The sequence below is a fragment of the Choloepus didactylus genome, chromosome 24, assembly GCF_015220235.1.
Source record: "Choloepus didactylus isolate mChoDid1 chromosome 24, mChoDid1.pri, whole genome shotgun sequence".
NCBI classification, from domain to species: Eukaryota; Metazoa; Chordata; class Mammalia; order Pilosa; family Megalonychidae; genus Choloepus; species Choloepus didactylus.
The window spans coordinates 16,908,484-16,980,572 of record NC_051330.1 but is presented as its reverse complement, the minus strand read 5'-3'; the positions used below and the strand labels follow the sequence as shown (position 1 = coordinate 16,980,572).

The 72,089-nt window shown below is 40.1% G+C and overlaps 2 protein-coding genes across 2 annotated transcripts in view; one reads left to right on the top strand and one right to left on the bottom strand.

Annotated features, from left to right (window-relative positions):
* Nucleotides 1-413, bottom strand: part of LOC119519888 (double-strand-break repair protein rad21 homolog) — a 2,443-nt gene extending 2,030 nt beyond the window's left edge. The window contains exon 1 of the mRNA XM_037817647.1: nucleotides 1-413. This exon is cut by the window's left edge and continues 2,030 nt beyond it. Coding sequence (XP_037673575.1) covers nucleotides 1-276 — 276 coding nt within the window. The 5' untranslated portion in view covers nucleotides 277-413.
* Nucleotides 414-13,587: 13,174 nt separating this feature from the next.
* Nucleotides 13,588-67,831, top strand: LOC119519922 (non-histone chromosomal protein HMG-17-like). The gene is made up of 2 exons (XM_037817667.1): nucleotides 13,588-13,927; nucleotides 67,634-67,831. The coding sequence occupies exons 1-2, from the start codon at nucleotides 13,658-13,660 to the stop codon at nucleotides 67,829-67,831; spliced, it is 468 nt and encodes a 155-aa protein (XP_037673595.1). The 5' UTR covers nucleotides 13,588-13,657.
* Nucleotides 67,832-72,089: the final 4,258 nt, after the last annotated feature.

Here is a 72,089-nt window from a genome sequence, read left to right as displayed (position 1 = left end):
ACCTGGCCGAAAAGCCATCTTTATCTTAATGAATGCCTCATTACAGTCTGCAAGAAGATATTTGGCTTTCCTGTGATAGATTCGAACTACTCCCAGTAAGAGATGTCCTGATGTTCGAAGTGCCATCTTCACCTTGGGTGAGATGATACTCTCCACACTGCTCTCTAAATTACATTCAAATACATGGGCTTTGGTTAGCTTCTTATCCCAATGGGCCGCTAGCCAAATTTTGGCCAGAGGCCCTCTTTTACTCAGGACAAAATGTGCGTAGAACATTGTTCTGGTTGACTATGAAATAGGAGGAAACCTTAATCTCCTTCGGGAGTAGGGCCGGCCTGGGTGGCCCGGGGAGGGGAAAAGGGTCGGGGGAGGGGGCGGGGAAAGGGGGGAGCCCTTGTGCGGTGTAGTTTCGGAGCAGCTCCCGCCGCCGCCACAGCCACCGCCTCCTTTCCGATTCACTCCGTAACTTTTTAAAAATAGATTCCATCAAACATTCTACGTAGAAAATCAAGTCATCTGTGAATAAAAAGACTTTTACTTTTTCCTTTCCAATCTGGATGCCTTTTATTTATTTTTCTTGCCCTACTGAACTGGCTAAAATTTCCAGTTATATATTGAACAGAAGTAGTGAGAGTGGATAGCTTTGTCTTGTTATTAATTTTAAGGCGAAAGCAATCAGTCTTTCAAAATTAATTATGATATTAACTATAGATTATTCATAGATACTCTATCAGCTTGAAGAAGTTCCCTTTTATTCCTAGTTTGCTAAGGATTTTTATCGAGAATGGGTGCCAAATTTTGTTAAATGATTTTCTATCCCTATTCAGATGGTCCGTATGATTTTTCAGTGGAAACCCTCTCAAGTGTTTCCTATCTCTCAAGGATAACTGCCCAATGCCTTGAAAATAGCTGTTTCATATATATTTTTTGCTTTTTGTAGTTGTTTCAGGAAAGAGAGTAAATCTAGTCTATATTACTCCATATCGGTCAGAGAAGCAGAGTTGCAACTGAATTAATTTTTGTTTCCTTCTAAGGAATATGTAAACCTGTGGCTATGATTTTACATTGCATTCTACAATAGATATGTTTTGCAAGAAAAGATGGATTCTAATTTCAATAGTGGAATTGAAGAGCTGAATAAGTCATGGAGTTTGTTTGCTAGGTAAATCATGCCTTCCAGGAACTGAGAAGTTCAAGAACCCCTGATCTCACATATCTGCCTGTCTCTGATATGCATTCACTGACTTCTTTTCCCCCCAAGGGAGTAATGTACTCTTCTCAGTGAAGTTCTTCTTTGCTCCTATCAAGTGTCTACTTGAAATCTGATTAACTCCTTAGAACTCCAGCTTTTTCTCCCCTGAGAATTGTATGAACTGCTTCCTCCTAATGTGACCATATTTGACACCCCCAAAATGGGTCTCCTGTTCAGTACTGCCGGCACCAATAGAACAAAACCAGATTTGGTAAAGCAAAGCAGAACTTTTGCCTCTGGCCAAAGAATGGAGAAGGGTGGACTCTTGTCCTAGAGGCACCTTCTCCCCAAAGGAAGGTGAATGTGGTTCTTTTACAGGGGTTGGTTCTTTTACAGGTGGTTGTTGCAAGTGGGCAAGGGGTTTCCAAAGAATGCAAAGGGATTTTCAAAGAATTGATTTTGAGCATGTACGGTCCATGGTCATGCTAGAACATATTTCTCCATGTATCACATGTTCGGAAAATGGTGTCTAAATTCCACCCAGAGGCAGAGAATTTACTATTATAATGAGCAAAGTTAAAGTACAGTCAGGGTTGGGGGCTTAGTGTGCATGCTTCAGGAAGGGGACTTCCCTGGCTGTGGCAAGACGGGAACTTGAGGTTAGCATCGGAAGGGGCCTTGCTTTTTCATTGGCTGGGGACTTTGTGGCTCACTGCAGGGTGAGGGGGTGATGGCTGGGGGAGCTTGAGTTTTTGGCAGCGTAGCTTCTTTGCAGCTATTTGCAGTTGTATTTTTCTGAAAATAAGCCGAACTCAAGCATAGACAGAAGTTAGATGGAAGTTTTTAGAGCAACATTCTGGGTCAGATTTCATCCTGGTGACAATATCACATTTCCAGTTATAAAATCCAAGCCTGAAGTAATATAACATCTGAAAAACACACTTAATGTGACAAGGTCTTAAGGCAGGGAAATATTTAGCTATTTTACAGAGATGTCCAATAAATAAGAAAATGACAGGACTTCCCCAATACAAAGTCTTTCCCTGTGCCCAGTGCATGGACACAAAGAGGTTGTGAGCTCTGGACCAAGAGCCAAAAATCTACACCACCACAGAAATAGCCTGTTCTCTGACGGAATAGAGAGTACGGCAAAGCTGGTAAATTTTATGAGGCCAGAATACTTGTGCCAACTATTTTTTCTCACTTATTTTTGTCTTTTGGCTTTAAGGAGTTTTAAACTACAGAGGTGTTCAATGGTTAAGCAGACAGACATTTATTTTTCTTTTATTTCTTCATTTGCTTTTATGCTTGACACTTTGCTTATTGAGATCAGACAAAATTTTATCATAAATTGTTATTTTTATGGGATTGTTTTCTGCATATTATTATGTAATTCATATGTTATTTATTAGGGTTGTGAGATAAGAAACTAATAATATCTTTTCCAAATGTCAAAGAATTTTTCCAACACCATTATTTTAAAAAAATATCCTTCTCCACTGATTTATGATATCACTATCATAAAATATTTAACTCTTCTGCATACCAAGATCTGGTTATGGGTTCTCAACTCTGCTCTGTGTATCTTTCTGTCTCTTTTCATACCCCTACAATGCTACTCTAAATAATTTTAATATTAAAATGTGCTTTCAAATCTGATAGAAACAGTCTGCTGTAGAAGAGATCTATACTATTCTTATTTACTATTCTTATCCATTCCATAGTCCAGATTAACTTTAATTTACATTTACAAATTCAAGAAATCATTGGAATTTTATTTAGGATTAAATAGAACATCTCAATTATTTGGGAGAAGAACTGTCATTTTCACAATACTTTAATCTTTCCAACAAGAAATATTTTACCTTTTGATTATGAAACTCACTTATGTAACTCAGTAAATAAACACACACACACTCATGCTCATAACCTGTGCATCTTTTGATAAGACTTATCCAAGTTGCCAGTTTTTGTTATAATTGATATTGCGACTGGAGACTTTATGTTTGTAACTATTTTCTGCTGGTTCATAAAAAACATATTGATGTCTGTATATTTTCACCACCTCACTGAACTCTTAATAGTTTCCAGTAGTTTCCAGTAGGTTTTGTATGGTGTTTTCTTTAATCAATAGGTCACTTGAAACTTTTAGTAGTCTCTTAATTCAGGATTCTGTTTAATAAATAAAAGAAATCCCCATCAAATGCTGGGTTGGAGGAAAGAGGAACACTAAACCCAAACTTCTAAAATATCCTCACTTTGTGATATATTTTGATATAAAACCCTAGAATTCCTTAGAGCTGAATGAAAACTTACGTATAACAAATCTAACTCTCTCCTTTTCAGAGGGTGAAACAGAATCTCTGACTATTTACTCATGTAGCTGTTGTAATGTTGGATGTTGGGGGAAAGAAACATTAGTGACCACATTATAATGAGCTGTCATCAAAATTCTAGTGCGCTATACTAATGTTACAATTTTGTGATCTGTAATTTTCCCCATAAGTTGTTCTCAACATAGGCCATGTTGTCTTGAAATGACATACTTTAAAAAATTCATTGATTTTTATCATCATTATCATTGTTATTATTAAAGAAATTGTGAGTTTACAGAAGAATCATGCATAAAATACAGGGTTCCCATATACCATTCTATTATTAACACCTTGAATTGGTGTCATACATTTGTTACATGTGATGGAAACACTTGTATAATTGTACTACTAACTACAGTCCATGGTTTAACAGTGTTCACTGTGTTCTGCAGTTTCACACATTTAAAAAATTTTTTATTCTAGTAATATATATACAACCTGAAATTTCCCTTTTACATGCATTCAAATATATAATTAGTGCTGTTAATTATGTTCGCAATGTTGTGTTACCATCATCACCATCCACTACTGAAACTTTTCTTTCATCTCAAATAGCAACTCTGTATATTAACTCCTTACTCCCTATTGCTTACCTCCACCCTGCCCCCTGCTAGCCTATATTCTGGAGTCTGACTCTATGAGTTTGCTTATTCCAATTATTTCATATCAGTGAGATCATACAATATTTGTCCTTTTGTGTCTGGTATATTCACAGACACGAAAGGACAAATATTCTGGTTCACTGGTTGATGAACACTTGGGTTGCTTCCATCTTTTGGAAACTGTGAATAATGCCACAATGGACATTGGTGTGCAAATATCTGTTCAAGTCCCTGCTTTCAATTCTTTTGGGTATATACCTGGAAGTGAGATTGCCAGGTCATAGGGTAGTTCTATACTTCACTTTCTGAGGAGCTGCCATCTTCCACAGCAACTACACCATTTTACGTTGCCATCGGCAATGAATGAGGGTTTCTATTTTTCCACATCCTTGTCAACACTTATGATTGTCTGTTTTTTTAATACTAGTCCTTCTAGTGGTATGAAATGGTGTCTCATTGTGGTTTTTGATTTGCATTCCCTTGATAGCTAATGATGATTAGCATCTTTCCATGCACCTTTTGGCCATTTGTATGTCTTCTTTAGAGAGGTGTCTATTCAGGTCTTTTGCCCACATTTTTTTTTTTATTAAATTCAGTTTTATTGAAATACATTCACACACCATACAATCATCCATGATATACAATCCACTGTCCACAGTATGATAACATAGTTATGCGTTCATCACCACAATCTATCTCTGAACATTTTCCTTACATCAGAAAGAACCAGAACAAGAATAAAAAATAAAAGTGAAAAAAGGACACCCAAATCATCCCCCCATCCCACCCCATTTGTCCTTTAGTTTTTATCCCCATTCCTCTACTCATCCATACACTAGATAAAGGGGGTGTGATCCACAAGGTCTTCACAATCACACTGTCACCCCTTGTAATCTACATTATTATATAATTGTCTTCAGGAGTCCAGACTGCTGGGTTGGAGTTTGGTAGTTTCAGGTATTTACTTCTAGCTATTCGAATACATTAAAGCCTGAGAGGTGTTATCTATATAGTGCATAAGAATGTCCACCAGAGTGACCTCTCGACTCCATTTGGAATCTCTCAGCCACTGAAACTATTTTGTCTCATTTTGCATCCCCTTTTGGTCAAGAAGATACTCTCAGTCCCACGATGCCGGGTCCACATTCATCCCCGGGAGTCGTACTCTGCATTGCCAGGGAGATTTACACCCCTGGGAGTCGGGTCTCACGTAGAGGGGAGGGCAGTGAGTTCACCTGTCAAGATGCTTTTGCCCACTTTTTAATTGAGTTGTATGTCTTTTAGTTGTTGAGTCAAAGCATTTCTTGATATATTCTGGATATTAAACTTCATCGAATATGTGGTGTTCTAGTTTCCTAATGCTGCCGAAAACACCAGAGACGGATTGGCTTTTATAACAGGGTTTTTTTTTTTGGTTACACAGTTACAGTCTTATGGTCATAAAGTGTCCAAGGTAACATATCAGCAATTGGGTACCTTCACTGGAGGATGGCCAATGGCATTGGAAAACTTCTGTTAGCTGGGAAAGCATGTGGCTGGCATCTGCTCCAAAGTTCTGGTTTCAAAATAGCTTTCTCCCAGGACATTCCTCTCTAGGTTGCAGTTCCTCAAAAATGTCACTCTTGGTTGCTCTTGGGGTGTTTGTCCTCTCTTAGCTTCTCCAGAGCAAGAGTCTGCTTTCAACGGCCATCTTCAAACTGTCTCTCATCTGCAGCTACTCTCTCAGCCTCTGTGCATTCTTCAAGGTGTCCCTCTTGACTGTAGCAAGCTGGCTTCTTCTGTCTGACCTTTTATAGGGCTCCAGTGAACTAATCAAGGCCAATGCTGAATGGGCAGGGCCACAACTCCATGGAAATTATCCAATGAAAGATCTCGCCCACAGTTGAGTAATCACATCTCCATGGAAACATCCAATGAAAAGTCTCCAACACAATCAACACCAATACATTTCCTGCCCACACAAGACTGCATCAAAGATAATGGTGTTTTGGAGGACATAATACATCCAAAACAGCAAATGTATCCAAATATTTTCTCCCGTTGTGTAGGTTGTCATTTGACTTTCATGGTAGAGTCCTTTGAAGCACAACATTTAAAAATTTTGATGAGGTCCCATTTATCTATTTTTTTCTTCTGTTACTTGTGCTTTGGGTATAAATTCTAAGAAACCATTGCCTAACAGAAGGTCCTGAAGATGCTTCCTTAAGTTTTCTTCTAGGTGTTTGGTAATTCTGGCTCTTATATTTAGGCCTTTGATCCATTTTGAGTTAATTTTTGAATAAGGTGTGAGGTAGAGAGCCACTCTCTTTTTTTTTTTTTCACAAATGAAGAACCAACTTTTCCAGCACCATTTCTTGAAACGACTACTCTTCCTCAAATAAGTGGCCTTTTCCCTCTTGTCAAAAATCAGTTTCCCATAGTGTTAGGGTTGATTTCTGAACTCTCAATTAGATTCCATTGTTGTATGTATCTATCCTTATGTCAGTACTGTGCTGTTTTGATAACTATGGCTTTGTAATAAGTTTTAAAACTCAAAATGTGAGTCTATCAACTTCATTCTTTTTCAGTATGGCATTGGCTATCTGAGCCCCTTACCCTTCCATATAAATTTCGTGATTGGCTTTTCCCTTTCTACAAAGAAGGTTGTTGGAATTTTGATCGTGATTGTGTTGAATCTGTAAATCATTTTGGGTAGAATTGACATATTAATATTTAGTCTTCCAATTCATAAACATAGAGTGTCTTTCTATTTATTTAGGCCTTATTTTATTTCTTTTAGCCATTTTTTATAGTTTTCTGTGTACAATTCCTTTCCCTTCTTGGTTAGATTTGTTCCTAGATACTTGATTCTTTTAGTTGCTATTGTGAATGGAATTTTTTTCTTGATTTCTTCTTTGAATTTTTCATTACTAGTATAGAGAAACACTACTGAATTTTGGGTGTTGATCTGGAAACTTGTAGTTTTCCTGAATTCATTTATTAGCTCTAGGAGCTTTGGTGTGGATTTTTCAGGATTTTCTGTATAAAGGACTATGTCATCTGCATTTGGGTAAGTTTTACTTCTTCCTTTCCAATTTGGATAACTTTTATTTCTTTTTCTTGCCTGATTGCTCTGACTACAACTCCATTACAAAGTTGATTAACAGTGCTGACAGAAGGCATCCTTGTTTTGTTCCTGATCTTAGAGGGAAAGCTTTCAATCTTTCATCGTTGAGTATGATGTTAGCTGTGGATTTTTCATATATGCCCTTTATCATGTTGAGGAAGTTTATTTCTATTCCTAGTTTACTAAGGTTTTTTTTGTCAAGAAGTGGTGCTGGATTTTGTCAATTGTCTTTTCTGCATCAATTGAGATGATCACGTGCTTTCTTTTTCCCTTCATTCTGTTAATGTGGTGTATTACGCTGATTTTTTGTATGTTGAACCACTCTTGCATACCAGGGATAAATCCCACTTGATCATGGCATATAATTTTTTAATGAGTTATTGGATTCGGTTTGCTGGTATTTTGTATTTTTGCATTTATATTCCTAAGAGATATTGGCCTGTAATCTTCTTTTCTTGTGGTATCTACCTGGCTTTGATATAAGGGTGATCTTAGCCTCATAGAATGGATTCAGGAATGTTCCTTCTTCAATTTTTTGGAAGAGTTTGAGCAAGACTGGTATCAACTCTCCCTGGAATGTTTGATACAATCACCTCTGCCATCTGGTACAGGGCTTTTCTTTGTTGAGAGGGGTTTTTTGATTACTGATTCATTCTTTTTACTATTCATTTGTTTGTTGAGATCTCTATTTCTTCTTGGGTCAGTGTAAGTAGTTTGTGTTTTCGAGGAATTTGTTCATTTTATCTAGGTTACTAATTTGTTGGCATACACTTGTTCATGGTATCCTCTTACAGTCTTTTTATTTCAATGGGGTAGGTATAGACAGTAATATCCCCCTTTACACTTCTGATTTTAGTTATTTTGTCCTCTTTCTTTTTTTCCTTTGCCAGTCTAGCTAAAGGTTGTTGATTTAATTTTTTTCAAAGAAATAATTTTTGATTTTGTTGAGTTTCTCTACTGTTTTTTTTTAAAATTTTTGGGTTACATCTCTCATTTGAAAGCTTTCTTATTTTTTAATGTAAGCATTTAGAGCTATACATTTCCCTCTTAACATTGCCTTTGCTGAATCCCTAAAATTTTGGTATGTTGTATTTTCATTTTCATTTGCTTCAAGATATTTCTTAATTTCACTTGTGAATTCTTCTTTAATCCATTGGTTGTTTAAGAGAATTTTGTTTAATTTCCACATATTTATGAATTTTCCATTTTTCCCTCTGTTATTGATTTCAAGTCATTCCATTGTGGTCTTAGAAGACATGTTGTAAATATTAATCTTTTTAAATTTGTCAACACTTATTTTGTTACCTAACATGTGGTCTATCTTGGAGAATGATGCACGTGCACTTGAGAAGAATGTGTATTCTGTTTTTGTTGGATGAAGTGTTCTATATATGTCTGTCAGGTCTAGTTAGTTTAGGATATCATTCAAGTCTTGTACTTCCTTATTGATCTTCTGTCTAGATGTTCTATCCATTATTCAAAGTGGTGGATTAAAGTCTCCTACTGTTAAAGTAGAACTATCTATTTCTCCCATCATATCTGTCAGTATTGGATATATATATTTTGGGGCTTCTATTAGCTGCATATATATTTGTATTTGCTACATCTCCCCAAAGAACTGACCCTTTGATCAGTAAATGAGGACCTTCTTTGTCCCTCATAACAGGGACTTGAATAGATTTTAAGTCAGAATGACTTACTTTATTTTAGAGCAGAAGCAGAAAGGAAGGTTCCATCTGCTTCCCCAAACTGTATTTCTAAGCTGTTTTCTAAGCACTCAGCATGCAGAGGAACACGCTGTTGCAATGGCCCCATCTTACTGAGTGTCTGTAACAGGCCAATGCAAACAAGCTGCAACTCACAAGTGGAAACTCCACTCTAGTGTCAAGTTTGAGAGGAGCTGGAACTCAGGGCAGCTCCTCAGGTATAGACCTTGGTGGAAACTAGTATCCCTACAGCCACCAAAAACACTTTAGGAGCTCTGCAAACATATGTCATTTATTTGCCTTGGAATACGGGTCTATTATCCAAATCCCAGTTGGACGTTTTATCCCCTGGAGGGAGTCAGCTTTGCAAAATGGCTGTCATGGGTGCAGAGATCAGAGACAGATGTCACAAATTTCTCCTCATCTGCCAGTTGCCTGAAGTAATTTTTTCCCTCACACCCCACCTTTCTTCCTACTGTGATGCAAGCACTGGCATGTGTGTGGTGAGTAGGTCACTATTAGAACCTAACGTTAATAGGGAGGGACATTCAAATATGGGCAGTGCTATTATATTTGCACCCCAATCAAGTGTTTGTTGACTCCCTATGGTGTCCTCCTCTCACTAGACCATCAACTCTTCAAGGACAGAGATGATACCCTCTTCATCTGCATGTGTTGAGTCCCTAGCACTGTGCCGGAAGTGGAGAGGTTTCAATAAAGGCATGAATGAATAACTGATTGAAAGAAATGGAGGGAACATAACCACAGCATTACAGTCCCTGCCCACCATGAGCTGGTGAAGGCTGTCCATTGCTTGTAAAGATAACTTTATAGATTTGGTCTGGGTTGATGGGGGGATGTGGGGGTGGGATAGAGGCTCCTGGTCACCCTGTCATCTGGAATGTGGTTGAGTGAGAGAATCACATTTGACAGGAAGATTGAACTCTAATCAAGTCCATAGCTCTAAAATTATTCCTTTCCCGAGGGAGATTAAGTCATGAACTCCACCTTGTGGTAGGAACAGAGCCCTCTGCAACCTGACAGGAAGTGAGGTGAAGCGATGAGTTCCGCTGAGCAGCAGGCAGGTGGCTGTCTAATTCACTCCGAGCACACATGACTTAGTCAAGAGGAGGAAGGCTCCAGGAGAAGGACCGGAGAGCCTGAGTGAGAGCCAAGGAGAACGAGGATCGGAAGCTCGTGAGAGCTGTGGGCTGATGTTCCCATGATCCCACACCACAGAGCAGAGTCTCTGGGAGATATGGGACAATAAAGAATGTTGCACAGAGAACCCTGGGGAAATGACACCAAAGTGTAAGGGAAAGAGAAATAAGAGGGGAAGGTGAGTAGGATAAAATGGATTTGACAAAGTCACAATATAAGACAGTATATAAGAAATGATAGGAGGCAAAAGGGCATATTTTCTGAAAACTGGAACTATCACCAAGTAGTCAGTATTTTACATACCCTCTAACTTTTGAATCACAAAGAATGAGAGGACTTTATGTGTCATCTAAATAAACATCCTGTTATCAAAGAGGACTGCTTTAACCCATTTCATTTACCAAGACTGGGTTGCTATCAAATGAGGCAACAGAGCCATTTTCAAGCTGAAATTAAGGAAACCCAGGAAATACACAACCATACAAAAATATTTTTTAAGGAACAAATGTCACTAACTCCCTCTTCAACAAGAAGTCCAGAATAAAGCATAATGATGTATGTTATGACTGGGAAATCAAAGGATGCTGAACATAGTCTAGTCTTTTATGTAAACATACACACATACATATATGCATACATTATATATGCACACACACATTCACATGTAAACACTACTTTACAGGAATGCATGATAATTATTTTTATTTAAAACATTTTCTAATTCTGTAATCCAGAATGTTATGGCAATGAGTTTCTATATTAACTTGTTCCTAAATATTTTGAATAAAAATTTGTTCCAAATGTATTCTGAGTTAGATTTTAACCTACACACAGAAATGAACCCAGAATGAATCACCAGTCCTTTGTTTTAAAAATTTTAAGTATTTTTTTGTTAGAGAAGTTGTGGTGTTACAGAACAATCATGCATAAAATACAGGATTCCCATGAAACACCCCACCACAACACCTTACATTGGTGTGGAGCATTTGTTACAATTGATGATAGCACATTTTTATGCTTGCACTATTAATTGAAGTCAATGGTTTAACTTAAGGTTCACCATTGTATAGTGTAGTTCCATACATCTTAAAAAAAAATTTGTTCTGTAACCATATATACAATATAACATTTCCTCTTTTTAAAAATTTTTATTCTGTAACCGTATATACAATATAGCATTTTCTCTTTTAATCATATTCAGATATACATTTCAGTGCTGTTACTTGTGTTCACAATGCTGTGCTACCATCACCACCATCCATTACCAAAACACTAAAAACAGTGCTGGGGAAACTGGATCCCCACTTGCAAGAAAAAGGAGGACCCCCACCTCACACCATATACAAAAATCAACTCAAAATGGATCAAACACCTTAATATAAGTGCTAGAACTATCAAAACCCAGGAAGAAAATGTAAGTAAGCTTCTCAGTGACCTTGTGTTAGGCAGTGATTTCTTAGACTTTACACTAAAAGCATAAGCAGCAAAAGAAAAATAAATAAATGGGACCTCATCAAAATGAAAAATTTTTATGCCTCAAAGGACTTTATCATGAAAGTAGAATGACAGTCTAATATTTGGAAACCACCTATCTGATAAGCATTCAAAATCCAGAATATGTAAAGAAATCCTTCAACTTAACAAGAAAAAGATAAATGTCCAAATAAAAAAATGAGCCAAAGACTTCTCTACAAAGAAGATATATACAAATGGTCAGAAAGCACACACAAAAGTCATAGGCATCTCTCCAAAGAAAATATATACACATGGTCAGAAAGCACACAAAAAGATGTTCATTATCATTAGCCATCGGGGAAACGCAAGTCAAAACCACAATGAGATAGCATTTCACACCCATTAGAATGGCTGCTATTAAAAAAATGGAACATAACAAGGGTTGGAGATGATGCAGAGAAATAGGATCTTTCAATCATTTCTGGTAACAATGTCAAATGGACCAGTTCTTTTTAAAGCATTAAAAATTTCTCAATAAAGCAACCGACTGAACAAAGTAATAATAGCAATAACAATATCACTAAAAGAAATAATAATAAATGCACTATTCCAGACATTAGTTAATGCTTACACTCCACTAGAGACAGAGCAGTTTTATTGTTGTTCAGAAAATTCATGAAGACCTTTTAACCCTTTCCTCTTTTAATTTTAAGGAAAACCAGGTGGGAAAGTGTCCCAGAATGGTGGAGTAAGAGTCACAAAAATGCTGCTCCTCCATAAAAGCAATGAGAACACTAGGAAAATCTGCCAAAACCATTTTTTTCAGAACTCTTCTAAGAAAGAAAGGCTTGCAGCAAAATCAGTTTTATCAAGAGAAAAAGGTAAATCACAGTAAGAATGGTGAGCTTTGCGGTGCTTTAACTTTCCCTAATCCCATTCCTCTTTCCCCACCTCTACAGTAGCCTTGGAAACTAACTACACAACTATAATAGTTGTGAAAATCCACAGCTTGGCTGCCACTGGAGGGGAAAATGTATTTGGTTCTCCCCAAAATCCCCATTTCTTGAGGAATGTCACTATTTGATCTGCCTGGAGGCTCAATGGAAAGCTCCATTTTCAAGGCTTCTCTATTTGACCTGACTCAGAGCTCGCTATCCAAAGGGCATTTGTTGAAATGTGAGCAAACGTATCCACAAACATTTTAGGAAAACAATCAGCAGTAATTGTTTAACATCACAGCTGCCTGAGGCTGAGTTACAAGTTGGAATGCATACAAGACCTGAAAGGAAAAGGAGAAAAATGAAATATCCATAGTGGGTTTTGAAGAGCTCCCACCTATTCCTGGGAATCTATAAGGCTTCATGTCTGCACGGAACTGTGTACATGATCAGGAAGGCCTGAAGAGGCACTCAGCTTTCACCTCTGTCTGATCTTGAGGCTGTCCTCAAGAAGTGAAGGCCAAGGCAGAGTTGTAAACTGCCTATGAGAGCATTGAGCACATGTGCCAACACATGAGAGCCCTTTGGAAAAGTCTAGAAGGCTTTTGGGTTCAAGGCATTTAAGGAAATCTCTGTATAATCATTAGCTGACCACTAAGATAATCAAGCAGAAATTTCAGTGGCCTCACAGGCAAAGAATACATATTTTACATAATTAGTCCAGAAAAGTCACCATGCAAAGAAACAGCAGCAACAGCAAATAACAACTAGCAACAATGAAAAACTCTGGGGGAATTCGATTTCTGGAGTTGATATATTTTTAAAATATCCAGTTTTCAGCAAAAAAATATGAACTATTTAAAGAACAGGAAAATATGACCCAGGGAAAAAAGAGCAGTGAATAGAAACTGTCTACAAGAAGCCCAGACATTGGACTTACTAGACAATGAGTCTAAGTTAGTTATTATAAATATGTTCAAAGAACTAAGGGCAACCTGTCTAAAGAATTAAAGGAAAGTATGGGAGCAGTGTGAAGAGGCGAGAGTGACCCCCGGACCGACAAAAGCCCATGCACCGCTGCATCCCCGCGTCCAGCGCCCATGTCCTACCGCCGTCGCCACCATGCCCAAGAGAAAGGCTGAAGGGGATGCTAAAGGAGATAAAGCCAAGGTAAAAGATGAACGACAGAAAAGATCTGCAAGGTTATCTGCTAAACCTGCTCCTCCAAAGCCAGAGCCCAAGCCTAAAAAGGCCCCTGCAAAGAAGGGAGAGAAGGTACCCAAAGGGAAAAAAAGGAAAGCTGATACTGGCAAGGATGGGAGTAACCCTGCAGAAAATGAAGATGCCAAAACAGACCAGGCACAGAAAGCTGAAGGTGCTTGGAGATGCCAAGTGAAGTGTGTGCATTTTTGATAACTGTGTACTTCTGGTGACTGTACAGTTTGAAATACTATTTTTTATCAAGTTTTATAAAAATGCAGAATTTTGTTTTACTTTTTTTTTTTAAAGCTATGTTGTTAGCACACAGAACACTTCATTGTTGTTTTTTTGGGGAAGGGGCAAATGTCGCTAATAGAATGTCTCTGAAGCTGGGTTAATATGGAGGAAAACATCTTTCCCCTCTGATTTTGAGAGACTTCCTCTTTACCCCCAGGAGATGGGATTCCCTAATATTGACACACATTAGCCACCTTGACGCAAATGCCTTATATGGAAAAACTAAAATTCGTTTTTATGTCCTCTTCTCCCTCTTAGCCTTCAGCATAGACTTGGCTCCCTTAAACCTGTTGGGGCCTGACCCAAAAGAATTGGTTACCAGAATGTCGGGCAATTTGGACCTTCCAGTGATGCCCCTGAGATGGCATCTGACAAAAGAGCAGTGAGTCCTTGTTTAGGTTGTGGATCTTAAAACTGATGATTCTGCTGTTCTCATTTCATTTTCTGAAAGTCAGTGTCGGCTCGTGAAAAGTTGTCAAACAACATGCTAAATGTGAAATGTCAACCCTCACTCTGAAACTTTCCCTGTTCAGAGCATCAAATGAAGACTTCATTGGTTTTTATAGTGGCTGTCTGATTTTGGTAGTCCATTGAAGAAGGGAGTTTGAAAGTTGTTGTATACTGTTACCGATTGTCTGTCCATGTCCTGCCTGAAATACCATGATTGTTTATGAAAAGTATCTTTAATAAAGCTGGATACAATTTGGCTTGGAAAAAAAAAAAAAAGGAAAGTATGATAACAATAAAGATATATAAAAAGAACTAAATAGAAAGTCTGTAGTGGAAATGTACAATAAATAAAATGGAAACCAGCTCAAATGACCATCAATTGATGAATGGATAGACAAAATGTTTATACAATGGAATATTATTCAGAAATAAATGGAATGGAGTTTGATACATGCTGCAAGGTGAATGAACTTTAAGCCCATTAAGCCAAGTGAAAGAAACCAGGCAAAAGGCCACATTTTGTCTGATTCCAATTATATTAAATGCCTAGAATAGGCAGATATAGAGAGACAGAAAGTAACTTAGTGGTTTCCAGAGACTGGAGGAAGGGGTAAATGGAGAGTGACCACTAGCAGATACAGAGTCTCTTTTGTGGGTGATGAAAATGTTCTAAAATCAGATAGCGGTATTGAATCCACAACTCTGTGAATACTGTTATCCCTTCCACATAGTGACTTTTGCCATCATGGTTTTGATATATCATGGGTAGGCATACAAAATTAAATAGGAATTTTTTGAGAGCTTTGCAGAAGTCAAAGATGACATGTGAAGCCCAGCAGACAACACACAAAGGCTAGTAATGTAGAGATATCTTAAAAAGTCTAGTAACTCATAAATGCATAAAATGTATGTACTGTTACATATAATTACCTGTACAGTATGTATTTTACTGTTTCATAAAATAAATGAACAGCTACACAATTTTTTTTTTAAAATTAAATTTTTAGTGACAGAACTGTGATTATACACACTGGTTTGGGGATGCCAAATGTGTTTACAGCAATGTCTCATGTGACATCTTGCTGTGGTCTCGCAGTGCGCTTCGCCTGTTGAATTTCTCATATCTGTGTCCATTTAAATACCATAAAGTCTATTAAAGTCATGAGTCCCAAGTGTAGTATTCCTTAAGGTTTGGAAAGTGCTCCCAAGAAACAGAGGAAAGTGATGAACTTGAAGGGGAAAGTAGAATTATTAGATTTGCTTCATTCAGGCAAAATGGATGCTGTAGTTAGTCACCATTACAGCATTAATAAGAAATATAAGGCATATCAAGAAAAAAGAGAAGGAAATCTCTGAAGCTATTGCTGCAGCTACACCAATGAATGCAAAGCATTTTCATTAAACACAAGATCCACATCTCTCTTGCGCAGAAAGTGCGACATTCTTTTGGGTGCGGGATTGTTATTAAAAATGCATTCCAGTAGACTCCGGTATCATATGAGAAAAGGCTAAGTCCTTATATGACTCCTGTGAAGGTTAGGTTCATGTGTCAACTTGGCCAGGTGATGGTACCCAGGTGTCTGGTCAAGCAAGCACTGGCCTAACCATTACTGCAAGGATGTTTGTTGCTGGTTAATAAACAAATAAGCTGGTTTATTAAATCATCAGTCAATTGGCTGCAGCTGTGACTGATGACTCATCGAAGGGTGTGTCTTCCACAATGAGAGAATGCAGTCAGCTGGATTTAATCCAATCAGTTGAAGACTTTTAAGTGAGACAGATAAAGGATGTTCACTTCTTCTTCAGCTGACCAGTGAAGCATTTTCTGAGAAGTTCATCGAAGTTGCAAGTTCATTTCCTGAGGAGTTCATCAAACATCTTCATTGGAGTTGCCAGTTTGCTGCCTGCCCTATGGAATTTGGACTCGTGCATACCCACAGTTGCATGAGACACTTTTATAAATCTTGTATTTTTAGGTAGCTGTCATTGAATCTGTCTCCCTAGAGATCCCTAACTAACACAACTCCTTAAAGGAAAGTGAAGGTGAAGGGTCTACCCCTATGGATTTTCAAGCCAGCAAAGTCTGGGGTGAAAATTTTAAAAATAGATTTAGCCTACACAACGTAAAAGTTACAGGAGAGGCAGCATCTGCTGATTAAGAGACAGCTAGGGAGTTTCCTGAAACCCTGAAAAAAAATTTTTTTTACACAGATTTTCCAGATTGTGGAGGTGCCGTATCCCTAACCACCATGTTGTAGAAGGGATGACTGCATTCTGAAAACCATTGAATTCAGCACTTTAAAATGGTGAATTTTATACTACATGAATTATATTTCAGTAAAGTTGTCATTTAAAGAAAGAATGACAACACCAGGATGAAGTATCTGTCAATAATCCATCATGGATATGTCTAGATTAGGATTTCTCTGTCTTGGTACTATCGACATTTTGGACCAGATAGTCCTTTGTGGTGGGGGCTTTCCTTTGCATTGCAGGATGTTTAGCAGTAACAATGGCCTCCACCTACTAATGCCAGTAGCAGCTCTCCAGGTATAACAACCAAAAATATCTCCAGACATTGCCGCATGCCCCCTGGGGGGGGGGGGTAGAAATCCGCTCTCAGTTGTGACCCACTGGCCTATGTTGATCTTTACTTTTGCCTAGGCTGCTAGTTGAGATCATGAATTTCTCATTCATTCAATCATTCAACACACCCTTACCAAACTCTTATTATACGTAAGTGTTAGTGGTCTGAATCCAAGAAAATAAGTAGGTAAGTAAGATTCTATTCAAAAGGAATCTAAAAATCTGGTTTTTGGGGGGGGGGCAGGTATGAGACAGGTATATAAATACCAGCAATAGGCAGTATGGAAGTTTTCAGAATTGAACACACTCTCTTGTCTTTATTGCAGTTATCTAGGGATTGGAGCCAATGTCCTGATTCTTTTGTTATATCCACACTGTGTGATGTTGGCAATGTCATTTAATCCTTCCAGCCCTGTTTCTTCCCATATAAACTGCTAGAGATAGGTGCATGATTTACGTAATTCATATGTACTGGTTTGAATCTATTATGTCCCCCACAAAAGCCATGTTCTTTAAATCCAGTCTTGTGGGTGCAGACTTATCAAGGGTGGGATCTTTTGATTAAGTTGTTTCCTTGGAGATGCAACCCACCCAATTGTGGGTGAGGCTTTTTGATTAGATTATTTCCATGGAGATGTGACCATGTCCATTCAAGGTTGTTCTTGATTAGTTCACTGGAGTCCTTAAGAGAGTTCAGGGGCCAATACAGACCTAGACACTTGGAGATGAAGACAGAAAGATACTTGGAGATTCTAAGCTAAGAGATGAAGCCCAGAGTTTGCCCTGGAGAAGCTAAGAGAGGACCCCAGATGCTTAGAGAGAAATGCATTGGGAGAACAAGCAAGGATGCACAGGAGCTGAGAGAGAGAGAAGCTAAGAGAGACAGAAGCCCAGAGACATTTTGGAGAAAGCCATTTTGAAACCAGAACCCAGGAGCAAAAGACCAGCAGATGCCAGCCATGTGCCTTTCCAGCTGACAGAGGTGTTGCAGATGCCATCATCTTTTCTCCAGTGAAGGTATCCTCTTGTTGATGCCTTAGTTTGAACATTTTTATAACCTTAGAACTGTAAATCTGTACCCTAATAATCCTCTTTATAAAAGCCAATCCATTTCTGGTATTTTGTATAATGGCAGCTTTAGCAGTGCCAATGAGAATTCATCTTCCCACCATTGGTTCACAACCTCTCCTCAGGGGCTGTCTGGAGTCCAAAGTGATCAACCAGGTGACCTCTTCCCTCCTATCTCTTCCAGTCTAATTGTGAAAATGGGAAGTGTTTGTGTGTTTGATTGCGGTGATGGCCACAGCCCTCACCCTTCTGTGTATCCTTACCTGTTGCCATGTAACTTTGCTGTTTCTCTCATTTAAGTGGCAGAGTCTATTTCCTCCCTGTGGACCCAGGTTTGTGACTTGCTTTGGTCAATAGAATGCAGATGTGGTCGTGTGGTAATTCAGCACCAAGACCTTAAGAGGCTTTGAGTGTTTCTGTTTGCTCTTGGTTTCTTCTGCCATCACCATGTGCCCAGGCTAGCCTGCAAGAGAATGAGAGACACCTGGAACACAGCCAAGTCAACCCAGATATACAAGTCAAGGCCTTCCTTGATCAGCTGACAGTCAACCAAATCCCATACTTTTGTGCAAGTCCAGCTAAGATCACAACAGCTGCCTAGGTGACCACCCCAGATGGAGGAGCAATCAACACTTAATTGTTGCAAGCCTCAAGGATTTTGTGGTCATTTGCTCTGCAGGATAATTTTAGCACTAGGTATCTCATCTATATAGGAAAAAAAAAAAAAAGCCTGATGTTATTCAGGTCAGTGCTTATGTAATTCCAGGTCTACCTGAGACACAGATGATTTAAAGCAGGCCATCTCACAGTGCTTGATTTGTGTATTCTTTGTGCAGCTGACAGGGAAAATGACAGCAGGCCAAGTAGGACCAGGTAGGAAGAGTCAACAGAGTCAGGCTGAGTTCAGTCTTACCCTAAAGCATCCATATCACCTGGGCAAGCCAATAACTTCTCTTGTAAAATGGGGATATAAGATAACACAGAACTTACCTATCACAATGGCTTGCAATGAAAGTATTCACTGAAGACCTTCCTCACTCTCTCTCTCCCTTTCTCCCTTTTCTTCCTCCTTGTCCCCCATACCATCTTACACTTGCCTTTGTAGAAAGCGGAAGTGGCTTTGTCCTCCTCTTCAATTCCCTGCTGCCCATTTGCTTTGCTGCCTTGATTCAGAATCATGGACACACAGAATCTCCCAGATGGAAAGGACCTCTGAGGACATCAGAGCAACACCATCGGATACTTAAATTCCTCAACAATCTCTGCCCCAAATACTTACACACAAATGCTTTCTATGTTGGGTGAGCCAGAGCACTTTAAGGCATCTCCCACTCCATTTTTGGGCATTAGAGATTGCTAGATTTTCCTCACACCGGTCTCAAGATTCATTTTCTGGTATATTCTATACATCTGGGTATTATTCTTTCTTCTAGGGTAGACAGCTTAAGTTAAAACCTTACACAGAACTTCAGATATTTGAAGACAGCTTCCTTTTATTTCAGGCTCTTATCTTTTCCAGGGTGAGCACCTCCAGTTCCCCAGATGCAGGTGTTTTATTCTCTTACCCATTTTGGATATCCCTGAAATGTGTTCTGTTTTGTCTCTTGCCTCGATGGTGAGGCATCCAGAACCCACCACTCTGGGTGGGGTATACCCAGAGCACCGTCAAGCTAGCTGGGTCGTGGACTTCTCAAGCAGGCCTAGGGGCTGACACCAGTGAGGAAGTTAATTGTGTACAGGAGGCAACTCCCCTGCACACCCATTTCAGTTACCATCCCCCTGAGGGGGCCTGCAGGAGGGCCAATTTGAACTTCCCCTGGGCTCCCCTCACCAAACTAATCCTTAATTGTTTTTCTTTATTGTTGTTGTTTTCCTACAAAGAGGTGGCTCTTTGTTCATTTCTTTTGAGCCAGGACATTCTAATTAAACTCATGATGTAATCAGGGAGCACTGACTAGGAGGAGAATAGAGGATGGTACTCTGTTGGTCCCAGAGGTTCCCATCTCTGGAGAACAACTTCCTTTCCCCCAACCCTCTCAGCCTTCCCACCAAGCCCAGCTCTAGGAGGCACAAAAGAATACAAACCACGAGACTATCCCCAAACCACAAAGGCAACCCAGCAGACTCCACAGGGTTCATTTTAAAGAGCCATAGGGAATAATTGTTTTAAACACCCAGAGAGTTAATTACTGAGTTTCCTTCCTTACAGCATTTTGTCTTCAGAGACTACAGTTTTAGTTGCTTGTTAGATCAAGTACAGAGTATTTTGTTGGACCTCGGGCTTCCAAGTTATATTGAACATGCAGCTTAGATGTGGGTGTAGGGTCTCATTAGCCAGAGCTCTTTGGTCTCGCAGCTTGGGAACTTCACACAGTTTCATTTGTCAAAGTAAACTCCTTATTAATATCCAAATATGATTAGAACTTCATTGGGCATTTGACCTCCCCAAAACCCAGGTGCCAGTCACCTTCTTGATTGGAGTGCTTTCTTCAGAGATCCATGTTGCATGGAATACTATTGGAGAATGAGAGGAGAATAACCTTTTCTTTAAGATTTTTATTTCCATAATTCTCGGCTATGTTTTTCTAAGTTTGGATTAGCAACCAATTTCCTCTTTGACCAAGTTATTATTTCTTAAGGCTATTTATCCAGAGCACTGAGAGTAACAGTGCATATAGCCCTCTTATCTGTTTATGATAAGGGGATATCAGCACAGGTGTGTGTGTGCAAGTGTCAATGTTAATTAATTCCAAAATGATTTTTAAAAAAACAACAGAGGTGTCAGAATCAGGTCTTTTAATTCCTAGAAAAGCCCTAAGGTTTTCTCCAGAAGTGTAGTTCCCGAGGTCAAAGAAATCTGGTCAGAGAGTAAGGGCCCAATATATTTTTACTTTTTTTGACTTCAGCCCACAGTAGGCTGCAGTACATTGAAGAGAGTGGTACCTTCTTGGAAAAAACACTGATTCCAGGTCAGAAGAGGGAATTAATACGATGAGCCTAGGACTTCCTTTTGGGACAGAAAACAAGAAAGCTGAGACTTTTGGGGACCTGTGAAAAGATCAAAGAGACCACCTGAAGTTGCTCCCATTGGTTTAAAATGGGACAATTTGGGGATCAAAAAGAATAATAACTGCAATGGGTTGAAATGCATTGAGTATATTTTTAAAATCTATGAGCTCATAATGATTTTACAACAACTGAAACCTCTCATGAAATAATGAATCTAGGCAGCAATCATCTATAGATGCTAAGTTCATCTACTGACGAGGAAGGAGTCAGGCTGATACCATCGGAAACAATTGATCAATCTTGACATCAAGAAAAATGAACAACCAGACTTTATTTGCTGCATGTTGTAATGCAATAGGTAGCACACAGCATACAGGTTAAAAAACCTGAATCTAATCAAGCCTCTAAATCTAATTATCAGTTTACAGGAAGTGTTGGAGATAAAGTAACAAGTTAGACCACAATATAAGGAAGCAATCAGCCCCAACCAGAATGCAGTGTATTGTCCCAGTGGCCCAATTTCTCCAAAAAATCAGTGACATGAAAGAACAGTAGAGAGAAGGGATAAAGAGTAAGTGAGGCTTCAGAGACATGAAAGCAAATACGAGTGGATCTTGTTTGGAACATGATTAAAGCAACCCAACTGTAAAAATAATCTTGGAGAAAATAGGAAACATTTCATTGGTCATTAGATGATATTAAAGAATCATTTTTAATTTTGTTAAGTGTGATCATAACATTTTGGCTATGGTTAAAAAATAGGCCTAATCAGTTACAGAATTCAACATGAAGTGGTATGTTGTCTGCTGTTTGCTTTAAAAAAACTTTTTAAAAAATTGGATGCAGATGGAGAAAACAAGAACAGCAAAATTAATGCTACAAAATTGTCTTTGCTGCTACCCTGTATCAGTGATTCTTAAGTCTTCAGTGGCACCCTTGGTCAGCTTTCTATGGCTTTATTACTTTCAAAAAGTCTTTCTAAACCCAGCCACTTGATGTTTTACAGCCTCTGCTACTCGCTCCATTTTTTGAGATTCTCCTCTTCCAAGCTTGAGCAGCAAGAGGACTTCATCTCTCTAGTTCCTTCTCTCTACCAGGGTTTTCTGTTTGAAGGCTTTGGAGTCCAATCATCATGGCAAAAAAAAAAAAAAAAAAAAAGAATTACCAAAAGGGGAGTTACAGGATCCTTATGGAAGTTATTCTCAGATCTGTTTCACATATATGTGGAGAGCCCTGTTTCTTACAGCATCTTTTCTTACTGGTCTCACAGAAGTTGTCTGGACCATATTCTCATTCTTCTATCACTAGTGATGGAGCCTGTCAAAAACCCCCGCCTTTGCTTACTCCACTCCTACCTTTTGTCACCTCTCTCCACTTGAAGAATGGAAGGCAGAGAGTGACATGATTTGTCTGGGAACTTGCTGTACGATCGCTTAATTGTGGCTCTCCTGCACCCCTCGGGCCTGCTCTGCCCTGCCATCCCTCATTCTTTCTTCCTCACCAGCCCCCACTTCCTCCCCCATGCCCAGACCTTGGAAACTTCCTTCTTCTTCTGTGATATCCAGACCAGACCTGATGATAAATTTGAATTTTGTTTTAAGGAAAGACCTTTTCCTAATGCAATATGGAGTGAGGACCATTCCAACGTATATACTCCATACTCACTGGAAGTTTCTAATCTTGCAGAATTAAGTTGTGAGCTACAAAACCACTGTATTTTTCAGGAAAGATGGCATATTTAATTAGGGAGTGTTGAATGAAACCACAAAAAGCTTCAGAGTGAGAACAATAAACACCATAGGATCTGTTGTCATTTTGGGAGGAAGCCAAAATATTTTGGTTTCAACAGTGAGATCTTAAACATACTCTATATTTTCCCTGAACCCATTTGTCCAACTCTATTTCACAATGGTAGAATTTTGAAACCATAAAAGGTTTATTCTAAAGCACATTGACCATAGAGGCATTTCTCACATTTACTCCACAACATTTGCAAAGTTTCTACTGTTGTTTTGTGATTTTCTTTCTAATCTTGTAATCTCTTACTCATTGGATCAGAATTCTCCAATATAAAAACAAATGTATAAATTCATAGGTCTAATATGATGAGTTTACTGCAAAATTTATGAAGAGAACTTTTAAAAAGGGCTATGTCTTTTTGTGATGTCATGAGTTCCATCAAAACCCTTCAAAGAGAAAACCCTGGTGGAGGGAAGGAACTAGAGATATGCCGCCACGAGATAGTGATCACAATTTGGTGTGTATTACCCCTAATCCAGGGGGACGAGGTAAAAGCTCACTGTTTGTTGACTGTCTGACTGATTGATTAAAAAACCTAAAATCCAATGAAATTAAACATTTAACTAAAACTAATCAGCTGAAAATTCAATACTGTAATGAGGGCCTTCTCATTTACAACCCAGTACTATCTCTACCATCCCAGAGTGTTTTCTTCTCGGCTACATTTTGGTATGAAAACAAAATCTGAACCGGCCAAGCATATACAAATGGAAAAGACTTTGGGAATATAGGTCTTTCTAGAACCACATTTACATACATGAAAACATATCTATAAACAGATATTTTCCAAGATTCTTAAGCTTTGATACTGGGGCAGAAACTGCAGATTGTTCTTCTGTAGTAATAGAGACCCTTAATTTTTAGCTGAGCATGCAGCCATCCACAATATAGACTACAAGTTGCTACTCTCAGGTAGATGTGGCCTTATGATCTGGTCAAGCAGATCTATCTGAAAATATCATGGGGCAGCTTCTGAGATCCTTTCTTCAAAGACAACTTGTGCTCTCCTTTTGCCCCTTTGTTCTTTGTCTCTTCTTCCCTTATCTTCTTGAGCATATGGAGGCTCTGGCCCCAAAAAGGATTATGAAATTGAAGGTCACGAGCTAGGGAAGGGTGATGGGGGAACCAGAAGGAGCCAGTATAATGAGGCTTCCAAGCCTGGAGCCATCCTACAGTTGTGCCTGCATTGCCTTCAGGCTTTTCCATGTGAAGTTAACAAAAGCCTGTCTTCCTTAAACCATTGTTGCTTTGGATCTCTAGTACCTGCCACGGAACCTCATCTTAAACGATATGAGTGGTTCAAAAATTCCAAATGATTCCGCTCTCATCTATTAAGTAAATACCAATTTCTTAAATTCAATTGTATTGAGATATATTCACATATCATGCAGTCATACAAGGCGTACATTCAATTGTTCATAGTACCATTATATAGTTGTGCGTTCATCCCCCAAATTAATTTTTGAACATTTTCATTACCACACACACAAAAAGAATAAGAATAAGAATTAAAGTGAAAAAGGACAATTAAAGTAAAAAAGAACACTGGGTACCTTTGTCTGTTTGTTTCCTTCCCCTATTTTTCTACTCATCCATCCATAAACTAGACAAAGTGGAGTTTGGTCCTTATGGCTTTCCCAATCCCACTGTCACCCCTCATAAGCTACATTTTTATACAACTGTCTTCGAGATTCATGGGTTCTGGGTTGTAGTTTGATAGTTTCAGGTATCCACCACCAGCTACCCCAATTCTTTAGAACCTAAAAAAGGTTGTCTAAAGTGTGCGTAAGAGTGCCCACCAGAGTGATCTCTCGGCTCGTTTTGGAATCTCTCTGCCACTGAAGCTTATTTCATTTCCTTTCACATCCCCCTTTTGGTCAAGAAGATGTTCTCCATCCCACGATGCCGGGTCTACATTCCTCCCCGGGAGTCATATTCCACGTTGCCAGGGAGATTCACTCCCCTGGGTGTCAGATCCCACATAGGGGGGAGGGCAGTGAGTAAATACCAATTTAACAGTCCAGGGTATGAAAGGATATTTAGAAAAAAAAAACTTCAAATCAGGTCTCAGAATAATTCATTATAAATTTTGGACAACATAAGCAAATTCCACTGGTTTTTAAAGTTATGTAAATGATCCACGGATCTACAAATTAGGGACATAAAAATCTGTAGCCAGCTTTGGCATCAAAAGGAATGGGGAGAGGAGGATGGAGGGCATCTGAGTAGTTCCATGGGGCATGGTCTGGACTAGAACAGAGTAATCTGTGCTTTGGTCCCCCAGCTGACTATAACTTGCCCCGTTACTCTAAGTTGGTCAGCTACTATCTCACTCATCTCACCCATAAACAGAAAAGAATGAATTAGATTTCTAGGGATCCTTTAAACTTCAGAATTTAAGGATTTAGGGATTTGTTAGTAGTCTATCCTAGGTCTTCCATGTCCTGCACAAAGAGCCCCAAAATGCTTACTCTGCTGTAGATCCACCATCATATCACATATTCAAGCATTGATTTTCCTCTTTCTCTTCAACTTTCACTTTAAAATAAGCTGAGCCAAGTTGGTTTGCATGAGATTTATGGTTATTGGTCAACAGCTACCTGTGTCCATTTCATTTCCTTGGATTACCACTCCTGTTATCCAAGAGAAAAAAAATCAAACATATTATTGATATGATTATTTCCTCTAAAAATTCTTCATTTTCCTAAGAAAGCCAATTTCAAATAGAAGACCAGGGAAAGGTCTTTGAACTTCTGGCTGAAATGAGAGATGATTGGCAAGTGATTAAAGTGTTTGTTTATATTTAATGTTTCCTCAATATCAAATTTCAGAGTTTAGGTTTCTTTGATTGAGAAATAAAAAATCAGACTGCCCAAGGTCATCATTTTCACAGGAATGGAAGTAAAATAGAGGACCAACTAGTCATATTCATTTACCCAGAGCAAGGAAGAAAGGAACAAAGTGTGAAGAAACTACTGTATAACCAAGAATTATTTCTTTTACTCTTTTCTTTCTACTAATTTTTAGAGAATGAATGTAATTCCTCTAATTTTTAAAGAATATAATTAATTTGTGCTGCAAGCTAAATAAGCTAGCTAGTCAGTTGTTAGTTGAAGAATAAGCAGTCACTACTCCATCCAAAGAAACCAGCCTTAGTTGCGGTGGGGAATTCTACCTGGAGATGTAAGATATGATGGAGGAAGCAGTCAGAGACTGATAACACAGGATAACGTATTTTGGGGTATAGTCTTCTGGTCTCATCAGGAAAAAATACAAAGCTCAGAGCAGAGAGAAGGTGCTTAGAAGTAATATTGTCCTTTACTAGATATTAGGTCTCTGAGTTTGTAATAAGGCAATCAGCCATCACATTTGCCTGGTTGATTAATTAGAGAAAAACAGCTCCATCAATGTAACAGGAGAGTCTGGTGGTACTTATTATTCTGGAAAATTCTCTACCATCTTCCCTTTAAATATCGTCTCTGCTCCCTTTTGTCAACTGAAATCTTTTTCTCAGTCTGTCACTGAAATCTTTTCATAAATAGGACAGAGCTTTTCATTCTATCTTGTCTCTTTTAACATTTTATCTATATTTTTCATCTTTCTACTTCTCTGTTTTGAATTCTATTATTTTCTCTGATCCATTTTCAATTCACTGGTTTGTTCTGCTGTGTTTAGCCTACAGTTTAACTTGTCGATTGCATTTTATTTTAGTGACTGAATTTCTACTTGGTGCTTTTCCAATTTTCTTCTTTTTAATGTAATTTCCTATTGTTATATTACATATTTAGATACTTCATTTATATAGTCAACTTTCAAAACATAAATTCATTTAAAATATTTTTCAAATTCTGTTATTTCTGTATTCCTGGGAGTGAATTATCCCATTTGTTGCAGCTGACTCTCCCTCATGGTGTTTGTTTCATGGCCTTCTCCTTTGTGCCCATCTTTAGTGGGCCTGGTCTTCCGTGGATGCCTATGGGCTCTGGTCTATAGCCATGTCCTTATGAGGCTATTCCACAGCAGCCTCTTCCAAGTTCCTAGTGGTTTCCCTGGTTTCAGTCAAATGTATTAAGTAAATTCCTGGCTGACAGGTGTCCACATTGCCCAGCTGGTGTGAATTTGGATTTTACTCCCATGTACAGTACAGGCTTGGGTTCCCAAATCTTTACAGGATGGCTTTTCCCAACCCCATGCCAGGGCAAATGGTGCTTTTATGTGGTATTCCCAGGCCAATGGGTGGAGTTTTTATAAGCCCCCATTCACAGACAGTTAGCTTTAATTTTGGAGCTCAGTTTCAGCTATTGCTCACATAATGAGCTTAAAGCCATGGCTACTGTTCCTCCTTGGCATTAAATTCCTGTCCTCAGGAGTTTACTGTACCCCATGGGCTCAACCCGTGTTGTAACCCAAGAGCTACTCTCTGACCTTGAGTTATATTTATGACTTTGGCATCTGGGGATATCCCTTTCTTGCCTTTGAGCTTGACTCAATCCAATAGTGATTTTATCCAGCATTTCTACATGTGAGGAACAGAGGGGCCTGCTCAGTCTGCCATCATGTCCAGGGTCAATTAATATTTATTATGTGCCTGCTATATATCCAATGTGGCTAGGCCCTGAGGACACAGAAATACAGAGTCCAAAGTGGCAGGCAGACAAATGAACCAACATTTATAATTAAATCCAAGAAACGCAAAGCTACCATTATCACAGAGTTTCATGGAAGCCTGCTCAAGCATTCAAGGTGGGGCATCTGACTCAGGCTTTGAAGGGGCAGCCATGGATCAGCCAAGAAAACACACATTCTTCTAAACAAATCCTCATCGGAAAACATGCATGTGAAAGGGCAAGTTTGCAGAGGAAATTTTTTTAGCTTTCCTTTCTTTCTAAAGTCTGTGTGTAGCCCTAGCAACCACAATCATATGCGGAATTCCTTAACTCCTCTCATTTCACCTTCTGGAACTTTCGCAAGCTTTGTGATTTTTTTCAGCACCAAAGATATTACTTGATAAATCATTTATCAAGCAAACAGTATCAAATAATTATTAAGGTAGCTTCCCAAAAGATTAATTTAAGCACTGGGATATAGATTATATCTTGGAAGACTTTTGAATCATTGCCAACTGGCATTGTAAGTATTTATTGGGATGTAGTCCTCGATGACTTAGGAAGCCTTATTCTGTTGCTTTGTTTGATTTTTTAACATTAAGAGCAGTAATATCATTCAAATATTTTTGGTAAGTTATGAAAATTATTATTTATATTGAGGATAACTTGGAATAATATAAAACCAGGGGATCTAGAATGGAAGAGATGTGTCGAATCATCTATGGAACCATAGGGTGTTTGAGATGGGTGTTACCTTGTTGAAAATCTAGGCCAGTGTAGTTGAAATCAGGGTTTCTCAACCTCAGGAATAATTCTCTGTTGTGAGGGCAGTCCTCTGTACCCTTACAGAAGCTTAGCAGCATCCCTGCCCTCTCTGCACTAGAGGCAAGTAGCATTTCTCATCCCCACCCTTAGTCATGACAAATGTCCCCAGAGAGTGCCCAGTGTCCCCAGATCAGAACTACCAGCCCAAATCCTTTGTTTTAGAGCTAAGACGCTGAGGTCTGGGGAGGATGTGGGACGTGCATTGGGTGACACAGCTAGTCAGAAGCAAATCCTGGATTAGCACCCCTTGTCTCCTGCCTGCCTTTCTAGACTCCTTCCCCAAAATCTAAGTGCAATAAAACCCTGCTGGTTAAATTAGCCAGCCTCTAAACCCTGTTTATGTCAGAACCCTGGGATCAGACCCTCAAAATAATGTCGCTTCTATTGAGAAGTTCAAACTTGGCAGACTTGGGCTGTTTGAGTTGTTTCTAATTTACTTTAAGAACCAAGACTTTTGTGAAATTTCAGTGATACTCATTGAGTCAATACTAAGTAACCAAAATGTTCCTTCCAGGCTCACATTTTCTTTTTAAGAGAGCATCTGTTTCTCTTCCCATCTCCTTTATTTGTAGAACTAAAAACAAAAATAAAAACAAAATCCCTTGCTGCAGTCTCAGAGGATTTTTGTGAACTTGATGTGACTTTCCATTCCACTGGTGTTTGACTTGCCAAACAGTAAATAAATCTAAGCATAGCTTTTGTTCATTTGATAATTGGGTGTAATCGTGTAAAGTTAAAGTTCACTTCACAAAAAAACATCAGAATTCATTTGGGATCTTTCCTTCCAGTTGATACATCTAGAGGCCTAGGGAAAACAAAACAATTCATGTTTTTGAAACCCTGTGGTCCTGTCATTCACCCCAACGTACCGTGTTGACAAACAAGTATAAGAGAGAGAAAAGGATGAATAAAACCAGTCTCCAAGGTGCTTTTCCACAGTGGCTGTACTTCTGTGAACACAGCCCCTTCTCACCAGCGAGGGGCTCACTCGTTTCATAAGTTGCTGAAGCCACGCAGCAGGCCTGTCTTGGATTCTGACACTTGCAGTGCAGTTGTCATTGTGTCCAGAAGTTTGTGGTTGGGAAGGATGACAGGAGCCAGCCAACAGCCAGTGACATTCAAGCTCAACCGCAATTTATGTCAGTGTGCCAGTGACGAAATTCACGGCTCTCCCTCAGAGCCTCTGCATGTCAGTCTGACAGGGCAAATGCTCTCCTGTGACCAGTGCCAGAGCACAGCAGGTGTTTCTTCTTGCCCTTTGTTGACATGATCTCCAGCTCCAGGAGATAACTCAGGAATGCTGCTGACGCCATCCGAAAGCGCAACACCCTTACCCACTTACGCTACAACCTGCTAAAGCAAAATCCCAGCTGCCTGTCAGTTGGTAAGAGAAACCTTGTGTTTCCATATCGTGAAGTGTCTGCATTGCAGCCTGTTGATGAATTCTGTGCTGGTTCCATGCAGAACCCAGAACTATCTATAGACAAAATGAGGAATGGGGAGGAAACCAAACCAAACCGAGTCAATGGTTTCTCTTTTTCTCTTTCTGGAACCCTACTGTATGATCAGGGTTCTGGAACCCCCAGTAGAGTGCTGACTCCTTTCCTCTGAATTACTACAGCTTCTGAGTTATGATTGAGTCTGGTATTCCCAATAAAATTGTAACTCAGTGAAGGCAAGTTCTATCTCTTGTTCATTTCTCATGAACAGCATGTTATCTACTATTTCAGAGTGGCATAGCAGAAACAGCATCTGACTGTGAGTCCAAAGATCTGTATTCTACCCACAGCTCTGAGACTGAGTACGAACTCAGGACCCAAGACTCTGCCTTGCTGGATATGGTGATGGTCAAAAGAAAATGAATGTGAAAGACTTTGAAAAGTACACAGCTCGGTGGAGATGTATGACACTAATTACAGCTAGGGAGCCGTGACTTTACCACTGCTTTCTAGATTTGGGTGTGCAAGCTCAGAGCTCCACATTCCTTCCTAAGAATCTGGCTAACAGTTAAAGTTGCTTAGTAGCTTCCAAAAAGGTGGTTATCTCAGACAGCCATAGAAACCTAAAATTGTCATCCAACCGCTTTATTTTATGGTTGAAGGAACTGAATCCCAGACAGCCAACGCATTTCCAACCTGAGTCATATCACAAATTTCATTGAAAGCACTACACCACAGAGACTTTCCATGTTTCCTTTCCCATGTTTAGATGCCTTCTATAGTTTAAAAAACCAAATAGCTAAACCACAGAGACTTTCCATGTTTCCTTTCCCATGTTTAGATGCCTTCTATAGTTTAAAAAACCAAATAGCTAAGGCAGTTGTGTAGAAACATGAAAAAATACTTTGTTATAAATAAAAAGTTTTAAACTGTGATTTTTAAAAATGCAAACTATTTGGTAAAATTATGTTATTTTCCCAGGACTCCCCTAGTGGGGGCCCTGCCCCCAATTTCTGCAACTGTAGCAGGGATGATGATGAGGTCAGCCATCTCTTTGACACTCTGGAATTCTGCCCCACAGTCCATCCCGAAGATGAGTCTCAGACTTTGAGAGCATCTGATCAGATGTCACCGAGGCCACTTAAGGATGTATGGAGTTGAGCAGCTGGTCAATTCTGCCCCAGAACAGCTGGCAGGAGAAATCTCTAGAGATTGCCTACAAGAACTTTCATCAATGACAGTAGTGTTCTGTATTGGCACTGCCCAATATGGCAGCAGCCAGCCACAAGGGGCTGGTGAGCCCTGAAATGTGGCTAGTGCCACTGAGGCTCTACATTTTTTAATTTAATTTAATTTTAATTAATTTAAGTTTAATTTCCATAGCCGTGTGAGGTCAGCAGCTACTGTGTCGGACAGCACAGCTAGAAGAATGCCCCCCTAGCTCTCCCGGTGCTCTGGGGGCTGACTTTTGTAAGCCTCTGCTGTGTGTCTTCCAATATTGAAGACTTCCTGGGGGATCTCTAGGTGTGTGCAGATCAGTCTAAGTGCTCACCCATTTGGGCTCCAGTTGGTCACTCATCTCCCCCACACCTCCACCCAACTGACCCTGACCTTGTGCGTGTCTAAGTCTTTTCTTGATCTTATCTAAATCCTAATTCCTGCAGTTGGGTTCTATGTAGGTTGAAGGAGGAATATAGATGGACAGCAAATCACATCCTCTGGCTTACTAGTCCTTCACAGTCAGGAGATTTACTCCTGCATCTCTTTTCCCTCCGTTGCCTTCATGAGAGACTCCTCCAGGCTCTTCTGCCTGACTGAGAAGTAGCAGCTCCCCGGCACCTGGCAAAGCTCCCTGGTTCTTCACTGTAAAGCCCTCGTATCTTCTATGGAGGCAGCTCTTTCTCTCACCTGCTGCAGTCATGGCCCAGAGACAGAATAGCTTGTTTTTGTTTTCGGCTCCAGTTAAATTTTTTAATATGGGTGTCAGAAACCCGATAAGCATGGCCATTAAATGATAGGATACAGAGCATCTGCAAACAGACACTTGCCAAACACTGTTCTGCACGATTGGTTCAATTTCAACTGCAGCTAAAACTGGACTCTCTCTTTCTCACTTGTCTCTGTTAATTACAAGACAAGATCTTCTTGAATCCAATTTTTTTTTTCTTAAACTGTTTTTGGCTGCTTCCACTTTGCAAGTAGTTAGTCAAGTAGCAGATGAACTTTTCTTTTTGAGCTTAAAATGTCCTTGCTAACATAGTGTTTTTTTTTCTAAAAGCAAAACAAAAACTGAGCTCAGATTTTCAACTTTTCTGAAAGGAATTCTGAGGTAAGCTTGCTAGCTGATACACCTGAACATACAGTTCATAGCAACCCCGTTCTTCCAGTTGCTCAGACCAAAATCCTTGATGTCAATCTTGACTTCTATCTCCCTCTCTCTTGCTCTCACTCCCCTCTCCTCACTCCTCTTTCCCCTCTCCCTTTCTCTTTCTCTCTCTCATGCACATGAAGTCTGTCAGCCCTGCCTTTACCAAAAATTCAGAATTAATTTCTCTCCATCTTCACTGCCGCCATCTTGGTCCTAGCAGCCATGTTCTCTCACCATGGTTATTGCAAGGGACTCTTATGTAGTCTCCTGCTTCTACCCTTGCCCCTTTCAAATCAATTTTTGACTCAGCAGGCTATTTCTCCTCAGTGACTCTGTTCACTGAGCATGATTCTTTTAAGAATCGTCTATGTCCTCATGTGTATTAGTAGTTCATTCCTTTTCATTGATGAATGACATTCCACTGCTTGTTCATCTATTCACATGTTGATGGACATTTAGGTTGTTTAGAGTTTGGGGCTTGTTTTAGTTTCCTAGGCTGCTCCAAGCAAATACCATGAAATGGGTTGGAGTAAACAAAGGGAATTCATTAGCTTACTGTTTTAAGGTGGGTGAAAATGTCCAAATCAAGGCATCATCGAGGCACTACTTTCTTCCCAAAGACTGGCTGTGGCTATCCTTGGCTCCTCCACGGCAAGGCATGTGGTAGCGTCTGCTGATTTCTCCCTCCACCTCCTTGCCAAAAGTTGATATGGTCAGTCTTTATAATTTCGGTCATTCTTTTATGCATGAGGTAGTGTCTCACTGTGCTTTCAATTTGCCTTTCTCTAATTATTAACAAGTTTATGAGGTATAATTTTGAGGTATAATTAACATGCAATAAACAGCTCATGATTAAGGTGCACAATTTAATCTTGTAAATCTTTGCATTTGCTTATTTGCCATTCATATTTCTCCTGTGAACTGTCTTTTCAACTGTTTTTTTCCTATTTTTATTGTTTGTTTACTTATTGTTGAGTTTTGAGAGTTCTTTGTATATTCTGGATACAAGTAATTTATCAGAAATGAGATTTGCAAATACTTTCTCCCAGTCTGTGGCTTATCTTCTCATTCTTCTAGTGATATCTTGTAAAGAGCAGACATTTTTATTTTTGATGAACTCCAGTTTATCAATTTGTGTTTTTTTGTTGGGTGATGATTTTGTTGTTATAACTAAGAAATCTTGAGAGGCAGGGCAAGATGGCAGACTGGTGAGCTGTATGTTTTAGTTACTCCTCCAGGAAAGTAGGTAGAAAGCCAGGAACTGCATGGACTGGACACCACAGAGCAATCTGACTTTGGGCATACTTCATACAACACTTATGAAAACGTGGAACTGCTGAGATCAGAGAAATCTGTAAGATTTTGCAGCCAGGGGACCTGCGCCCCTCCCTGCCAGGCTCAGTCCCGTGGGAGGAGGGGCTGTCAGCTCCGGGAAGGAGAAGGGAGAACTGCAGTGGCAGCCCTTATCAGAAACTCATTCTACTGATCCAAACTCCAACCATAGATAGACTGAGACCAGACACCAGAGAATCTGTGAGCAGCCAGCCCAGCAGAGAGGAGACAGGAATAGAAAAAAAACAACACGAAAAACTCCAAAATAAAAGCGGAGGATTTTTGGAGTTCTGGTGAACATGGAAAGGGGAAGGGCAGAGCCCAGGCCCGAGCTCAGGCCCTGAGGCACATATGCAAATCCCGAAGAAAAGCTGATCTCTCTGCCCTGTCGACATTTCCTTAATGGCCCGGGTTGCTTTGTCTCTAAGCATTTCAATAACCCATTAGATCTCTGAGGAGGGCCCTTTTTTTTTTTTTTTTTTTTAATCCTTTTTTCTTTTTCTAAAACAATTACTCTAAGAAGCCCAATACAGAAAGCTTCAAAGACCTGTAATTTGGGCAGGTCAAGTCAAGAGCAGAACTAGGAGAGCTCTGAGACAAAAGGCAATAATCCAGTGGCTGAGAAAATTCACTAAACACCACAACTTCCCAAGAAAAGGGGGGTGTCCGCTCACAGCCATCATCCTGGTGGACAGGAAACACTCCTGCCCATCGCCAGCCCCATAGCCCAGAGCTGCCCCAGACAACCCAGTGTGATGGAAGTGCTTCAAATAACAGGCACACACCACAAAACTGGGCGTGGACATTAGCCTTCCCTGCAACCTCAGCTGATTGTCCCAGACTTGGGAAGGTGGAGCAGTGTGAATTAACAAAGCCCCTTAGGCCATCATTTCAGCAGACTGGGAGCCTCCCTACACAGCCCAGCAGCCCAGAACTGCCCTGGGGGGACGGCACTCACCTGTGACATAGCACAGTCATCCCTCAACAGAGGACCCGGGGTGCACAGCCTGGAAGAGGGGCCCACTTGCAAGTCTCAGGAGCCATACGCCAATACCAAGGACTTGTGGGTCAGTGGCAGAGACAAACTGTGGCAGGACTGAACTGAAGGATTAGACTATTGCAGCAGCCTTAAAACTCTAGGATCACCAGGGAGATTTTATTGTTAGAGCCACCCCCCCCCACCCTGACTGCCCAGAAACACGCCCCATAAACAGGGCAGGCAACACCAACTACACACGCAAGCTTGGTACACCAACTGGACCCCACAAGACTCACTCCCCCACTCACCAAAAAGGCTAAGCAGGGGAAAACTGGCTTGTGGAGAACAGGTGGCTCGTGGACGCCACCTGCTGGTTAGTTAGAGAAAGTGTACTCCATGAAGCTGTAGATCTGATAAATTAGAGATAAGGACTTCAATTGGTCTACAAATCCTAAAAGAACCCTATCAAGTTCAGCAAATGCCACGAGGCCAAAAACAACAGAAAATTATAAAGCATATGAAAAAACCAGACGATACGGATAACCCAAGCCCAAGCACCCAAATCAAAAGGTCAGAAGAGACACAGCACCTAGAACAGCTACTCAAAGAACTAAAGATGAATAATGAGACCATAGTATGGGAGACAAAGGAAATCAAGAAGACCCTAGAAGAGCATAAAGAAGACATTGCAAGACTAAATAAAAAAATGGATGATCTTATGGAAATTAAAGAAACTGTTGACCAAATTAAAAAGATTCTGGACACTCATAGTACAAGACTAGAGGAAGTTGAACAATGAATCAGTGACCTAGAAGATGACAGAATGGAAAATGAAAGCATAAAAGAAACAATGGGGAAAAAAATTGAAAAAATCGAAATGGACCTCAGGGATATGATAGATAATATGAAACGTCCAAATATAAGACTCATTGGTGTCCCAGAAGGGGAAGAAAAGGGTAAAGGCCTAGGAAGAGTATTCAAAGAAATTGTTGCGGAAAACTTCCCAAATCTTCTAAACAACATAAATACACAAATCATAAATGCTCAGCGAACCCCAAATAGAATAAATCCAAATAAACCCACTCCGAGACATATACTGATCACACTGACAAACACAGAAGAGAAGGAGCAAGTTCTGAAAGCAGCAAGAGAAAAGCAATTCACCACATACAAAGGAAACAGCATAAGACTAAGTAGTGACTACTCAGCAGCCACCATGGAGGCGAGAAGGCAGTGGCACGATATATTTAAAATTCTGAGTGAGAAAAATTTCCAGCCAAGAATACTTTATCCAGCAAAGCTCTCCTTCAAATTTGAGGGAGACCTTAAATTTTTCACAGACAAACAAATGCTGAGAGAATTTGCTAACAAGAGACCTGCCCTACTGGAGATACTAAAGGGAGCCCTACAGACAGAGAAACAAAGAAAGGACAGAGAGACTTGGAGAAAGGTTCAGTACTAAAGAGATTCGGTATGGGTACAATAAAGGATATTAATAGACAGAGGGGAAAAATATGACAAACATAAACCAAAGGATAAGATGGCTGATTCAAGAAATGCCTTCACGGTTATAACGTTGAATGTAAATGGATTAAACTCCCCAATTAAAAGATATAGATTCGCAGAATGGATCAAAAAAAATGAACCATCAATATGTTGCATACAAGAGACTCATCTTAGACACAGGGACACAAAGAAACTGAAAGTGAAAGGATGGAAAAAAATATTTCATGCAAGCTACAGCCAAAAGAAAGCAGGTGTAGCAATATTAATCTCAGATAAAATAGACTTCAAATGCAGGGATGTTTTGAGAGACAAAGAAGGCCACTACGTACTAATAAAAGGGGCAATTCAGCAAGAAGAAATAACAATCGTAAATGTCTATGCACCCAATCAAGGTGCCACAAAATACATGAGAGAAACACTGGCAAAACTAAAGGAAGCAATTGATGCTTCCACAATAATTGTGGGAGACTTCAACACATCACTCTCTCCTATACATAGATCAACCAGACAGAAGACCAATAAGGAAATTGAAAACCTAAACAATCTGATAAATGAATTAGATTTAACAGACATATACAGGACATTACATCCCAAATCACCAGGATACACATACTTTTCTAGTGCTCATGGAACTTTCTCCAGAATAGATCATATGCTGGGACATAAAACAAGCCTCAATAAATTTAAAAAGATTGAAATTATTCAAAGCACATTCTCTAACCACAATGGAATACAATTAGAAGTCAATAACCATCAGAGACTTAGAAAATTCACAACTACCAGGAGGTTAAACAACACACTCCTAAACAATCAGTGGGTTAAAGAAGAAATAGCAAGAGAAATTGCTAAATATATAGAGACGAATGAAAATGAGAACACAACATACCAAAACCTATGGGATGCAGCAAAAGCAGTGCTAAGGGGGAAATTTAAAGCACTAAATGCATATATTAAAAAGGAAGAAAGAGCCAAAATCAAAGAACTGATGGATCAACTGAAGAAGCTAGAAAATGAACAGCAAACCAATCCTAAACCAAGTAGAAGAAAAGAAATAACAAGGATTAAAGCAGAAATAAATGACATAGAGAACAAAAAAACAATAGAGAGGATAAATATCACCAAAAGTTGGTTCTTTGAGAAGATCAACAAGATTGACAAGCCCCAAGCTAGACTGACAAAATCAAAAAGAGAGAAGACCCATATAAACAAAATAATGAATGAAAAAGGTGACATAACTGCAGATCCTGAAGAAATTAAAAAAATTATAAGAGGATACTATGAACAACTGTATGGCAACAAACTGGATAATGTAGAGGAAATGGACAATTTCCTGGAAACATATGAACAACCTAGACTGACCAGAGAAGAAATAGAAGACCTCAATCAACCCATCACAAGCAAAGAGATCCAATCAGTCATCAAAAATCTTCCCACAAATAAATGCCCAGGGCCAGATGGCTTCACAGGGGAATTCTACCAAACTTTCCAGAAAGAACTGACACCAATCTTACTCAAACTCTTCCAAAACACTGAAGAAAATGGAACACTACCTAACTCATTCTATGAAGCTAACATCAATCTAATACCAAAACCAGGCAAACATGCTACAAAAAAGGAAAACTACCGGCCAATCTCCCTAATGAATATAGATGCAAAAATCCCCAACAAAATACTTGCAAATCGAATCCAAAGACACATTAAAAAAATCGTACACCATGACCAAGTGGGGTTTATTCCAGGCATGCAAGGATGGTTCAACATAAGAAAATCAATCAATGTGTTACAACACATTAACAAGTCAAAAGGGAAAAATCAATTGATCATCTCAATAGATGCTGAAAAAGCATTTGACAAAATCCAACATCCGTTTTTGATAAAAACACTTCAAAAGGTAGGAATTGAAGGAAACTTCCTCAACATGATAAAGAGCATATATGAAAAACCCACAGCCAGCATAGTACTCAATGGTGAGAGACTGAAAGCCTTCCCTCTAAGATCAGGAACAAGACAAGGATGCCCGCTGTCACCACTGTTATTCAACATTGTGCTGGAAGTGCTAGCCAGGGCAATCCGGCAAGACAAAGAAATAAAAGGCATCCAAATTGGAAAAGAAGAAGTAAAACTGTCATTGTTTGCAGATGATATGATCTTATATCTAGAAAACCCTGAGAAATCAACGATACACCTACTAGAGCTAATAAACAAATATAGCAAAGTAGCGGGGTACAAGGTTAATGCACATAAGTCAGTAATGTTTCTATATGCTAGAAACGAACAAACTGAAGAGACACTCAAGAAAAAGATACCATTTTCAATAGCAACTAAAAAAATCAAGTACCTAGGAATCAACTTAACCAAAGATGTAAAAGACCTATACAAAGAAAACTACATAACTCTACTAAAAGAAATAAAAGGGGACCTTAAAAGATGGAAAAATATTCCATGTTCATGGATAGGAAGACTAAATGTCATTAAGATGTCAATTCTACCCAAACTCATCTACAGATTCAATGCAATCCCAATCAAAATTCCAACAACCTACTTTGCAGACTTGGAAAAGCTAGTTATCAAATTTATTTGGAAAGGGAAGATGCCTCGAATTGCTAAAGACACTCTAAAAAAGAAAAACGAAGTGGGAGGACTTACACTCCCTGACTTTGAAGCTTATTATAAAGCCACAGTTGCCAAAACAGCATGGTACTGGCACAAAGATAGACATATAGATCAATGGAATCGAATTGAGAATTCGGAGATAGACCCTCAGATCTATGGCCGACTGATCTTTGATAAGGCCCCCAAAGTCACTGAACTGAGTCATAATGGTCTTTTCAACAAATGGGGCTGGGAGAGTTGGATATCCATATCCAAAAGAATGAAAGAGGACCCCTACCTCACCCCCTACACAAAAATTAACTCAAAATGGACCAAAGATCTCAATATAAAAGAAAGTACCATAAAACTCCTAGAAGATAATGTAGGAAAACATCTTCAAGACCTTGTATTAGGCGGCCACTTCCTAGACTTTACACCCAAAGCACAAGCAACAAAAGAGAAAATAGATAAATGGGAACTCCTCAAGCTTAGAAGTTTCTGCACCTCAAAGGAATTTCTCAAAAAGGTAAAGAGGCAGCCAACTCAATGGGAAAAAATTTTTGGAAAACATGTATCTGACAAAAGACTGATATCTTGCATATATAAAGAAATCCTACAACTCAATGACAATAGTACAGTCGGCCCAATTATAAAATGGGCAAAAGATATGAAAAGACAGTTCTCTGAAGAGGAAATACAAATGGCCAAGAAACACATGAAAAAATGTTCAGCTTCACTAGCTATTAGAGAGATGCAAATTAAGACCACAATGAGATACCATCTAACACCGGTTAGAATGGCTGCCATTAAACAAACAGGAAACTACAAATGCTGGAGGGGATGTGGAGAAATTGGAACTCTTATTCACTGTTGGTGGGACTGTATAATGGTTCAGCCACTCTGGAAGTCAGTCTGGCAGTTCCTTAGAAAACTAGATATACAATTACAATTCGATCCAGCGATTGCACTTCTCGGTATATACCCGGAAGATCGGAAAGCAGTGACACGAACAGATATCTGCACACCAATGTTCATAGCAGCATTATTCACAATTGCCAAGAGATGGAAACAACCCAAATGTCCTTCAACAGATGAGTGGATAAATAAAATGTGGTATATACACACGATGGAATACTACGCGGCAGTAAGAAGGAACGATCTCGTGAAACATATGACAACATGGATGAACCTTGAAGACATAATGCTGAGCGAAATAAGCCAGGCACAAAAAGAGAAATATTATATGCTACCACTAATGTGAACTTTGAAAAATGTAAAACAAATGGTTTATAATGTAGAATGTAGGGGAACTAGCAGTAGAGAGCAATTAAGGAAGGGGGAACAATAATCCAAGAAGAACAGATAAGCTATTTAACGTTCTGGGGATGCCCAGGAATGACTATGGTCTGTTAATTTCTGATGGATATAGTAGGAACAAGTTCACAGAAATGTTGCTATATTAGGTAACTTTCTTGGGGTAAAGTAGGAACATGTTGGAAGTTAAGCAGTTATCTTAGGTTAGTTGTCTTTTTCTTACTCCCTTGTTATAGTCTCTTTGAAATGTTCTTTTATTGTATGTTTGTTTTCTTTTTAACTTTTTTTTCATACAGTTGATTTAAAAAAGAAGGGAAAGTTGAAAAAAAAAAAAAGAAAAAAAAAAGAAAAACAAGGAAAAAAAAAGAGGTAGTGCCCCCTTGAGGAGCCTGTGGAGAATGCAGGGGTATTCGCCTACCCCACCTCCATGGTTGCTAACATGACCACAGACATAGGGGACTGGTGGTTTGAGGGGTTGAGCCCTCTACCACAGGTTTTACCCTTGGGAAGACGGTTGCTGCAAAGGAGAGGCTAGGCCTCCCTATGGTTGTGCCTAAGAGCCTCCTCCCGAATGCCTCTTTGTTGCTCAGATGTGGCCCTGTCTCTCTAGCTAAGCCAACTTGAAAGGTGAAATCACTGCCCCCCCCCCCCCCATGTGGGATCAGACACCCAGGGGAGTGAATCTCCCTGGCAACGTGGAATATGACTCCCGGGGAGGAATGTAGACCTGGCATCGTGGGACGGAGAACATCTTGTTGACCATAAGGGGGATGTGAAAGGAAATGAAATAAGCTTCAGTGGCAGAGAGATTCCAAAAGGAGCCGAGAGGTCCCTCTGGTGGGCACTCTTACGCACACTTTAGACAACCCTTTTTAGGTTCTAAAGAATTGGGGTAGCTGGTGGTGGATACCTGAAACTATCAAACTACAACCCAGAACCCATGAATCTCGAAGGCAGTTGTATAAAAATTTAGCTCATGAGGGGTGACAATGGGACTGGGAAAGCCATAAGGACCACACTCCACTTTGTCTAGTTTATGGATGGATGAGTAGAAAAATAGGGGAAGGAAACAAACAGACAAAGGTACCCAGTGTTCTTTTTTACTTCAATTGCTCTTTTTCACTCTAATTATTATTCTTGTTATTTTTGTGTGTGTGCTAATGAAGGTGCCAGGGATTGATTTGGGTGATGAATGTACCACTGTGTAATGGTACTGTAAACAATCAAAAGTACGATTTGTTTTGTATGACTGCGTGGTATGTGAATATATCTCAATAAAATGAAGATTAAAAAATAAATAAATAAATAAATAAATTAAGACCAAAAAAAAAAAAGAAATCTTTGTCTAACTGAAGATCACAAAGATTTTCTCTTATATGTTCTTCTAGACATTTTAAGTTTTTATATACAGTGGTCATACATACTTCTATACATATGTTGATCATACATATATCCATGATTCATTTTCAGCTAATTTTTAATATCTGATATGAGATATGTATCACAGTTATGTTTTTTGCAGCATACGAATTTCCAATTGTTCCAGGATTATTTGTTGAATTGACTCTGCTTTGTGCACAGAAATGCCCTTACTCTTTGGTAAAATCAGTTGTCCACATTTCTGTGGGTCTATTTCTGGATTCTTCTGTTCCATCGATCTATTTAGCTATCTTAAATGCCTATACCACCAGGCTTGTTTGCTGTGGCTTTATAATAAATTTGGAATCAAGTAGTGTTAGCTCTCAAACTTTGTTCTTCTTTTTCAATGTAGTTTTGCCTCTTCTAGGTGCTTTGCATTTCCATATGAATTTTAGAATCAATGTGTAGAATTCTACAGAAAAGCCTGTGGGGATTTTGATAGATCAATTTAGAGAAAGTTAATATTTTTGAAATATTAAGCCATCTGATAAATGAAAATGGAATATCTCTTCATTTATTTAGGTCTTCTTTAATTTCCCTCACCAATGTTTTGTAATTTTTTGGTGTATAGATCGTGCACATTTCATCATATTTTTCTCTAGGTATTTCATATTTTGATGCTATTTTAAATGGTGTTGTAGAATTTAATTGTTGATTTTTGTTGCTAGTATATAAATATACCTTGATTTTTGCATATTTATCCTATAGCATTGATAAGTTCATATACTGGTTTTAGTAACTTTTTAAAAATAGATTCCATCAAACATTCTACGTAGAAAATCAAGTCATCTGTGAATAAAAAGACTTTTACTTTTTCCTTTCCAATCTGGATGCCTTTTATTTATTTTTCTTGCCCTACTGAACTGGCTAAAATTTCCAGTTATATATTGAACAGAAGTAGTGAGAGTGGATAGCTTTGTCTTGTTATTAATTTTAAGGGGAAAGCAATCAGTCTTTCAAAATTAATTATGATATTAACTATAGATTATTCATAGATACTCTATCAGCTTGAAGAAGTTCCCTTTTATTCCTAGTTTGCTAAGGATTTTTATCGAGAATGGGTGCCAAATTTTGTTAAATGATTTTCTATCCCTATTCAGATGGTCCGTATGATTTTTCAGTGGAAACCCTCTCAAGTGTTTCCTATCTCTCAAGGATAACTGCCCAATGCCTTGAAAATAGCTGTTTCATATATATTTTTTGCTTTTTGTAGTTGTTTCAGGAAAGAGAGTAAATCTAGTCTATATTACTCCATATCGGTCAGAGAAGCAGAGTTGCAACTGAATTAATTTTTGTTTCCTTCTAAGGAATATGTAAACCTGTGGCTATGATTTTACATTGCATTCTACAATAGATATGTTTTGCAAGAAAAGATGGATTCTAATTTCAATAGTGGAATTGAAGAGCTGAATAAGTCATGGAGTTTGTTTGCTAGGTAAATCATGCCTTCCAGGAACTGAGAAGTTCAAGAACCCCTGATCTCACATATCTGCCTGTCTCTGATATGCATTCACTGACTTCTTTTCCCCCCAAGGGAGTAACGTACTCTTCTCAGTGAAGTTCTTCTTTGCTCCTATCAAGTGTCTACTTGAAATCTGATTAACTCCTTAGAACTCCAGCTTTTTCTCCCCTGAGAATTGTATGAACTGCTTCCTCCTAATGTGACCATATTTGACACCCCCAAAATGGGTCTCCTGTTCAGTACTGCCGGCACCAATAGAACAAAACCAGATTTGGTAAAGCAAAGCAGAACTTTTGCCTCTGGCCAAAGAATGGAGAAGGGTGGACTCTTGTCCTAGAGGCACCTTCTCCCCAAAGGAAGGTGAATGTGGTTCTTTTACAGGGGTTGGTTCTTTTACAGGTGGTTGTTGCAAGTGGGCAAGGGGTTTCCAAAGAATGCAAAGGGATTTTCAAAGAATTGATTTTGAGCATGTACGGTCCATGGTCATGCTAGAACATATTTCTCCATGTATCACATGTTCGGAAAATGGTGCCTAAATTCCACCCAGAGGCAGAGAATTTACTATTATAATGAGCAAAGTTAAAGTACAGTCAGGGTTGGGGGCTTAGTGTGCATGCTTCAGGAAGGGGACTTCCCTGGCTGTGGCAAGACAGGAACTTGAGGTTAGCATCGGAAGGGGCCTTGCTTTTTCATTGGCTGGGGACTTTGTGGCTCACTGCAGGGTGAGGGGGTGATGGCTGGGGGAGCTTGAGTTTTTGGCAGCGTAGCTTCTTTGCAGCTATTTGCAGTTGTATTTTTCTGAAAATAAGCCGAACTCAAGCATAGACAGAAGTTAGATGGAAGTTTTTAGAGCAACATTCTGGGTCAGATTTCATCCTGGTGACAATATCACATTTCCAGTTATAAAATCCAAGCCTGAAGTAATATAACATCTGAAAAACACACTTAATGTGACAAGGTCTTAAGGCAGGGAAATATTTAGCTATTTTACAGAGATGTCCAATAAATAAGAAAATGACAGGACTTCCCCAATACAAAGTCTTTCCCTGTGCCCAGTGCATGGACACAAAGAGGTTGTGAGCTCTGGACCAAGAGCCAAAAATCTACACCACCACAGAAATAGCCTGTTCTCTGACGGAATAGAGAGTACGGCAAAGCTGGTAAATTTTATGAGGCCAGAATACTTGTGCCAACTATTTTTTCTCACTTATTTTTGTCTTTTGGCTTTAAGGAGTTTTAAACTACAGAGGTGTTCAATGGTTAAGCAGACAGACATTTATTTTTCTTTTATTTCTTCATTTGCTTTTATGCTTGACACTTTGCTTATTGAGATCAGACAAAATTTTATCATAAATTGTTATTTTTATGGGATTGTTTTCTGCATATTATTATGTAATTCATATGTTATTTATTAGGGTTGTGAGATAAGAAACTAATAATATCTTTTCCAAATGTCAAAGAATTTTTCCAACACCATTATTTTAAAAAAATATCCTTCTCCACTGATTTATGATATCACTATCATAAAATATTTAACTCTTCTGCATACCAAGATCTGGTTATGGGTTCTCAACTCTGCTCTGTGTATCTTTCTGTCTCTTTTCATACCCCTACAATGCTACTCTAAATAATTTTAATATTAAAATGTGCTTTCAAATCTGATAGAAACAGTCTGCTGTAGAAGAGATCTATACTATTCTTATTTACTATTCTTATCCATTCCATAGTCCAGATTAACTTTAATTTACATTTACAAATTCAAGAAATCATTGGAATTTTATTTAGGATTAAATAGAACATCTCAATTATTTGGGAGAAGAACTGTCATTTTCACAATACTTTAATCTTTCCAACAAGAAATATTTTACCTTTTGATTATGAAACTCACTTATGTAACTCAGTAAATATACACACACACACTCATGCTCATAACCTGTGCATCTTTTGATAAGACTTATCCAAGTTGCCAGTTTTTGTTATAATTGATATTGCGACTGGAGACTTTATGTTTGTAACTATTTTCTGCTGGTTCATAAAAAACATATTGATGTCTGTATATTTTCACCACCTCACTGAACTCTTAATAGTTTCCAGTAGTTTCCAGTAGGTTTTGTATGGTGTTTTCTTTAATCAATAGGTCACTTGAAACTTTTAGTAGTCTCTTAATTCAGGATTCTGTTTAATAAATAAAAGAAATCCCCATCAAATGCTGGGTTGGAGGAAAGAGGAACACTAAACCCAAACTTCTAAAATATCCTCACTTTGTGATATATTTTGATATAAAACCCTAGAATTCCTTAGAGCTGAATGAAAACTTACGTATAACAAATCTAACTCTCTCCTTTTCAGAGGGTGAAACAGAATCTCTGACTATTTACTCATGTAGCTGTTGTAATGTTGGATGTTGGGGGAAAGAAACATTAGTGACCACATTATAATGAGCTGTCATCAAAATTCTAGTGCGCTATAGTAACGTTACAATTTTGTGATCTGTAATTTTCCCCATAAGTGTTCTCAACATAGGCCATGTTGTCTTGAAATGACATACTTTAAAAAATTCATTGATTTTTATCATCATTATCATTGTTATTATGACAGAAATTGTGGGTTTACGGAAGAATCATGCATAAAATACAGGGTTCCCATATACCACTCTATTATTAACACCTTGAATTGGTGTCATACATTTGTTACATGTGATGGAAACACTTGTATAATTGTACTACTAACTACAGTCCATGGTTTAACAGTGTTCACTGTGTTCTGCAGTTTCACACATTTAAAAAATTTTTTATTCTAGTAATATATATACAACCTGAAATTTCCCTTTTACATGCATTCAAATATATAATTAGTGCTGTTAATTATGTTCACAATGTTGTGTTACCATCATCACCATCCACTACTGAAACTTTTCTTTCATCTCAAATAGCAACTCTGTATATTAACTCCTTACTCCCTATTGCTTACCTCCACCCTGCCCCCTGCTAGCCTATATTCTGGAGTCTGACTCTATGAGTTTGCTTATTCCAATTATTTCATATAAGTGAGATCATACAATATTTGTCCTTTTGTGTCTGGTATATTCACAGACACAAAAGGACAAATATTCTGGTTCACTTGTTGATGAACACTTGGGTTGCTTCCATCTTTTGGAAACTGTGAATAATGCCACAATGGACATTGGTGTGCAAATATCTGTTCAAGTCCCTGCTTTCAATTCTTTTGGGTATATACCTGGAAGTGAGATTGCCAGGTCATAGGGTAGTTCTATACTTCACTTTCTGAGGAGCTGCCATCTTCCACAGCAACTACACCATTTTACGTTGCCATTGGCAATGAATGAGGGTTTCTATTTTTCCACATCCTTGTCAACACTTATGATTGTCTGTTTTTTTAATACTAGTCCTTCTAGTGGTATGAAATGGTGTCTCATTGTGGTTTTTGATTTGCATTCCCTTGATAGCTAATGATGATTAGCATCTTTCCATGCACCTTTTGGCCATTTGTATGTCTTCTTTAGAGAGGTGTCTATTCAGGTCTTTTGCCCACATTTTTTTTTTTATTAAATTCAGTTTTATTGAAATACATTCACACACCATACAATCATCCATGATATACAATCCACTGTCCACAGTATGATAACATAGTTATGCGTTCATCACCACAATCTATCTCTGAACATTTTCCTTACATCAGAAAGAACCAGAACAAGAATAAAAAATAAAAGTGAAAAAAGGACACCCAAATCATCCCCCCATCCCACCCCATTTGTCCTTTAGTTTTTATCCCCATTCCTCTACTCATCCATACACTAGATAAAGGGGGTGTGATCCACAAGGTCTTCACAATCACACTGTCACCCCTTGTAATCTACATTATTATATAATTGTCTTCAGGAGTCCAGACTGCTGGGTTGGAGTTTGGTAGTTTCAGGTATTTACTTCTAGCTATTCGAATACATTAAAGCCTGAGAGGTGTTATCTATATAGTGCATAAGAATGTCCACCAGAGTGACCTCTCGACTCCATTTGGAATCTCTCAGCCACTGAAACTATTTTGTCTCATTTTGCATCCCCCTTTTGGTCAAGAAGATACTCTCAGTCCCACGATGCCGGGTCCACATTCATCCCCGGGAGTCGTACTCTGCATTGCCAGGGAGATTTACACCCCTGGGAGTCGGGTCTCACGTAGAGGGGAGGGCAGTGAGTTCACCTGTCAAGATGCTTTTGCCCACTTTTTAATTGAGTTGTATGTCTTTTAGTTGTTGAGTCAAAGCATTTCTTGATATATTCTGGATATTAAACTTCATCGAATATGTGGTGTTCTAGTTTCCTAATGCTGCCGAAAACACCAGAGACGGATTGGCTTTTATAACAGGGTTTTTTTTTTTGGTTACACAGTTACAGTCTTATGGTCATAAAGTGTCCAAGGTAACATATCAGCAATTGGGTACCTTCACTGGAGGATGGCCAATGGCATTGGAAAACTTCTGTTAGCTGGGAAAGCATGTGGCTGGCATCTGCTCCAAAGTTCTGGTTTCAAAATAGCTTTCTCCCAGGACATTCCTCTCTAGGTTGCAGTTCCTCAAAAATGTCACTCTTGGTTGCTCTTGGGGTGTTTGTCCTCTCTTAGCTTCTCCAGAGCAAGAGTCTGCTTTCAACGGCCATCTTCAAACTGTCTCTCATCTGCAGCTACTCTCTCAGCCTCTGTGCATTCTTCAAGGTGTCCCTCTTGACTGTAGCAAGCTGGCTTCTTCTGTCTGACCTTTTATAGGGCTCCAGTGAACTAATCAAGGCCAATGCTGAATGGGCAGGGCCACAACTCCATGGAAATTATCCAATGAAAGATCTCGCCCACAGTTGAGTAATCACATCTCCATGGAAACATCCAATGAAAAGTCTCCAACACAATCAACACCAATACATTTCCTGCCCACACAAGACTGCATCAAAGATAATGGTGTTTTGGAGGACATAATACATCCAAAACAGCAAATGTATCCAAATATTTTCTCCCGTTGTGTAGGTTGTCATTTGACTTTCATGGTAGAGTCCTTTGAAGCACAACATTTAAAAATTTTGATGAGGTCCCATTTATCTATTTTTTTCTTCTGTTACTTGTGCTTTGGGTATAAATTCTAAGAAACCATTGCCTAACATAAGGTCCTGAAGATGCTTCCTTAAGTTTTCTTCTAGGTGTTTGGTAATTCTGGCTCTTATATTTAGGCCTTTGATCCATTTTGAGTTAATTTTTGAATAAGGTGTGAGGTAGAGAGCCACTCTCTTTTTTTTTTTTCACAAATGAAGAACCAACTTTTCCAGCACCATTTCTTGAAACGACTACTCTTCCTCAAATAAGTGGCCTTTTCCCTCTTGTCAAAAATCAGTTTCCCATAGTGTTAGGGTTGATTTCTGAACTCTCAATTAGATTCCATTGTTGTATGTATCTATCCTTATGTCAGTACTGTGCTGTTTTGATAACTATGGCTTTGTAATAAGTTTTAAAACTCAAAATGTGAGTCTATCAACTTCATTCTTTTTCAGTATGGCATTGGCTATCTGAGCCCCTTACCCTTCCATATAAATTTCGTGATTGGCTTTTCCCTTTCTACAAAGAAGGTTGTTGGAATTTTGATCGTGATTGTGTTGAATCTGTAAATCATTTTGGGTAGAATTGACATATTAATATTTAGTCTTCCAATTCATAAACATAGAGTGTCTTTCTATTTATTTAGGCCTTATTTTATTTCTTTTAGCCATTTTTTATAGTTTTCTGTGTACAATTCCTTTCCCTTCTTGGTTAGATTTGTTCCTAGATACTTGATTCTTTTAGTTGCTATTGTGAATGGAATTTTTTTCTTGATTTCTTCTTTGAATTTTTCATTACTAGTATAGAGAAACACTACTGAATTTTGGGTGTTGATCTGGAAACTTGTAGTTTTCCTGAATTCATTTATTAGCTCTAGGAGCTTTGGTGTGGATTTTTCAGGATTTTCTGTATAAAGGACTATGTCATCTGCATTTGGGTAAGTTTTACTTCTTCCTTTCCAATTTGGATAACTTTTATTTCTTTTTCTTGCCTGATTGCTCTGACTACAACTCCATTACAAAGTTGATTAACAGTGCTGACAGAAGGCATCCTTGTTTTGTTCCTGATCTTAGAGGGAAAGCTTTCAATCTTTCATCGTTGAGTATGATGTTAGCTGTGGATTTTTCATATATGCCCTTTATCATGTTGAGGAAGTTTATTTCTATTCCTAGTTTACTAAGGTTTTTTTTGTCAAGAAGTGGTGCTGGATTTTGTCAATTGTCTTTTCTGCATCAATTGAGATGATCACGTGCTTTCTTTTTCCCTTCATTCTGTTAATGTGGTGTATTACGCTGATTTTTTGTATGTTGAACCACTCTTGCATACCAGGGATAAATCCCACTTGATCATGGCATATAATTTTTTAATGAGTTATTGGATTCGGTTTGCTGGTATTTTGTATTTTTGCATTTATATTCCTAAGAGATATTGGCCTGTAATCTTCTTTTCTTGTGGTATCTACCTGGCTTTGATATAAGGGTGATCTTAGCCTCATAGAATGGATTCAGGAATGTTCCTTCTTCAATTTTTTGGAAGAGTTTGAGCAAGACTGGTATCAACTCTCCCTGGAATGTTTGATACAATCACCTCTGCCATCTGGTACAGGGCTTTTCTTTGTTGAGAGGGGTTTTTTGATTACTGATTCATTCTTTTTACTATTCATTTGTTTGTTGAGATCTCTATTTCTTCTTGGGTCAGTGTAAGTAGTTTGTGTTTTCGAGGAATTTGTTCATTTTATCTAGGTTACTAATTTGTTGGCATACACTTGTTCATGGTATCCTCTTACAGTCTTTTTATTTCAATGGGGTAGGTATAGACAGTAATATCCCCCTTTACACTTCTGATTTTAGTTATTTTGTCCTCTTTCTTTTTTTCCTTTGCCAGTCTAGCTAAAGGTTGTTGATTTAATTTTTTTCAAAGAAATAATTTTTGATTTTGTTGAGTTTCTCTACTGTTTTTTTTAAAATTTTTGGGTTACGTCTCTCATTTGAAAGCTTTCTTATTTTTTAATGTAAGCATTTAGAGCTATACATTTCCCTCTTAACATTGCCTTTGCTGAATCCCTAAAATTTTGGTATGTTGTATTTTCATTTTCATTTGCTTCAAGATATTTCTTAATTTCACTTGTGAATTCTTCTTTAATCCATTGGTTGTTTAAGAGAATTTTGTTTAATTTCCACATATTTATGAATTTTCCATTTTTCCCTCTGTTATTGATTTCAAGTCATTCCATTGTGGTCTTAGAAGACATGTTGTAAATATTAATCTTTTTAAATTTGTCAACACTTATTTTGTTACCTAACATGTGGTCTATCTTGGAGAATGATGCACGTGCACTTGAGAAGAATGTGTATTCTGTTTTTGTTGGATGAAGTGTTCTATATATGTCTGTCAGGTCTAGTTAGTTTAGGATATCATTCAAGTCTTGTACTTCCTTATTGATCTTCTGTCTAGATGTTCTATCCATTATTCAAAGTGGTGGATTAAAGTCTCCTACTGTTAAAGTAGAACTATCTATTTCTCCCATCATATCTGTCAGTATTGGATATATATATTTTGGGGCTTCTATTAGCTGCATATATATTTGTATTTGCTACATCTCCCCAAAGAACTGACCCTTTGATCAGTAAATGAGGACCTTCTTTGTCCCTCATAACAGGGACTTGAATAGATTTTAAGTCAGAATGACTTACTTTATTTTAGAGCAGAAGCAGAAAGGAAGGTTCCATCTGCTTCCCCAAACTGTATTTCTAAGCTGTTTTCTAAGCACTCAGCATGCAGAGGAACACGCTGTTGCAATGGCCCCATCTTACTGAGTGTCTGTAACAGGCCAATGCAAACAAGCTGCAACTCACAAGTGGAAACTCCACTCTAGTGTCAAGTTTGAGAGGAGCTGGAACTCAGGGCAGCTCCTCAGGTATAGACCTTGGTGGAAACTAGTATCCCTACAGCCACCAAAAACACTTTAGGAGCTCTGCAAACATATGTCATTTATTTGCCTTGGAATACGGGTCTATTATCCAAATCCCAGTTGGACGTTTTATCCCCTGGAGGGAGTCAGCTTTGCAAAATGGCTGTCATGGGTGCAGAGATCAGAGACAGATGTCACAAATTTCTCCTCATCTGCCAGTTGCCTGAAGTAATTTTTTCCCTCACACCCCACCTTTCTTCCTACTGTGATGCAAGCACTGGCATGTGTGTGGTGAGTAGGTCACTATTAGAACCTAACGTTAATAGGGAGGGACATTCAAATATGGGCAGTGCTATTATATTTGCACCCCAATCAAGTGTTTGTTGACTCCCTATGGTGTCCTCCTCTCACTAGACCATCAACTCTTCAAGGACAGAGATGATACCCTCTTCATCTGCATGTGTTGAGTCCCTAGCACTGTGCCGGAAGTGGAGAGGTTTCAATAAAGGCATGAATGAATAACTGATTGAAAGAAATGGAGGGAACATAACCACAGCATTACAGTCCCTGCCCACCATGAGCTGGTGAAGGCTGTCCATTGCTTGTAAAGATAACTTTATAGATTTGGTCTGGGTTGATGGGGGGATGTGGGGGTGGGATAGAGGCTCCTGGTCACCCTGTCATCTGGAATGTGGTTGAGTGAGAGAATCACATTTGACAGGAAGATTGAACTCTAATCAAGTCCATAGCTCTAAAATTATTCCTTTCCCGAGGGAGATTAAGTCATGAACTCCACCTTGTGGTAGGAACAGAGCCCTCTGCAACCTGACAGGAAGTGAGGTGAAGCGATGAGTTCCGCTGAGCAGCAGGCAGGTGGCTGTCTAATTCACTCCGAGCACACATGACTTAGTCAAGAGGAGGAAGGCTCCAGGAGAAGGACCGGAGAGCCTGAGTGAGAGCCAAGGAGAACGAGGATCGGAAGCTCGTGAGAGCTGTGGGCTGATGTTCCCATGATCCCACACCACAGAGCAGAGTCTCTGGGAGATATGGGACAATAAAGAATGTTGCACAGAGAACCCTGGGGAAATGACACCAAAGTGTAAGGGAAAGAGAAATAAGAGGGGAAGGTGAGTAGGATAAAATGGATTTGACAAAGTCACAATATAAGACAGTATATAAGAAATGATAGGAGGCAAAAGGGCATATTTTCTGAAAACTGGAACTATCACCAAGTAGTCAGTATTTTACATACCCTCTAACTTTTGAATCACAAAGAATGAGAGGACTTTATGTGTCATCTAAATAAACATCCTGTTATCAAAGAGGACTGCTTTAACCCATTTCATTTACCAAGACTGGGTTGCTATCAAATGAGGCAACAGAGCCATTTTCAAGCTGAAATTAAGGAAACCCAGGAAATACACAACCATACAAAAATATTTTTTAAGGAACAAATGTCACTAACTCCCTCTTCAACAAGAAGTCCAGAATAAAGCATAATGATGTATGTTATGACTGGGAAATCAAAGGATGCTGAACATAGTCTAGTCTTTTATGTAAACATACACACATACATATATGCATACATTATATATGCACACACACATTCACATGTAAACACTACTTTACAGGAATGCATGATAATGACACTTGCATTAATGCTGTGTGCCTTTTATTTTTAATGTAGGCTTTTTCTTATTCTCCTGCTGCTTCACTCCTTCTTCCCCATTTCTTTCTGGCTCCACCTACATTAGTTTCCTATCCCCATCCAAACTAACCCATGTTAACATATTTTTCTGTATACTCATATGATAAAATAGAGACTGTGGAGACCCAGGGCTGGGCCCCGTCCCCTCCATAGTGAAAGTGAGTTGTTGCACGTAGCTGCCTACTTGGCCAGGACAGATGTTAAAGATCATCAGACCTCCCCAGGGGGGAAGGAATGTACAAATGATATCATAAACAAAGCATTAAAACTGCCCCCCACCCCGGACTCCCAGGGATGAGCCTGGCCCTGGCATCGTGGGATTGAGAAAGCCATCTTGACCAAAAGGGGGAAGAGAAATGAAACAAAATAAAGTTTCAGTGGCTAAGAGATCTCAAATAGAGTTGAGGGGTCATTCTGGAGGTTATTCTGATGCATTATAAAGATATTCCTTTTTCATTTCTAGTGTATTAGAATAGCTAGAAGGAAATACCAGAGTCTGTTGAACAGTAATCCAGTAGACTTGATTCTTGATGATAAGTGTATAACTATACAGCTTTTATCATGTGACCATGTGATAGTGAAAACCTGGTGACTGATACTCCCTTTACCCAGTGTATAGGCAGACAAGTAACAAAATAATGACAAAAAATATATTAATAATGGGGGGTTAAGGGGTATGGGATGGTTTGGATGTTCATTTTTTTTTCTTTACTTTGGAGTACTGAAAATGTTCTAAAATTAATTGTGGCAATGAATGCACAACTATATGATGATACTGTGAGCCCATGATTGTATACTTTGGATGGACCACATGGTGTGTGTATAGGGGTATATCCCAATAAAAATGCATTAAAAAAAAATCACAATGAGATAGCACCACACACTCACTAGTTAACTGACATTAAAAAGACAATACCAAGTGTTGGTGATGATTTGGAGCAATTGGAATTTTCACTGCTGCTAGGAATGCAAAATGGTGAGGTCACTTTGGAAACAAATTGGTTGTTTCTCATGAAGTTAAGCAGTAACTTAGCACAATTCCCAGCAATTCCACTCCTAGGTATTTACCCAGGAGAAATGAAAATATAAGCCAATACAGAGACTTAGCTGTATGTGAATGTTCATAGCAGCTTTATTCATAATAGCTGAAAACTGGAAGCAATCCAAATGTCTATCAACTGGTGTTCTAGTTTGCTAATGCTGCCAGGATGCAAAACACCAGAAATGGATTGGCTTTTATAAAAGGGTGTTTATTTGATTACACAGTTACAGTCTTAAGGCCATAAAGTGTCCATCAATAAAGAGTACCTTCACTGGAGAAAGGCCATTGGCATTCAGAAAACCTCTGTTAACTGGGAAGGCACATGGCTGGTGTCTGCTCCAAGTTCTGGTTTCAAAATGGCTGCCTCTCAAGACATTCCTCTCTAGGCTGCAGCGACTCTTCAAAATGTCACTCTCAGTTGCTCTTGGGGCATTTGTCCTCTCTTAGCTTTTCCGGAGCAAGAGTCTTCTTTTCAATGGCCATTTTCAAACTGTCTTTCATCTGCAGCTCCTCTCTCAGCTCCTGTGCTTTCTTCCAAGTGTCCCTCTTGACTGTAGCAAGCTCACTCCTGTTTGAGCTTATATAGTGCCCTAGTAAATTAATCAAGGCCCACACTGAATGGGCAGAGCCACACCTCCATCGAAATCATCCAGTCAGAGTTATCACCTACAGCTGGGTGGGTCACATCTCCATGGAAACACTCAAAGAATTACAATCTAATCAACACTAATACATCTGCCCACACAAGATTGCATCAAAGATAATGGTGTTTGGGGGACATAATACATTCAAACTGGCACAGCTGGTGAAGGAATAAATAAACTATGGTGTCTTCAGACAATGCAATGGTACTCAGCAATAAAAAAAAGAATGAGCACACAAAACATGACTGAATCTCAAAAGCATTATGATACATGAAAGAAGCAGACATAAAAGGCTACGTATTACATTATTCTGTTTGTATGACATTTTGGCAACTTTAAACAATGGTGTTCTGGGAAAAATAATCTAGTGGTGTTATGGAGGAGATCCCCAGGGTGGGGTGTCTGCTAAGAGGTTGGTGTGGTGATCCCAAATATACTCTTGAGGACCTGGGCTGGGTGGGGTTAGTGAGGAAGGTATGGACATCAAGGTTGTCATGAAGAGATCTGACTTTTCACCCTACCTCCACTAGGGGTGAGCTGTCTGCCCTTGGGCAAGTCACCTAACTTCTCTGGGCCTCACTTCTCTCATCCATAAAACAGAGATAAAAATATTCTCCCAAGGAGAGTGAGAGGTAAGCTGGGGTCACAGGTAAAGTGTCTCACGTCTGGAACAGAGACAGAGCTCTGTGAAGGTTAATTTCCTTCCCTGTTGGCTTCCTTCTCCTTGTGCCTCTTGGTTGTGTGTCTAGTCACATTCCTCTGTTTCATTTTGGTAAGAAATGTAAGCATAAGCCCAAGCTGGGCCAAAATGTGTCTACTCCTAACCAGCACCAGCCCTCAGTGTACGTTGGTTAATACAATCCCTGTGTCACCAACACTCTGTAATCTTAATCAAGTCAACCTCCTTCTGTGGGCATCTCCAGAATGAAGGGCTTGGACAAGATGACTGCTATGGTCTCTTATTTCAGCTCCTTCACTCCAGGATTCTAGTCCAGGAATGAAGAAATAGAAATCAAGAAGTGGTTGCCACATAGACCGACATAGAGAGAAGAGTGCCATGTGATGGAGGGAGATCAATGGGCTGCAGCTGCAAGCCAAGAACAATGAGGGTTGTTGGCTGTCTCCAGAAGCAAGGAAGGGGCAAGGGGCACTCCTCCCCTACAGGTTTCAGAGGAAGCCTGGCTTTCCAGCTTCTAGTCTGCACAACTGTAAGGGAATACACTTCTGTTATTTGAAGCCCCCATTTGTGGTGCTTTGCTATGGCAACTCCAGGAAACTAATACACCCAGTAAGTCAAGTCATCTTGAAGCCAATTGGGACTCCAGAAACATTAGTTCACAGTACTACCAGCTGCAAATTGTTCACAAGCTCAGTCCTTTTAGGGAAACTAATGCTAAGGAAAGGGCCTAACAAGCCTAAACCACTCTACCTATTGTAGGCCAAGATAAGGCTTAAGGGTAGCCAAGCTTTGGCGGGTGGGTAAATAGGCTGAATTCCAACTCAGATCTTCACGTTGCACTGGGCCATCCACACAGCATGTGCTTGTGGCCTGGGCATCAGGTAGACCTTTCTTAACTTCCTTAAAATGGAGTTTGAATAACTTGAATGTACTCTCCATATGTGTTACCTAGACTCTTGCCTGCCTGATGAGGTTTTGTTCTGCATGGAAATGGCCATAGAGTTGACCTCTTAGGTGGTCCCTTGCTCCTTTGTGCACACCAGCATGTGTATGGTGAGTAGGTCACTATTAGCACCTAACATTAATAGGGAGGGGCATTCAAATAAAGGGAAAGAATCAAGCTCTTATTCTGCATTTTCTATATAAATTGTCCCTCAGGGTGACCAAACAGTTGATGAGGGAAAGTTTCTGTCTTTAGAAGTATTTTGGCTAATAAATGAACTAGAAATTATAGAGTGTCATTTTGCAAATCACTAATGATTTAAAGGATCTAAGCAATGATTACCTGTGACTTTTAACATCCCTAAAAAAAAAGACAACCAGGCCATGTGCTTCCTGAGGGAAGGACCCCACTCCACCAGTGAAGAGTTCTTGCAAAAAAATCAAACCCAAATCTGATCCACCCTCTGGATCTAACTACCAACTTACAGAATATATGTAGGACAGAGAGACACATGAAATACCACCACAGACATGCAATGAGCAATGTCAGACTGTGAGGAATTCTTCAGGAAAAACAACCCAGTTCTTTAAATAACAAAAACCAGCAGTGAGGAAAATGGGGAGGGGGAGGCAGAGAGGGATATATGAGAGGGAAACTTATAGACTGAAAGAAACTTAAGAGACATATTAGAATCCTATTTAGATCATGATTCAAACAAACTATAAAATTTAAAAACTTATAAGTAAGGGAAATACATGTATTTTCAGGATATTCACTGACATTAAGGTATTACAGTTAATTTTTTAAATCTGATAATGATTTTGTTTCTTTTTTAAAGGGTCTGTTTTTTTTAAACTTAGATTCTGAAATATTTTCAGCTGAAACTATTTGATGCAGAGTGTGAGGAAGGGAGCTAGAGTGATGGGTATAGATGAGGCAAGATTGGCCATGTGTCCTGAATCTATGGTGTTCAAAGTCAGGATGGTGTTACTTGGGGGATGTATAGGCTTCTGGGGTGTTGATTAAACAGAATTTTAAATGTGTGAAAATCTACAAGCTATACAATTATGATTTATGCACTCTTTTTACTCAACAAAAAGTTTACTTAAAGAAGTTGGCTAGCATATTCTCTCAAGCATTAGGGACCCCTAATTTAATAAGCCAAGCCCTTGATTTTAGGGCTTGCCCTTATAAAACTTGTTCCTGCAAAGGAGAAGCTAGGGCTACCTATGAGTATGCCTAAGAGTCACCCCCAGAAAACCTCTTTTGTTGCTCAGATGTGGCCTCTCTCTCAGCCAACTCTGCAATAAACTCACTACCCTCCCCTCTACATAGGACATGATTCCCAGGGGTGTAAGTCTCCCTGGCAAGGTGGGATATGACTCCTGGGGATGAGCCTGGATTCAGCACTGTGGGATTAAGAAAGCCTTCTAGACCAAAAGGGGGAAAGGAAGTGGAACAAAATAAAGTTTCAGTGGCTAAGAGATTTCAAATAGAGTTGAGAGATCATTCTGGAGGTTTATTCTTATGCATTATATGATATTACTTTTTAGTTTCAAGTATATTAGAATAGATAGAAGGAAATACTTGAAAGAGTTGAACAGTAATCCAGCAGCCTTGATTCTTGAAGATGATACTATAACTATACAGCTTTTATGGGGTGACCATTTGATTATATAAACCTTGTGATTGACACTCCCTTTATGCAGTGTATGGCCAGATACATGATAAAATAAAGACTAAATAAATAAATAAATAAAATAGGGAGGGATAAAGGGTATGGGATGCTTAGGGTGTTCTTTTTTATTTTTATTATTTTTTCTTTTTTCTCTTTTTTTGGAGTAATGAAAATGTTCTAAAATTGATTGTAGTGATGAATACACAGCTATATTGTGATACTGTGAGCCACTGATTGTATTCCTTGGATGGATTATACAGTGTGTGCATGTTCCAGTTTGCTAATGCTGCCTTTTTGCAAAACACCAGACATGGATTGACTTTTATAAAGGGGGTTTATTTGGTTACAAAGTTACAGTCTTAAGGCCATAAAAGTGTCCAAAGTAAGGCATCAACAATAGGGTACCTTCACTGGAGAAAGGCCATTGACATCCGGAAAACATCTGTTAGCTGGCTGGCATCTGCTTGCTTCCAGGTTGTGTTTCAAAATGGCATTCTCCAAAATACCCCTAAGCTGCAGCTTCTCAGGACAAACTCTGGGCTTGTACCTCCAAAGCATCAAAAAAACTGCTTTCAACAGCAGTCTACAAAGTGTTTCTGTAAGTTACAGCTCTCCAAAATGTCACTCTTAGTTACTCTGAGCTCCTTCTGTCCATGAACTCTTTTTATAGGACTCCTGTGATTTAATTAGGACCCACCCTGGATGGGTGGGGTAACACCTCCATGGAAATTATCCAATCAAAGATCTTGCCCATGGTTGATTGAGTCACATCTCCATGGAAACACTCAAAGTATTCCAACCAAATCAACACTAATACGTCTGCTCCCACAAGACTGCTTGAAAGAACATGGTGTTTAGTGGGACATAATGCATCCAAACCAGCACAGTGCATATACCTCAATAAAACTGCATTAAACAACTCCCCTCTCCTGATCACTGTTGATAACAAATCTCCACACCCCTGTGTCACAAGATCCTTCCAAAACTCTGTTCTTACAACCTATGGAATATCTTTGCCCTAACCCTTACAAATCACCCCATAGCAACCTGTGCTCTTTGCAGAGCACTAACTTCCATATTTCCCAGCCAGCTGCCACCATGAAACCATCTTCTGTCTGTAAATCCTATGAAGCTCATGTCTAACTCCATGCCTGGTGTGTTCTTCAGTCTTGGGGCTGAGCTGGGTTGGAACAATTGGTGAGCCAGCCAGGAGATCAAAGAGCTGCCAGCTGTAGCAGGCATGAGTCTTGAGAAGGGAGAATCTGTAGGGGGGAATCCCAACTTGGCCTGTGTCATCCATGTGGTGAGGTGTGGCTACCCTCCTGGATAAATGGGGACACCCATGAGAGTATGGGGATACCCTGAAAACTCCAGCAGGGTTGCTAAGTGTTTTGCAACAAACAGCGGGATAATTAAATTTGAATAAGAAGAAAAGAGACCACCAAATATTGGCAGCTATAACATGGCCCCAGTTAGGAAACTTGTGGATGGCTACCAAAGCAGAACAAACAGCAAAAGCTACTGCATGCCATTTAGAGGAGAAAGTAAAACTAGAAAGATACATGTAACTTGTCCAGGCAGAAATGAAGGACTCTCTAACTGATCACCTGCTCTGAGTGGATGATCAGTTGGAGACTCTGGCATGCATATACGCCCAAGTCAAAGACTGTAAGTCACCTTAGGCTTGAGTCTGGAGGATTTTAACTACTCCAGGATGGGACCCCAAAGTGTGGGACCCCATAGACTCCTCCTTGGAAGAGGAAGGGGAGGAAGAATGGGAGGTAGAGGAGGATGAAGAGCTCCAACAAGGTTCACCCCACAATACAACAAAAATGGAAGGTACCACAAGATCAACCCCTTGGGGTTCAGCGATTTCAGCCTCCTGAACAGAAATTACATGCTACTATGTGAGACTACACCACTGCTAAATTGGATGATTTGGGGCATCAATATAGAAAAAACTACCCAATTGGCTTTTGAGGTTTTGGGTCACTGGAGCAGAGGGGGTAGTGCTATCTTAAATAGAAATGAGTAAACAGGCATCTATTATAACCCACCCTTTGCTACAAAAATGCTTGTATGATACCTCAGCTAATGCAAAACTGCCTCCTTATTGGTATGGCTGGTGATGGGTGTAAAGCGACATGACCTAATGAAGGGGATATACCTCATGATACCCCCCAATGACAAACTATGGAGGAGCTACAAGAAGTTTTAAGGGAGAGTAGGAATGAAGCATGCCATTTGTGACATGGCTTTTGTAGGTTCTGACCCTGAGGCTTTTACTGCAGGAATGAAAAACATGGTATTGCACACTGCTCCTGACCATTACTCTGAGCCTCTTGTGTCTATTCTAGGTCTGCTAGTAGGACAGCCTATTTCCATTGCCACACAGGTTATTGCTAAACTTGGAGAGTTGCAGAGGCTGTGGGAAAAGGAGAGGAGGAGTTAGGGCAATGGGAAAGACTCCCCATGAGCATGACTGTCCTAATCAGGTATCTCGCAAGCAGATGTGGGCAGATCTCATCACTGCAGGCACAGAAATAAAAGCAATAAATAGGCAACCTAATGTAGTCCTAGTAAAGCTATGGAGCAAACTACCTAAGGGCCAGAGATTTACTAATGTAAGTTCCAAATCTCCAAGGGAGAAGGAAGTCAGGAAAGAAACCACTGTTCAGAGCCAAAGCCCAGGAACCTTCCAGTTCCCTGGAAGAGGTGTGGCAGGCCCCTTTCCCCCTCCCATAGAATGGGTGGTTGAGATCCCTGGATGTGAATGACAGCTGGGGATCCCTGGGATTGGAGGCCACATGTAGAATTAACCATTTAGTGGTCTCCTACTAACCAGCAGCATGTGTTAGCAATAGCAGATACTAGTGCTACTTTAATTTATAGAAATGTATCCCAATTTAATGGACCCCTGCTGGCCATAGACTGCTATGGGGGAAAAAACAGTCAACACCAAATGGCATAATTTGACCTTGCAAATTGGGAGCTTGCCCCCCCCCCCCAAATGTATACAGTATACATTTCCCTTATAACAGAATAAATTTTAGGAATTGATCTTCTACAGAATGCCATGTTACAGTCCACTATAAGGGAATTCCACCTCCAGTGTAGAGTGATCAAAGCAGTCTTAAAGGACCCCTGCCTTGGAGGGTCATGGCTACGAAGCAATATAAACTCCCAGGAGGGCACCAAGAAATCTCAGCCACTATCAAAGAGTTGGAGTGGGTGAGGACAATAATACCCACTCTAGCCCTTTCAGTAGTCCTGTATGGCTAGTCTGAGCGCCTGATGGAACATGGCATATGACAGTAGATTATTGGGAGTTAAATAAGGTAACACCACCATTGTATGCCACAGTCCCAAACATTGCTGGTTTATTACAAGAGATTAGTACACAGTTTTGTCAATATCACTTTATTTTTGGATCTTGCTAATGTTTTCTTTAGTGTCTCCTTGAAAAAATCAAGCCAGCCTGAATTTACCTTCCCCTGGGGGGGACAACAATGGACTTTTACTGTGCTTCTCCAAGGCTATGGACATAGCCTGACCATCTGCCACAATCTCATGGCAAAGGATTTGGCTAAATGGAAAAGCCCCACAAGTGTAACTCTATTTCACTACATTGATGACGTCATGTTAACCAATAACTCTCTTTCAGCATTAAAAGAATCCTCAGGCTCATTGCTATCTCACCTTGAGAGTCAGGGATGAGCAGTCAATGGCAACAAACTGCAAGGTCCTGGCTGCTCTGTCAAATTCTTGAGTGTTGTATGGTCAGGTAAGACAAAAACTATACATTCTGCTGTAGTTGATAAGCTGCAATGTTTCCCTATGCCACAAATGCCAAAGAAATTAACAGCTTTCTTGGGGTTGTTGGAGTATTGGAGACCTTTTGTTCCTTAGCCCAAATGTTAAAACCTTTGTATGTTTTGATTAGGAAAGGCCATCCCTGTCAATGGGACATCTCCCAACAGGCCACTTTTGAAAATGCAAAAAGGTCAATAGCACAGGCACAAGCACTGAGGGGCATAAATCCAGACCTGGCCTGGGAATTGAATGTAGCTAGCACCGATACTGAGTTTTGGTTGGATCTGTGACAAAGACAACGCTCTAAATGAATGCCTCTTGGCTTTTGGTCATAATTACAGAGAGGGGCAGAACTGAGATACAGCCCCCTGGAAAAGCAACAGTGTGCTACATATAATGCCTTATTGCAAACAGAGGGACTGATGCATAGATGTCTAGTCACCTTGAAAATGGCTATCCCTATTCAAGGGTGGATGACCAACATGGCTTCTAAGCGATGCTCTGGCAGTGCCCAACTAAGCACACTGACCAAATTGAAAACCTACCTGCAATAGCGCAGCATTTTTATGCCAGCTGTGCCAATTTGGATGTATTATGTCCCCCAAAATGCCATGTTCTTTAATGAAGTCTTGTGGGAGCATATGTATTGGTGTTGATTGGGTTGGAATCCTTTGATTGAGTGTTTCCATGAAGATGTGACTCAATCAACTGTGGGAGAAATGTTTAATTGAACTATTTCCATGGAGATATGGAGATCTGCCCATTCAGGGTGGGTCTCGATTTCATCACTGGAGTCTTATAAAAGCCCTCACAAACAAAAGGACCAGAGAGCAGCTGAGAGTGACATTTTGAAGAGCAGTTCAGAGAGACATTTTGAAGATGGCCACTGAAAGTAGACTTTTGTTGACACTTTGGGGATGCTAGTCCAGTGTTTGCTCCAGAGAAGCTAAGAAAGGACAAAACACCCTAAAAGCAACATTTTGTAGAATGCACAGTTGCTGAGAGAGGAGCCAGAACACAACCCAGGGTCATCAGATGCCAGCCATGTGACTTCCCAGCTAACAGAAGTTTTCTGTATGCCATTGGTCTTCTTTTTGTGAAGGTATACTCATGTTGACACCTTAGCTTGGACCCTTTTATGGCCTTAAGGCTGTAACTGTGTAACCAAATAAACCCCCTTTATAAAAGCCAATCCATTTCTGGTGTTTTGCATAATGGCAGCATTAGCAAACTGGAACACCAGCCCTCTGAGTGCAGAAATGCACAAGATTCTCAGACCAGTATCCTATATAGAAGATTCAACAGCTAAAGTTGCTGCACCTGAAATAGCTGTTGAAAGGCCCACAATAGAAGGCAGGGGTATCATTCCCAAGACTGCTTGGTACTTGGATGGATCTGCTAGCAGGCAGTCTCCCACATGGACAGCTGTGACAGTGCATCCCAGTACTGACACTATATGGTGGGAGACTGGCACAATGCAAAGCAGTCATGGGCTGATTTAAGAGTAGTGTGAGTGGTAATAGTGCATGAAGCAGGAGACACACTAACCATCTGTACTGACAGCTGGGCTGTTTACAAAGACCTTATGATCAGAATGGCAACCTGGAAACAGGAACAATGGACAATCATAGGTTGCCCCCTCTGGAGACAAGAATTGTGGAAAGATATCTGGGGGCTGCCAACAATGAAAGGTAACTTTCCAGCGGCTAGCGGACATCACTAGAAAGTGCCCTTCATGCTCCCTATGTCGACCATATAGGTTACCACACCAGATGGGACACATCAGCCAGTCACAAATCCTGGTGATCCAGTGGCAAGTGGACTGCATCAGTCTCCTGCTCTTGGAGGAAGTGAGATTCTTTTACTGCTGTGGACACACCTACAGGACTTTGGTTAGCTTTCACGGTGGGGAAGGTGAACCAGTGGGCCACCCTATGCTGTTTGAAAAGGATGAGCATTCTGTAAGGCATACCTACACTGATAGTGATCAGGGGGACCCCCTTTCACTGGAAAAATGACCCAAGTTGGGTTTGGACTATGATATAATGTGGATTTTCCATCTGCCTTTAACCACACAGGTCCAGGTCTTATGGAAAGAATGAATGGCTTGTTAAAGGACAGCGAAAAGATGATAAATGGTCCTTGTAGCAGTGGATTAAAAGGCTTTATCAGTCCTAAACCACCGAAACTCTACACCTTGCTGCAGCCCCAGCTTCTGTTGAAATGCTAACAGCAGTGCGGATGCAGGTGCTGAGAATACAAATTAAACGGCCAGCTGCTTTATAGCCAGAAAGGGGGAATAATAATAACTTGTTGTTGCCTGTGCCTCAGACCATACAAATTGGGGAAAATAAAGTCTTTCAGCCTTGGTGCTGGCCTGTGCAGGTGCATTAGTTAAGAATCCTAAGTCCCTGGGGAATAGGAGTTACCCAAAATATTGTACTAAAACCTCAGTTTATTCAGAAAATGCCTGTTAAAATCTTTATCGCCAGCCCACCAAAAGGAACTTTATGCATGACTATGTGGACCCTTCTTATGCCCAGATTAATGATTGATGTAATGATAGAAGAATCTCAAGGTTTGTAGGGGGAGAATATCTGGTATTTAAACCTCCCCATAATGCTCCTTTGCCTGCTAAATCAGCAGGAATTACCCATTTTTGTTCCCCATAAACATCTTTCTTTTTGTCCATAGTGCCCTAGAAAACACTTTCCTACAGTGGGCTTCAGTGGTAACTCATGCCCACAATTGAACCCCATGTTGCATTTGCATGGACTTGCCATCTTCAGGCACTACTGGTCTTCCTTGGTCTGTGACTCCTGTGAATTGGACTGTACAGAATACCCTGCTGGCCCAGCAGAATTCAGTGCATCAGAAAATCTGGAAAAGAATCTTCTCATTTAAGACTGAAATCCAACTACCATCCTATAATGAGACTGGGGCTTACATCTCCTCCCTTGTACAGGAACAGGTGAACAAGCCCCAACCTATATTGGAGTCTGCTGTGTATAATGGTTTAGGGTGGCAGATGGCAGAAGCTGTAACAATAGATAATGTTGCCCCTGTCTGTATGGAGTGACTTGATGGAATTCATGATGTGGGGTGGCTACCCCCCAAATTGTGTACTTTTACTGTTAAACCATGAAACAACAGTCTTTTCCACTGGCAAAATATCTCCAACCAACATGGAGCATATCCTTTCCCTAAGGGATGGCTAAGGACCTGTGGGCAATATGGTTGGTCCTATTTACCCTGCAACAGGACAATTGTACATGGGGAGAGCCCTATGTCCCCGCCACCTTATATGATTCTTTACCCCATACTCCTAGTAACTGGAAAATTGTTAAAACTAGATATAGAATAAAACACACTCCCTGTTGGTATTATCCTTTAGCCATTCTTGAACCAGGTGGAGCTACAAGTTACTGAAAAACGTGGTAGTTTTAGCCAATCACACTGCCCAAGCACTCAGTGATTCCAAAAGAGCTATATCCTTGCTAAATGAAGAAACTACACAGCTTAGAAAGGTAGTTTTACAAAATAGAATGGCCTTACATATCCTCACTGCAGCACAAGGCGGCATCTGTACCTTAATAATAATGTGCAGGGCTGCATATATATTCCTGATCGTTTGTACAATGTTTCAAAAGTTTTAAATCATATGCAAAACCATATACATAATATTGATCAATTATCAGCAGATCCCTTGTATAATGATTTAATTCCCTTTCTTGGCCATGGCAGCATCTCCTTGCGGGGTTGTTGTCTCTGTTTGGGGGACTCCTAGTGTTCTGTTGTCTTATATGGCTGTGAAATATGGATGCAATGCCTGTCCTTTGGTCAACATAGTCTGCTGCGTGGGGATGGATAATGGGGACCCAGATCCCAGGCCCCTTTCCCTCCATAGTGAAAGTGAATTATTGCATGTAGTCACCTACAGACGTTAAAGGTCATCAGACCTCCTGATCCAGTTTGTTAATGCTGCTGGAATGCAAAACACCAGAAATGGGTTGGCTTTTATAAGGGGGGTTTATTTGGTTACAAAGTTACAGTCTTAAGGCCATAAAGTGTCCAAGGCAAGGCATCAGCAATAGGGTACCTTCACTGGAGAATGGCCAGTGGTGTCTGGAAAACCTCTGTTAGCTGGGAAGGCATGTGGCTTGTGTCTGCTCCAAGTTCTGGTTTCAAATTGGCTTTCTCCCAGGATGTTCCTCTCTAGGCTGCAGTTCCTCAAAAATGTCACTCTTAGTTGCTCTCAGGGCATTTGTCCTCTCTTGGCTTCTCTGGTGCAAGAGTCTGCTTTCAATGGCCATCTTCAAACTGTCTCTCATCTGCAGCTACTCTCAGCCTCTGTGCATTCTTCAAAGTGTCCCTCTTGCCTGTAGCAAGCTCACTCCTGTCTGAGCTTATATAGTGCTCCAATGAACTAATCAAGGCCCATGCTGAATGGGCAGGGCCACACCTCCATGGAAATTATCCAATCAGAGTTATCACCTTCAGTAGGGGGGGGTCACATCTCCCCCATGGACACTGAACCAATAGGTTTCAACTCTATCCACATTAATACTTCTGCCCTGACAAGACTGCCTTATAGAATATGGCTTTTTCTGGTGGACATAAATATACAAACTGGCACACCTCCCCAGGGGAGGAAAGAATGCACAGATGGTATCTTAAATAAAGCACTAAAATTCCCCTCCCCTGATCACTGTTGATAACAAATCACACCCCTTTGTCATAAGACCCTGCCGAAACTCTATTCTCACACCCTATGGAGTGTCTTTGTCCTAACCCTTATAAACAGTTCCTGGCACTCTGTGCTCTTTGCTGGGTGCTAACTTCCATCTTTCCTGACCGGCCACCACCGTGGAACCATCTCCTGTCTGTAAGTCTTTTTAAGCTCATGCCTAACTCCATGCCTGGCATGTTCTTCAGTCTTGGGGCTGAGCTGGGCTGAAACAGAGACATATACATATAGAACACATACACATATATATGGATGTGGGGGCGGGTCATTGTTTTACAAAATTATGATCATATCTCAGACATTTTTGACATCTTGCCTTGAAGTGCTCTTGAATTTTTTTTTTTTAATTTTGAAACAGTCTCAAACTTACAGAAAAATTGCAAATAAAGTATTTTATATATATATATATATGTATATATAGCTATATATATTACCCATGATTATTTGAGACAAAGTTGCAGAACTGATATCCTATCACACAGAATACTTTAGTGTATATTTCAGACAAACAGCTCACACAACTTCAGGAATACCACAGAAATGAGTCTGGGCTCTTCTCATTTAATCCTATAGGCGGACCGCACTTTCTATTTGACCACTAATGTTCTCTTTGATTACTTGATTAAAGTGGTATTTGCCAACATTGTTTACCTTACAGTTACTCGCTTTCCATTTGTTATTAATAAATAGTTTATGGGAAAGTTCTTTGAAACTATGTAAAATAGCCTGTTCCTGATCTCACTTTCAAATTATTCATTTAATGAAATTATTATGGACTCGTAATTTCCTTTTGTAATGTATTAATTGTCCCAGGTCTGTGTCCTTTTGATATGTTTCCATCATTGCTTGAACACTTCCTTGCTCTTTTGCTACATCAAATATTGCCAGCTCATCTTGCACTTTTCCTGCCCCAGCCCTGAAATCAGCCATTTCTCTAAGGAGCTTAGTGGGAGACTGGTATTCAAAAGCCAACATCTGGCAGGGGAGGTGCTCCTTGCTCTTGGTGGGTTAGTTTCCAGGCTCTCTCGGTGAAGAGAACAAGGGAATATCTGTATGTTATATACATACACACACACTCATACACAAAAACACACATATGTCTCTGTGCATATGCACATTTACATCTGTATTTATTATAAATATTGAAAACCATGAATTCACACTGATAATTTAACACCAGGGCTCCATTCTAGCTTTCTTGCTTTCCTGATCCATGCCCTTGGTCCCCCACAGTAGAAACCTGATGCCCACTACTCTCAATGATTGACTAATAGGTCCATTCCCCTGGTTGTCTACAGTCCCCCCTTGTGCCTCCCCCCACTTCCCCACTCCTGCCCTCCTCATTGAGCTGAGCTCTCACTCCAGCCAACCTGTGTCCTCCTCAGCTGTGCCTGCCCTCATCCAACCACCCTCAATGCCCCAAGAAGAATCTTTCTTGACCCTCCTGGACCTCTCATCCCACCCTGGCCACCCCAGCCCTGCAAGGCAGCCCTGCTAAGGGTCTCTGACACCTTGGGGGTCGGGGAACCCTCTTCTGTAGAAGACCTCCTCACTCCTCACACACTCTGCACCCTGTACCCCACCTCCAGACACCCCCTTACAATCTCGGCCTCCTCACCCCATTTGGGGGGCTACCCGCACAGAGCAAGGTCCCTGACATGAACCCGTCCGCCGCTTCCCGCCAGGCCATGCCCTGCACAGAACCTGACTCCCTGCCCCAGGCGCCCTCCTACCCAAAAGCTGTCCTCACCCGGGGCAGGTGCCAACGCCCTGCCCTGCCCCCGTGACCCCTGCCCCATGTGCAGGTGCTGGCCTTGCTCAGTCCCGCCATATGGCTTAAGACCGAATTGTGCAAGAAAGGAAGGTGAGAAGAAGAAACGGGGGGAGGGGGGGAGTGGAAGGGAAGGAAAGAAAGAAAAAGGGAGGGGAGGGAGAGGAAGAGAAGGGAGTGGGAGGGGAAGACAGGAAACAAAGGCATTCCCTTTTTTCCAGCATTTTGCCACTATGAAAAAAGCTGCAATAAACATCCTTTGATAGAGGCATAACTCTTTTCCAATGAGTGTAACATTCTGCAGGGGGGTGTATCATGATGCATCATCCACATTGTTGGTGACGGGGATCCCCTTTGCTTCCAGCTTTTTGCCACCATGAACAAAGCTGTGAAACATATCCTTGCATGTGCCTGTATGCACTGGAATAGATGTTTCTTTCTTTCTTTTTTTTTTTTTTTTTCCATGTTTATTTCTATATGACAGATTCCCAGGAGTGGGGTTGCTGGTTCAGAGGTAAAGATTTTAATGATGTTTGGCCATTCTGTGACCATCTCTGAGAAAAAGGAATATTTGTTTCTTCACACAGGGGAAACTGAGGCACTGAGAGGTGCCTGATTTCCACAGAATCCTAGCCACTGAGCTTTGGCAGATTTGGGCAGGGCTCAGGGAATATACAGGTATGTGGGTCTGAAGTTTATGGAATCTTCTCCAACAGCTGCATCAGCCATCAAAGTTTCCCTCTCATTCCTGTAGGTCCTTATCAGGGGAACGGTTCACTCCCCTTATCCCACCCCCACCCAATTTACAGATTCCCTAGCACCTCCCTCCTCATCCAGCTCCACCTTGCTTGACTGCTACATACATGGTGGGCACTGATCTAGGCAGGAGCCTATGGCTCAGATGTAGGACACCCCCAGAGGGTGAGAAAGATGAGCAACCCTAGTGCAGCCTGTACTAACCACCCAGAGATGCCAGCAGGCGACAGGTGGAGAAGGAGAGGCAGGCAGAGGGTGGCAATGGTTTCCCCAAAGCAGTGACACGTGAACTTGGACTTGGAGGTCAGGTTGGTGCCAGCCAGGCAAAGCAGAGGGCAGGGGGTGCCCAACAGGGGAAAAGATGTGACAGAGAAGGCAGCCCATGGGAAAACGCAAATTCTACACCTCTCTGTCCACCTGTGGTTCAAGGTCCCCCAGAGTCCACCTACTTCCAGCTTTAACACCTGCCCTCCCAGGCCCTCACGGAGCTAACTCCAGCTTCCTCACTCACCTCCAAACTCAGCAGGCTCCTTCCAGCCTCTTGCACTCCCCTCGTTCATCTCCTTAGGAAAATGCCGTTTTTAAAGACGTCGTTCCCGCTTCCTAAGAAGCCTTCCCCAGCTACTTCAGCTCTCACTTATCTTTTACCCTCTGAATAAGCTGGCTAGTGCCTGGCACTTTTCAAATGTTTATCAAATCCCTGCAGCACTTGCCATCAGAAACACTCATCTTAGCATTTACTCCTATGCTCCAAAGTGAGTTTCTTTCCTGTTCCCCCAAGCAGATTGCCAGTTTTTTTTTTTTTTTTGGAGATATGTTTTATGCTCTCACAGAGTCCCCTGCAAAGCTGTGCACAGACGGCCTCAGCTGGGTGCTTGAGAGCCGGCTGTGTTGTTCAGGTTCTCTTTGCAAATTAAAGAGGCTGCACTGTCCACTGAAAATCTTTAGCACCATGCTGAGACTTCGTTGGGAATGTAGATATCACACACAAAATCCTCCTGGGTTATTTGAAAAGAAAGCACATTTCCTGCCATCCAAAGGTGGGGTGGGGGGGACTGAATCGGGGGCGGGGGGGCGTAGAACCGTCTTTCACCCATGGAAAGAGAAAAAGAGATTTTCCATATGTTTTCTAACCCCACTAAGGTGCATAAAGTGTTAAGTGTTGGTGAGCTGAGTAATCCCTATCTCTTATAAACTTGCAAGGATTTAGCTTTGGTATTTGTCTCAGGAGCTTTCAGATGTATCTGACATGATGTTATAAACACACCTTGTAGAATGAGCACAGCGCTAAGTTAGTAAGTGGTTGGGAGAGAGGCAAGAGCATCCTCACTGCTGTGATTCTTTGGCTTCCAAGGCCTGCTTGGGCTGCCAGCATCTCAGCTGGGTCGAGAGCATAATTCTCCAACAAGCCACTGGGCACCACCCTGCCTGGGCTAGGCCAGGGCAGCTGACATCCATTCACACTGCTGGAACAGAATCACCCCAGCATTTTTGAGGTCTCTCCTTTTTTAAAAAAGACATTAAATTTGAAGTGGAAGCTAGTCTCCCAAAAGGTCCGTTTTCTTCTGTTAGCATTTTCTGGTCTACACAAAAGTTGCACTCTATCTCAAGTTGAAATTACTAAAATAAAACCCATGTTGGGTGGCTGTCACAACTTATGAAGGAATGGGATGTTCATGCTAAGTAGCACATTTATCTGGGGCACTGTGGTTTGATATGAGTGTTCAGGCCTGCTCAAAAGGATAAACAAACCTTCTGGGATTATTAGATATCAAAGTCCTATTCTGTCCACAGGACAGACCTCATTTGTAGCTGCAAACTGGGGCATGACTTCAAGGTCTCAACCTATGACCTGACTTAGAGAAGAGCTTGGTTGGAGGGCTTTGAGCGATGCTGGGCAGATATCAACCCTAGGAAACTGCTGTACCTGCTACTCAACCTCTAAGGCTTTGCTTCACTTTAAGAGACAAGTGTCCCCTGGTTAGATTCCGAAGTGACTCAGTAGGGTTTAAGCTGGTGGATTAAAATTGGCAGAGACTCTTCCAGGAGCCACAGTGAAAGGAAGAGCCATGAGATCAATGACAATGACACTTGTGGGAGTAGACAGTTGGTGTGACCCCTGTCTTCCCTTAATCAGCTTTGTGACCTTGGGCAAGTCAAAGCGCCTTTGATCTCTAAGTGCTCTGATAGAAATTTTGAGAGGTAGTTACACAGTATTAGAGAAAGACATTTGTGATGAGAAAAGACAAAGATTCAATCCAGTCTATGCTTTCTGGCGTGAGTTGATCCCATTTTTCCCCATTAATGCTATCAGACTATAATCACTTAAATGACAGTGACTGGGTGGACTCTTTCAGAAAGGTTTATGAAATAGGTGCATTTTCACTTGAGTTTAGAGGGAAGGGAAGCCTGCTTTGGAATGGGAAGGATGTGCCAGGCAGGAATTTGCATACTGATGCCTTGGAGGTAGCCCTAGCTGGAGTGGAGAGTGGAGCTTGGGTTCAGGCAACTGAGTAAGAGAAAGATTAAGAGACTTTGAAGGTCATGGTAAAATGTCCTTTTAATTGACTGAAATATATAATGCATAGGCTTGTTGAAAATAACAACAATGGATTGAACAAGAAATCGTCTGGTCTATTGGTTACAGTCGGTTGGATTTCATGGACCGGGAAAATAAATGTAAAAGCTGGAATGACTGACAGAGTTGCCAGTGAGATTCTTAAAACCTAAAAACAAACCAGAGCAACATCAAAACTCATCTTCTATTCCATTCATTTAGGAAAAGAACACATTGATACCAGAAGTTGCAGGAATCATCTCAGAATTTAGAAATAGAGTAAAATTAGCTTTATGAAAATTTAACATTGTTTTTCCCTCCCCTCTCCCTCTCTATTTTGACACAAATCAGCAAAAACTGTCACGGACTAGCCCCATGATCTAATAAACCCTCTCATTTTACAGGTAGAGAAGCTGAGCCCTGGGAGATAGAACCCCGTGTGCCTTAGTGCGCATGGGTGCCTCAATTTACAGAGCATGTTAGCAAAATCTCTGATAATAAAAGGATGCCTCTTGCTTTTTTTTTTGCAGGGAATCACTGAAGTCAGGGGAGCAGGTTGGCAGCAAGAGAAGTCAAGACCTGATCATTATTTTGTTCTTTCTGCTTAGCTTCAAATCCTGAAGGAAACTATAAGCTCTAGAATTTTAGAATTTGGGCTTTTAGAATTAGAATTACAGAAGCCCACTGAGATTCCTTTCTATTCTAATTGGCATGATAGCTGACCCTTTAACCTGGACACACAGGCCCTAAGTAGCCTGCTGAAAACACATTCTCCCCACCAAGGTTTAAGAATAGCAGTAAAATGAGTAAGATGAATGATTGTGGGACTGGAGATGGCGGGGCAGGGAGCATATCTGATTGGAACTTTTCCATATGAATATTTGTTGCAGGAACATGTTCAAAATGGCCATTTAAAATTGTTTGAACAGCACATTGATATCTGTGGAAGAAATCTAGAGTA

Excerpts from the sequence above, each read along its gene's own strand:
- LOC119519922 (XM_037817667.1), top strand. The coding sequence starts at position 13,658 with ATGCCCAAGAGAAAGGCTGAAGGGGATGCTAAAGGAGATAAAGCCAAG. Across the intron at positions 13,928-67,633 it reads AAGGTGCTTGGAGATGCCAA|ACACCCCCTTACAATCTCGG; the intron begins GTGAAGTGTGTG and ends CCCCACCTCCAG.